The sequence below is a fragment of the Schistocerca piceifrons genome, chromosome 3 (genome assembly GCF_021461385.2).
Source record: "Schistocerca piceifrons isolate TAMUIC-IGC-003096 chromosome 3, iqSchPice1.1, whole genome shotgun sequence".
In the NCBI taxonomy this organism is placed as follows: Eukaryota; Metazoa; Arthropoda; class Insecta; order Orthoptera; family Acrididae; genus Schistocerca; species Schistocerca piceifrons.
The window spans coordinates 13,379,562-13,451,650 of NC_060140.1; positions in this window are offsets into that span (position 1 = coordinate 13,379,562).

A 72,089-nucleotide genomic window follows, 5' to 3' on the forward strand; every position below is an offset into this window, starting at 1 on the left:
AAAATTGTATGGGCCATTCTTCTTCACCAAGAGCACTGTCACTGGAAATTCCTACTTGTACATGTTGCAGCAATGGCTGATGCCTCAAATGAGATTGGACTCTCTGTTCATCTTTCAGCAGGATGGGGCTCCACCCCATTTTCATCGTGAAGTTCCTGGGTACCTGAAAACGGAGCAGTCACATCGATGGCTCGGCCATGCTACAGAAGGGGAAATCTGTTTCATGAAATGGTCCTCCCGATCACCAGATCTCACTCTGTGTGACTCTTTTGCGTATGTACTACCTCTACCATATGATGTGGCAGAGCTCCGGGAGTGAATACGGGAAGTGACTGCCACAGTCGACAATGCCATGCTGGGATGGGTAAGGCAAGAATTCGATTACCGTATTGTCATCTACCTGATCACTCATGGTTCGCATATCAAATGTTTATAGAAAAAAATAAACTTTCAAAAAGTTTCTCTTCGAAATGCAGTATGTATGGCATCTGTACAATGTTTAAATAAATAATTGAAAGTGTTCCTTGATTTTATGTACACGCTGTACTTGAACATACACTGTATGGCAGCACATTCAAGATAAGAGAATCAGGTGTAAACAATGGTTTACAACTGCGAAGAACACAATCTCAAAGATATAAGTATTATGTCGTGGAAATAATGTCTGTCTGTCTGTTTAACAAACAGTAAGCAGAGACAGGAAAAATCCATTTTATTTTATGGTCAATTTCAGAGTTATTTTTGCCTATTTGTTGCTGTTTTCTGTCAACTCTGGTATTACTTTCTGCCAGTTTTGATGGTATTTTTGAGGAGTTTGGTATCACTTTCCAATAGCTTATTTTTGAAGTATCAAACGGCTTATATCACTGTTCCAGCACTATGAAAACGAAAATATACCTCTTAACTACATTACATATGGCATCACAGAAGAAAAAGGAAATCATTTATATGAAACCCATTAAATGTAATCAATTAAAGAAACAATACACTGTCAAAAGGTTTTCAAATTAAAGTACTATTATAGCTTCAATGGTTTCTTTGAAACCTTTTACCACCAATTGATCAGTACTTCACAACAATGCAAAAATAGCAGTGTAAAGTGTAAATTTTTAACATGGGCAAGGAGAAGGCCACAAATGCAGTTAACCAATTCAGCTCATATTTGGCAGCCTGCTTCTATACAACATAAAATGAAGATCAGTTTTGAGAACACCATCCCTACAGTTCATGATGTGAATTTGATTCAAAACTGACCAGATCGATATACAATTGAAAATGGAACACTTTTAATCATCATAGGTGGTGTCCAGAAGCAAACTTTTTTCCTAGGGATTTGCAAAAGAAACTATTACAACTGCCACTTATGTACCCGTAAAGTAAATGCTATTCAATGAAAGTACTGCTGATGCAACAATCAAGGCATCTGTCTGGGGAGCAGAGAACCTGTGTTCAATTCTGAAATGCAGTCTGCTGGATTTTTTGTCATCTTTCTTTTCCTTATTGAAATTAGTAACAAAAGGAGGGTTAATATGGCAGTTATTAAGGAATAATAACAAGGAGGTAAATAAATTTCTCAAACAACTTGGATTGGTGAAAAATTAAAATTCAAAGCCTCATATGAAAACAAATGTCACGAGGGACCACAGACAGCTTAATATGCTATGCTAGTTTACAATGAGCCGTGGTACAGAACTTTATTTGGAGGTTTCAAAACTGCAATGTACATCTGGAAATCCAGCAGGAATTTCACAACTATCCACATTCCACAACAATTCATAGCATAATTCATGATCAATTTTCAGCACCAATTTTTTAGGTGATGTTGCATGCGTGGTATGCATTAGAATTACACTGGAGATCCAAAGAAACTGGTACACCTGCCTAATATTATGTAGGGGCCCACAAGCACGCAGAAGTGCTGCAACATGGCATGGCATGGACTTGACTGATGTCTGAAATAGTGCTAGAGGGAACTGACACCATGAATCCTGCAGGGCTGTCCATAAATCAGTAAGAACACAAGGGTGTGGAGACATCATCTGAACAGCACATTGCAAGGCATCCCAGATACACTCAATAATGTTCATGTCTGGTGAGTTTGGTGACCAGTGAAGTGTTCAAACTCAGAAGAGTGTTTCTGGAGCCACTCTGTAGAAATTCTGGATATGTGGGGTGTCACATTGTCCTGCTGGAATTGCCCAAGTTCTTCAGAATGCACAATGGCCATGAATGGATACAGGTAATCTAGAAAGGATGGTTACTTAAGAGTTACCTATCAGAGTCGTATATAGACATATCATGGGTCCTGTATCAGTCCAACTGCACACATCCCACACCATTACAGAGCCCCCACCAGCTTGAACAAGTCCACTGCTGACAAGCAGTGTCCATGGACTCATGAGGCCAGTTCCATACCCATACACATCTATACACTTGATACAATTTGAAATGAGACTCATCCGACCAGGCAACATGTTTCCAGTCATCAACAGTCAAACGTTGGTGTTGACGGATCCAGACGAGGCATAAAGCTTTGTGTCATGCAGTCATCAAGGGTACACGAGTGGGCCTCAGCTCCAAAAGTCCATATTGATGATGTATCGTTGAATGATTTGCATGCTGATACTTGTTGATAGCCCAGTACTGAAATGTACGGCAATCTGAGGAAAGGTTGCACTTCTGTCACATTGAACAATTTTCTTCAGTCGTCATTGGTCATTTTCTTGCAGAATCTTTTTCCAGCCACAGCGATGTCAGAGATCTGATGTTTTACCAGATTCCTAATATTCAAGGTACACTTGTGGAATGGTCAAATGGAAAAACCTCGCTTCATCACTACCTCAGAGATACTGTGTCCCATCGCTCATGCACCGACTATAGCAACATGTTCCAACTCATTTAAATCTTGATAATCTGCCATTGCAGCAGCAGTAACCTAGCTAACAACTGTGGCAGACACTTGTTATCTTATACAGGCATTGATGACCGCAGTGCCATATTCTGTCTGTTTACATCTATCTGTATTTTAATACACATTCCTATACCAGTTTCCTTGGCACTTCAGTGTAATTCCCAAAAACGAAATATTTTTAAATGTAACCCAAGTCAGTTTTCTGCCAAATCTTCAGAATGAATGATGTAGTTGTGCAAAAGCTGCTTTCATTATATGTTCTTGGTGCCACAAGCATATTTGCTTCAAATGTTTATATGACAAGTACCACCCATGTAGAGGTTCAAAGGTAAGTGAAGGCATGTAACAGTGAGTGAAAGAGCCTTTGTAGGGCAACCAGGATTAAAATTATAATTCTTTCTAATCCAAGTCATTAAAGAAATTTATTTCCCTACCTTGTTATTATTTTTCACTGATTACTTTTTCACTTTCCTATTCCTACTAGATTCAATACAGCAAAAATACTAATGAAAAAACTGCAGAATGCATTTGGAAATTAAACATATGTTCTCTTCTCCTCAGCCACATGCCTTGATCACTACGTCAATGGCAGTTCTTTTGAACAGTGTTTACCATAGGCATACTCAGTGTCTTTCTTCGATTCTACGAAATGGGCATATGCATAGAAGCACCGCCACCCACACCCCACATGATGCAAACACCCAATTTTCAATTACCTATTGATTTCGTCAAATTTGAATCGATCAATTAGGAGTGGTTTCCTCAAATATAAGGATGGGGGAGCTTTTTGAGCCAAAATATCTCAGTCCTCTGTTTTAGGTTTATACAAGCACCCTGCCAAATATGACTCAAATTGGTTGGCCATTCCAAGACCTTCCCCTTGTGAGGGCCAAATGTCTTCAGCACAACACCAGACATCTGACAATGTCCACATATCCTGCTTGCATGGGAAGTTGCTTCCCATCAAATTATAAAGGTATTGCTACCCCTTCAGAATATTTCACAACTGAGACCTGCCACCCTATGCACACATAAACTATTTGCTGTGTCAGCATGAACATAATTCATCATCATCACACTAGAAATAAGAGCCCAGGACTGTGAATAAGACTAAATATACAGATCTGTCACCATAAGAGTTGTTAGCCTAATATGAAGGTGCAACATAGTGCCTTTCTCGGTTTTCTTCACCTCGCTCTGAAGCATTCGTTCCATTCATATTTAACAAAAGCTGGCTGGTTTTAGTATCAAAAATTTGTATTTCTCATAATAATGAAGCAGTCTTCAATTGTAACTTGGAATATAGGTACTGTTTCATCTACTGACATCAGAGTTCTCAATATTTTTGCGTAACAAACTGTACCAACAATGAGACAGTTTGGTGAGATCTGTAAAGTGGAGCATCAGTTAAATAGGATTTTTTTGCAGGACACAAACACAACATGAAATATAGCACATAGCACTTTAGCTAGCACGTAAATCAAATTTGCACCCAATTGGTCAGGTTCTCGCCACCGTACACAGCAGCGAACAGAGGGTGTCATGCTAACTGAAAGTACAAAGATTGCCTGGAAAATAATGTACCACATATTTTCTCAATCAGCAAAAATTGTATGAATGTGACAGTTAAGATATACATTATTTGAAGTTTCCAAATTGCACACACAAATATCCCATTTATTCTGACAGGTATCATACCTATAGCAATGTTTTGAAATGGTGGCTCTATATGATGTAAGCTACAAGCAGCGTGTCGTCATTGAACTTCTCACAGCAAAGAATAGAACCTTTGAGAATATTCCCAATTGTTTGCATCCTGTTTATGGAGCATCTCCAATAGACAGAAGTTCTGTTAGTCACTGGGCAAAGAGAGTGAGGCCATTACGAGACATTGGTTCGGCAGAGCTCTAAGATTTGCTTCATTCAGGGAGCCCATTCGTGGCTTTCAAACTTGACCAGGCACAGCTTGCTGATGTGCTCATTCACAAAGACCAATGCAGAACAACTTGGCACTTGTCAATGAAGCTGTCACTCAGGAAGGAAACTAAATCTTCTCACTCTTTGATGTGATGCCAAGACACAGTACCAATATTTCTGAAGCAGATGTGAACACATTAACCAAACCCAAAAGGGGCTTCCAATGATTTTGTCACCATAATAACACAGGTGATTGACTGATTCTATATGATAACGCTCGGCCTCACACAAGTTTGAGGACTTCAGAACCATCATTAAACAGGGTTGGACAGTATCATCTCGTCCATCCTACAGCCCTGACCTAGCGCACCTCCAACTTCCATTTGCTCATCCCATTAAAGCATCACATTTGTAGATGACATTTTGAGGATGACAAAGATGTGATTCTTACAGTGCAGAAATGGCTTCAATACCAGAACAAGGAGTGGCACTGACAGGGTACACACACCGTTGTGTCTCGATGGAGGAAGGCCATAGAAAAGGGCAGCAATTGTGTGGAAGTATAGGGAATGTAGAATAAACAACATTCTTTCTTTTGTATATTTATCGTTGTGTTCAATAAATAATTACTGAAGGAAAACAAATGTAGTGCCTCACTTTTTGGGTAACCCTCACATTTATTTTAATAGTTATTCCATATTATTTTTACTATTTTGTGAATGAAGCTTGTGGTCAAAGCACGAATTGTTGGTAGTGAAATTTAGCAGTGAAAAAGAGAGGGATGGCTGTACTGAGCTGAGAAGACACATTACTTTTCAATGATCTGTCACCCTGATGCTACTGAAGTCAGTTACCTTCTTGTAGTTTCTCCATGTTAACAAACCTGCTATGTACTGCCACCACGTCTTGTCGTGTGACTTTGTTTCCATTTGCAGAGGATTGAGGGCTGTAAGACAGCTCTCTAGTCTTCAAGCCACAAAATAACATAACTGCCTTTTAAACAACTCTTTTGTATTTTGTTACTCTTATGTGACATTCATATACATTGAGTAAACAGATCTCATTAACGAGAACAACATTTTCGAATTGAATCTCATAACACCACAGAAGAGAGTGACATTGCTCCTGGCAAAGGTCCCGAGTTCGAGTCTCGGTCGGGCACACAGTTTTAATCTGTCAGGAAGTTTCATATCAGCGCACACTCCGCTGCAGAGTGAATATTTCATTCTGAAAATATATAGTTTAAATGATGCACCATATTAAAGTCTCGCAAACACCCATTTTTACACAATAGTTGCGTAAAAGGGTCAGGAAATGTCACATCCGTGGCTAAAACTGTTATTGGAAAGTAGTTTGTTTGCAAGGTGCTACTCCAGTCTCCGTAAGCAAGAAATTACTATTACTTCATTTTACAAATGGGCTCCCATTCAGTCTGTCGCCTTGCTGCTGATACAACAATGGGCCAGTTCATGATGGACTAGGATAAATCATCACTGTAAAGACCTACCTACCAACCAAATAATGCCACAGGATCACTTGACTTTAGACACTGACTGCTATCAGAGCTGAAGAACATCTCTCTCTTATGTTCCAAACCGCCACCTATGGCAAACACTAAATGGCTCAGTTTCTTTACCTTGACTCCTTTACCTTCTGCTCCAAGATGGTTCTCACAATGTAATCCCTATGAGCAAATAAATTGATACAGTTTCCTTTTCCCAACATGACTACGTATATTAATTACAAGTCCACATCACTATCCAATCCTGACGACACCCCCAAGTGGGTGTAAGAATTGGCATCTGAAGTGAGATGCCAAATTTGACCCACTTTCAGCTTTGAGGTGCCCCATACAAATTACTAAGCCGTGAACAGATGTAAGAATCCATCATGCAGGACAGTCCGGCTCCATGCTCCGGTGCAACAGACAAGTGCTTAGCACAGTCAGCCCAAGCTGCCCACCACAGTCTACCCAGGCCTAATGCCACGCTGCCATTAGGCAAGGAAATTCAACCTCATCTGCCTCCTCTATCGTGGTCGCACAAGGCCACATCATGATTATGATGTCCCGATGCCACCTCGACACCGGGCATCGCCACTGCATTGCTGCCCAATCAACTGTCAATGAACAATTTAATTGTAACAATCAAAATAATCAATTCCTGACAATATACTGTAATTGTATAGCTAAAAAATCCATTCACCAAGCAACAGTTTGTGTCTTCCTTTATCATCCCATCTGTTAAGTCTCCCCTGACCTTGCATTCTGGGTGACTTTTCAGAACCCCACCCCTTTCCCTAGACGTCTCAAGTTCCCTTCCCATAGCCCCTCTCCCTACCCGTTCAATCTTTATGCTGGAAGGAGGGGCCACTGGCTTCAAAAGCTTGCATAAGTAAAACCTTTCTCCTGCCATCACTTGGTGACTGGATTTTTTTATCTATCCAATTACTACATATTAAATGTGCAAGTTTCACTTGTAGGGGGAAATGCCTCTGGACCAATGCTGCCACTGACACCATCGAGGTCTGTGATCAAATTTAGTGTGTGTGTGTGTGTGTGTGTGTGTGTGTGTGAGTGTCTAGTTTAAAGCAATTCCCTCAACCACGTCACAGAGGCAACTAGAGATGGATCCAACATATTGCAAACACGGGTGGAGCAACTCCGTGTGAAAAATGATGATCTGCAAAGGCACCTTAGTGAGGCATTAGTAAATGTGATGCTGCGAAACAGCACTGTGCCTGGAGCTAGCCTAACTTCCCTATTTCTGTGTTCCCATAGGCGGCTCTAAACTACGTGTAAACGTTGACACAGTAGTACAAAATGTAATGGATACAGGGAAACTGTCCCCATCGACTGACGAAAAGTTTATAGGAGTACCAGCACGAAACTGCAAGGAGTGGCCCATGCTTATGTAGATTCAAGGAAGGGCTGAGAAATACCAAGGCATTTGACATACTTGCAGAATGCGTTGAGGATATATACAGAGATAAATACAGTCAGCTACTATAAGGACAATCTTTCCATCAAATATCAAAATTCTGGAGAGGATTTCGAGTGATTTTCTGACCGAATAAGAGTTGTGTGTTGTCGTACATACGTACTAACAGAAAGTAATGAAAGGAATGAGATACCACTCAGGAAATCAGAAACTTGTTTGCAGATTCACTCATTTGCAGGATTGCCCCCACAGTTACGTGACAAGGTGAAGTATACCGAGTACACTAAGTTAGGCTACACAACTCACAAAGGAGGTGCAACAATTTGTGTAATCATCCACCGGGATAAAGCCCACTTTATGTGCATTCGTTGGCAAAGTGTGCTACACTCGTTGCAAATGACAAAAAGTTACACGGCTCCTTAGTGTTTGGCACCAGCATGTGCTTGTTTTAGAAAATCAGACACGAGAGAGAAAACTGTCCATCTCTACAGCACAGGTCAGCTAACCAAGTAGGTCAACGAGGTGCTCGAAGGAATGTGAATACGTGAAATGTGAATGGGAGCAGTTCTGCCACTGCTCCTTGCTCCCCTTCTGCAAAGCCAATCCGGTAAGAGAGATAGGAATTGCTCAAGTTTGCAAGACAAATGAACAGCAGAACTTCTACCTTCCTCATCAATACAGGCATACAAATAAATGTTTTGTTTGTTAGATATACTCACTGTCAACTGTACCCCATTCTAGCTGACTTTGCAACTTCATCTGAAGAAAAGAAACAACTTCTGTCAAACTTCTTAATGTACCACAAGATTCCTACATATGATACCAAGCCAATAGCCTGGAAACCATATTGCACATCTTATCACTTGCAGCCTGCAGTAGACAAAAATGCCTCAGATTTACTAAAAGCTGGAATAATTAAACCTTCTTTCAGTTCCTGGTTGTCACATACAGGGTGTACATAAAGTCCGGGAACACTTTCAATCATTATTTATTGCAAAAGAACTAAACATTGTACAGGTCTCATACATATTGCACTTTGAAGGGAGACTGTGAAAGTTTTTGTTTTTTACAAACATTTGATATGCGAACCATGAGAGACCCAGCACATGTCAGTATGGTAATTGATACCTTGCCATACCCATCCTAGCATGGCATCGTCGACTGTGGCAGTCGCTTCCCGTATTCTCTCCCGGACTTCTGCTGTATCACGTGGTAGAGGTGGTACATATATCAGATCTTTAATGTGTTCCCACAGAAAAGACTCACATGGAGTGAGGTCTGGTGATCAGGAAGGCCATTTCATGAAACAGCTGTCCCCTTGTGCAGCACGGCCAATCCACCAATGCAGTAGCTCCGTGTTCAGGTACCCACAAACTTCAAGATGGAAATGGGGTGAGCCCCATTCTGCTGAAACATGTCCAAGTAGGAATACCCAGTGACAGTGCTTTCGACAAAGAAGAATGACCTGTACAGTTTTTGACGTGACAAGGCACAAAAAATATTTACCTTTGGGGAATCACGCTCAAATTCAATGCATTTGTGTGGATGCTTTGAATCCCATATTTGACATTTATGCCTGTTCACTTTCCCATTTGTCAAACTACAACATACCTCAACTCACCATGCTTGTGACTAGCACCAACTATCGGCAAATTACCAAAATACGCTGTGGCAGTTGTAATGCTATTGTAAATATAATACTGCCATTAATCTGTATATTTTAAATTTTTTGTTCCGTAATAAATTTGAAAAATTAGGTAAATACTATAACGAGAGTAAGCTTTTGTTAAGTGTAGTTTATCTGTTAAAAATAACCTCTTTGATGTAGGTGGAATAAATGTATTAAAACATATTTTGTAAATAATTATGTAATATTTCAAGTACAACTGTAATTAATTATGTCAATTTTGTATGTATGTGCTCTCATGCAATTGTAGATGGTTCATACTTAGGGTTTTTGTAAGCAGAAGTGTAAAATGAAAATGTGTAGGGATCATAGGTAGAACGGAACTCCGTTCTGTGGTGGAATGGGAAAGGTGGTGGGGCATGCGAGTGAGAATTGGCGCACAAGTGACACACACAGTCGGTAGCTGCCCTGCAAGTGGTGAACATGCTCAGACGTGTTCTACATGATTGGCGAAGTACAGCAATAAATTAATAGCTCAGAAATTTGCAATCTTATCGTCGCCAACAAGAGGAAGATAGAGCTATGTACATCAGGAGCCGTACCTGTGCAATGTTACTACGCAGCACCGCCTCACGCCACCTCCGACATCAGTAACAGGCAAAGTACTTTACTTAGAAGTGTATCACAGTATGAACCAGCCTTCTTCAATCAGTGGAATATAAGTGTTAAATGTACCTTTGTGTTTAACCATAATTTTCCAATTTCATTTACCTCAGTAGGGTCCTTACCTAAACGAATTTATTCCGAGTATTCTGATGTTTATTGAAGCTTGAATAATAGTAAATTACTGGCAATAGTATTGTTTTGGTAGTAAATTCTGAAAATCATTGTTAAATACTACAGTTTGCACATATCAGTTTAAGAACCACCGCTTTTCGTGACCATGAGGATAAGTTTTCAATAGCATTTTTGAAAGTAAGATAACATAATTGTTTAACTGCAACAATCTTAACAGAATTTGTTCGTGTTGCTTCTCCATGTCAAAGAAAGCCAGACAAATATTGGTGTTAGTTAAATGTTAACAAATAAAAGTCCTAAAGAAATGAAATCTAGTCGTGTTAAATAATAGTTTTGGTCATATGAATAATAGCTATAAGTTTAATATTTTTTTGTATCCTTGTTGAAACATGTGTGTGTTTCCTTTAAATAATTACTGAAGTATAGTGGTAAATTCCATAAGTAACAGAAAGTGGGATTAATAGTACTTACTGCCAAATGACCCAAGTAAATGGAAATTAAGTGGTTGTCTTTCAGTTACATAGTAAGTGAAAGCAGTTATTTATTCAGTGTCGAAAATTGACTTCATCTTTTTGTGTGGACACTGTGCCCGATTTGGGCTGGCGGCCGTTTTATTAAGCGAAACAGTTTATTGTTATAACAGGCTTTGTCTGATAAAAGGTTTCCAAAAGTAATTATTCTCACTGCTTTTCCCACAAACTGTATGATTCAGAGAAAAATAGTTTGATAATTTACCATTAGGTTGAACACGGTTAAAATCAGTCTCCGAGAGTCGATGGTTTAAAGTGTGCCTGTCACTACTTACTACACAGTTCTGACATTCCGAATCACGGATCTTCCATCTTTACAGTGATAGAACTTAAACGTTCTGGTACCGTATTGACGAGAACGCGAAAGAACCGTTGCACGGTACACATGAAAATAGAGCTTTCAGGGTTTCTCTTCAAAATGACATACGTATGATATCTGTACAATGTTTTGTTCTTGTGCAGGGTGTATACGCGGACAAGGAAAAAAAATTCCCGGATTCTTCACGGATTAAAAATACACTTTCTCCCAGGTGAAAACAAGCTTTCTCCATGTTAAGTGACAGTATATTTTCCCTTATCAGTCCTTTGAATGGTTATGGTTTAATACATGGGCATAGAATTTCCTGGCACAATAGAAAACGAAACTCAGGGAAAAAGACAAGATTTGGAAATATCTTTCATGTGCAGCAACATGCATGCTGCGTATTTTCGTATTGCAAAAGTATACATTGGAATTCCACCAAACACCACATGTTACTTTCCAAATCACTGAAATCAAGATTGCGATGCGCTTTTGTAAGCCAGTCATAGCTCATGTCACGTGATCTCGCCAGCAGATATTCAGAGCATAGGACACGCGATGTAGTCAGCCAGCAGCAACATCACTGTTAAGTAGCATGAACACACAAACAGGGAAAGTTAATAGTTTAAATTAATATATATGGTGTTGCTACAAGAAAAGCAAAGCTGTCAAATATAATATTGGTCTCTAAGGTTAATATGCCGTAAGAGAAGTTAAGCTTTCGCATATAATGTTGATCTTTTTTGTGTGTGTTGCACTTTGAGATACATCACACAAATGTGCCAGTAAAATTTACAATAATGAGATAAATGTCTGATCTTCAGGGTTCAAAATTCTTCTAAATGACTCATCATCAAAGAGTTGATTTTTAAATGAGTCAAACACTCTTTAATTTAATAAATTCATGGCACATTCTTGCACATAGTTCAACTTACGTAGAAGGATATTTACTTTGAAAGTATTGCTTTTGAAACCACTAGTCGCAATATTTTTCGCGACCTGTCAGAAATAGGTTTGTTTCAGCAGTTGCCAGACAGCGCAAATAACAGGCGACACAGCTATCATAACATAGGAAGCCCGTATGTGCATACGTGTTAAACACTGAAAGATCTAAAGTGCACACTCATATGTCCAGATTTCCAATGAAGTAGACCTCAACCTGATACTAAGCTTTTCAGTGTGGCTTTCGCGATGTAAATTTTCTTGGAGCACCAGTATTGTATTATATCATATTTGGTTCTTAATTATGGCATAATGCCAGATGTGCTAGGGGGGGGGGGGAGGGGGTGGAGGAGGGAGAGGGGGCGGGGGGGGGGGGGGGGGGGGGGGGGGGAATGCAGGGAACAGTTGAAACCAGCCAGCACTGTGGAATTAAACGTTTTGTTTCAAATACATTGACTGCCACTGCAGAAAAGGTTAATAAAAGCCAAATTTCTTTAGCAAACAGACAAAAATAACTTCATTGTTCCACAAGGTGATTAATGCTTGACTGTCAGAAAGGTAGAAATAAAATAAAATCTGAAACTAATGCCATATTTCGATTTGACGTGAGAGTACATGAAGGCGAAACTGCAAAATCACTAAATGTAGACACGGATCAAGTTGAGACTACCCACTACAACTCTACTCTGACTGCTCTGCGCATCAGCCCCACATCTACGATATTTGCGTACCGGATCAATACTAAAAAAATCGAATTTTCAAAAATATGTTCATCTTGTAGCGCACATCTTTCTGAAAAGTCTGAAGCATAAAACATGTGTGTTCGAGGAAATGTAAGACATATTATTTGGTCTTAAGTACGCCAAAGTGCAGTGCCATGCCTCTTGACAAATCATTCTTCTAACGCATGTGACTGTATTTCGCTCTGTGGAATTGAAACATGTATATTTTGTAATGGATGCCATCAAACTATATTCAGGACAGTGGAAATTGAAATGTCCTGTGGGGCCTCGCCTGTTCCCAGTCAACCAGTTAGACAGCCTGCCCCTTTTCAAAAAACAAAATCTCACAATTAATAGCGGATGGGATTTTTAGTAATCAGGAGAACAAGAACTCTTCAGAAAATCTGAACTATTTATTGCCTATTGGCTAATAACTTGCTGTTTTGTGCGACATAAAATTAAATATAGGATACATAAAACCAATAAAGACAAGAGATAATCAAGAAATTATGGATTTCTTCAATCCTTAGCTCCTAGCATTTTTTCTCTCTAATCTCACTACAGCTTTACATGGTGTGCTTTCCTTTCTGGGAAAGGATCTACGGTATTACCTCATCAAAGTTCGTGAAACGTTTTGCTACATGAAAAATCAAAATGTCATTATCTAATACTGAAAAAGCTGTTAACAGAAATAATACCCAAGACTGGTGTGGTTTCTCGATCTGATTACATCTATTTTGTCGCTGTCTGCTAGATAAAACAAAATAGGCCTTTTAATATGTCAGCAGTTTTGTAACACACACCAAATAAACAAGACTGTTTTGGCACCATTGACCATTTTTATAACACTACAGAATATAATTCATGAAGTACCAATATCAAATGCCTATTAGGCCTACTACAAACAAAAAAACTTAATGTTAGGAAATAGTTTCACTTTCATTCATATGCACCAGTTTCTCAAGCATGAGACCGAAAAGTAGAATTACGAAATTTTTATATAAATTTGGGATTGTCTTATTCTCCCATAATTTGTCCCCGTTTCCTCTCCTTCCTCGTTCCACAAACAATCTTGTCACCACCAATTCTGTAGCTATTCGTGCCATTGTCAAAATTTTTTCGCTGATTAACTTCACTAACCCTGCCAGAATCACACGTTAGGTTATCCCGCAATTATTTTCCGGTTAGGCGTTTTACGTTTTTGTGCAACACGTTTTCCATGTTCCTTCCAGAATAGAACTTAAGTGGCTGCTAGACGAGAACTGTGCTACTGGTCCTTACTAGTGTAGCGATATGGCCAAAAATTTTCTGTCAACATTTCAATTCCTTTGATACACAGAGAAGATAATACATAATCTTTCTCACCTGTTTATTTCCAATCCGGTAGTCTGAATCTATGGATTTTGCTAGTAATTATAACAACACTGATCTTTCACAAACCCAATCAATCATATAATCAGACAGCAATTGGCATTCATCCGTTTGGCTTTAGTCCGCTCAGATCGTATAGCCCTGTCCCATCTACGGGAAGTTTATTTCTAGATGCGATGAGACATCACATACAGTATGCATGCATTCAAAAATCTACTTATGATTCAGTCAGAAATCAACTTAAAATGTGTTCAAAAATGTTCAAAATCCAATAGAGATGCGTTTCAAAATCATATGAATAATCAATAGACAAATATGAATTTGGCGCCCCCTTTCCCCGGTAGCATCTAGCTGCTTGATGCGACTCCTTGCACAGCCAACATCCATTCCTGTAGCCAGAATTAGGAGAATCTACTACTCAAAAGCAACCCAACTGCGCATGCGCATGAGCCCGCTCGTAACTGCTAAAACGAATCTAATGTAGACAGTTGTGACTTCGCACTCATCGGAGGCAATTTGTTGTTATGAAGCATTGCATAGTCTTCCTAAAGCCTTTGACACATTTTGCATTTGGCAGACACTTGCACGAGCACTGTGTGTCGTCATTGTATATGGCGCATTTCCTTTGCAATTTAAGTAATTTTCGTTCTTTTTCTCTCTTTTATCTTTTATTGTCGAAGTATTATTCTGCAGTAGTGGGGTACAGTAATATCCTTTGTTAGAGTATCGGTTCTTACCAGTCAAAATTACAAAAAATTAACTGAAAACAATGAAAAATACCTAGAATTCTAAAAAAAACCGGTTGTCCCGGGTCGTATACACCTTGTCTATGTACGCTCGTTACAGTGGCAGTCCCCAACAAAACCAGTTACAGAGGAAAAGCTTGCAGCATTTTTTGTAAGGATTGATGATATTTTCAATCATCTTGTCAAATGCAAATTCTTCACCATGCTCCAGCTACTATCAGATTCATGTAGCTATTAAAGATGGAGAAAAAGACAGCTTTTGTTGTACCCTGTGGGCATTATGAATATCAAAGAAAGCCCTTCCCGCACCCCCTCCCCCCCAAACATCCGCCTCTTCCCCTCCACAAAATTTTAACATTTTGCTGATTTACTTTTAGGAGGTTTAAAGCCAACCATGTGACTAGTATACCTGGATAACACAGTTGTCTTTTCAAATTCAGTGAGAGAACATGCAAAGTAACTAAAAAACATACTAACCCATTTTAGTGATGCTAATATAAATTTGAAATTCAAAAACTGCGATTTTGCACTATCATAATTGCACTATCCAGGCCATATAATTTTAGCAGATGGTCAAGACCAGAACCACAATTAAAAAATGCAGTGAATGATTTTCCAGCATCGAGGAACATTAAAGAATTGCAACTGATTTCTCAGGTTAATAAATTACTATCGCCGTTTTGTGGAGAACTATCCGGTCACCACAAAATGGCTTGCAAAATTACTAACGAAGGGAGTTGCTCCTGTCTGGACAATGGATAGCAGGAGGGCCATGTTAAAACTGAAAGACATTCTTAACAAGTACACCTGTCTTGGGTTATCGGCATTTTGCTCTACCTTTAATCTTGTTGTGTGATGCTAGCAATGTCTCAGCTGGTTGTATTTTGAGTCAGATACAAAATGGTGAAGAAAAACCAATTGGTTATGCTTCACGTCAGCTGTAGCAGCTGTGCAAAATTACACCACCACACAAAATGAACTTCTGATTCTTGTTTTTGGCACCCATTACTGTCAGTGTTACCTATAGGCATGACAGTTCACAGTAATTGCAGATCGTGTTGCTTTACAGTGCCTTTTGAGTTTAAAGGATCCCAGCAGTGGACTTGTTAGATTGGCCTTAAAACTCTGTGAATATGACTACATAACCAGACTTAAGCCTGGAAAGTTAAATCAGAATCCAGGTGCCTTGAGTACAAAAATTAAGATCCTGCAAGTAGATGATGTGCTTACTGAGGAATTAAAGAAGGCACAAGAATCCCAAGACTACTGGCAAGTATATACTGCGACAAAGTCATGAGTGTATACAGACACATCGTAATGGGGAAAGTGCCACAAATAAATTAGGATATTATGTTCAAAATTGTCTTTTTGCAGAGAGTGCAAGAACAAAAACCAAATGTACCTCTTCAAACTACATCTGAGGTAGCTGGACCTTTCAAAGTCTTAGCACTCTATATTGCAGGACCATTTGCCTTAACAGTAAAAAGTAACATACATTTTATCTGTCGCTGACCGTTTCTCTCATCATCTTATTGTGTGACCCACTGCAGACATGGCCACTGAGATGGTTGTGAGAGCACTGGTAACTTATTTTGCACTATAATCTAGAAATCCAGAGGCCATTATAGCAGACTGAGGGACAAAAGTTATGGCCAATCTTATCATACAGTTATCTTGACTGTTTAAAATAAAGAAGTTCAGAGCTATGTCATTTCATTCTAAGAGTAATGGTAGGGTTGAACACATTCATAAAACAGTACCTAGAATCTTATGTTATAACATGATTAGCTTCCCCTCAGACTGGGATTGTCTATTACCATATGTGATTTCGTCATACAACACCAGAATACATGAAACCACAGTGTCGATTCCCTTTGAGGTTGTTTATCACCACAAAATCCATTCATGTTTCAAGACTTATAAGCTGTCACCCGAAATGAATTCCAGCAAAGTGAAGTACCTGGCTAAAAGATTAACATTTATTTTGAAGAGAATTCAGCAGAACAATGCAGCTGAACATGGAGACAGCTCCATAGTTGAAAGGATGCTAGGATGCTGATATACCCATTAGGAGATCATGGGATGTTATGACAAACTGCCATGAAATTGGGCAGAACTAAGAAAATTACATGACCATGCACTAGACCATTACAGATTGTTCAGCAGAACAATGCAGCTGAACATGGAGACAGCTCCATAGTTGAAAGGATGCTACGATGCTGATATACCCATAAGGAGATCATGGGATGTTATGACAAACTGCCATGAAATTGGGCAGAACTAAGAAAATTACATGACCATGCACTAGACCATTACAGATTGTTCAGCAGAACAATGCAGCTGAACATGGAGACAGCTCCATAGTTGAAAGGATGCTACGATGCTGATATACCCATAAGGAGATCATGGGATGTTATGACAAACTGCCATGAAATTGGGCAGAACTAAGAAATTTACATGACCCTGCACTAGACCATTATAGATACTGTATTTCACATTGCCTGTCAATGTTGAATTACAAATCAGAAGATTATAGCTCAGTTTGATCGCTTGACCAAGTATAAAGATATACCTATAGCATCTACTGTAGTGGATCCAGCAAATCTCAGAAATGTTTAGAACAGATTTTGGTATAATTTACATTCTGTTACCTCATCAATTTGCAGTCTAGGGATTATGCTGTACCCTGTTTACATAGAAAACATCAACCCAGTCACATATGTAGTCTGATACCCATATCACCATACTTTTGATAATAAACATTGGTGCAGTATTAAGTTGAATTGTTTTTATAAATCAGGAAATATTCCATCTACCTTATTCCCTCAATCTTTGTCTTTGAGGATGGTATGTGGAGTAAAACAAAGAAATAAATACAAAAAAGTGTAGGGGGGTGTTGTGTGATGGAGGTTTTCAGAATTCGTGCTTGTTGGTTTGGAGGAGGTCATTCTGCTTGAAATAACTGTAAATATTTGTAGAGGTGTTATACCTCAACAGCATCTGAGTGATGGTCCATAGGTTCAAGCGATTGCCACAGTATATCTCTTTTTTATTTTTAAAACCAGTTTTAATATAATATTTGAGTTTCCTTTAATACCTGTAGTATTTTTAATTTTCTTATTTGCTACAAAGGCTACACTTGTATTTATTTCCACTCTTTTCATCTGTAATAAAACATACGGCCTGATTTTAATTCCATTTGGTCTGGGTTTTTTTCAACGCTTCTGATAACCTTTCTACATATTATTTGGTCTTAATTAACTCCTCTTGCAACTCCACCAACGTAGATCGTGATCCCAGAGTTCTGCAGTTTATTGTCACTGTTTCAGAAGTTGTAGAAACATTTGTGTTTCTAAGGCCCAAGTGATCAAATGCAGAAGTAGCTGTATGTGCCCTGTGGTCTGAGGCTATTGCCCGAGTTTCCTAAGTACAATTTTATATATTCAGCATTACCCATTCTGTATAAGAGTACAACTCTTGATTCTTAGATACTTTGGAAAGTTGAGGCGAAATTGACGTAAGATAGCACTTATACTGTGCATGCTTTTAGTGATGACATAGCATAACGCTCAAATCTTAACGACTTTTTTTCCATTTATGGACTTCTTTTTTACTTTCTGCTCTGTTGTGGTTAATATAAAATTAGTACCAGACCTAAAATTTTGACAGAGTTAAGTCTCTTCTTGGAAAGTTTTGTGTTGAAACTTCAATGCAAGCGAGAAAAAGTTTATTTTCTACCAGTTATAAATTTTCTCTAGATTATTTATTAATGTACCATAAACCTTGTTATAATGTTGTATTTTTTATCTTATCTTGTGTCCTGTCTTACATTTGTAACTTATTTTACATATATACTCCTCTACTTCATTGTGTGCAGTAGTCTGTTACAATATCTTACTTATTGATAGTAGTAGTTCCTTTTACCCTATTACTAATTGTTTCACCTCGCCATTAATTTGTTATTTCAAAATAACTTCTTTCTTTTATAATCCCATGTTAAGGGTTTCAGAGTCTTACATGCTTACAGATTTGTTTTGTTACATTACTGATTAACAGAAAATTACTTCTGAAATGTTCACTTTCTATACAGAATGATTCATATTTTGTGTACATGGTTTGAGTTACACTAAAACAAACAGAGTAGTGTCAGAAATCTGACCCCATGTTACTTCTACAGCAATTGAAAAAAGGTAGATGAAATATCTCATGTATAAAATTTACTCTGAGAGCTATTGATTGATACTGTTTTTGGAGATAGCAATATTATGTAGATCAAAATATGGAGTGACATATGTACCAGGCACATCAATGCTGCCCCTAATGCATTGTGTGTGTGCTGTGGTGCCAGTGATGAAAATGAAGTAGTGAGGCATGCCATTATTGAGAAATAGCATCTCATATGAAATGGCAGTCAATTAGATACATTGTCATGATGGTTTTTCACTCTAGTAGGCAACCTGATAAGAAAACTATGAATAATTATGCTGGAAAAATCAAAATGGTTATTATACAGGGTGTTACAAAAAGGTACGGCCAAACTTTCAGGAAATATTCCTCACACACAAAGGAAGAAAATATGTTATGTGGACATGTGTCCGGAAACACTTAATTTCCATGTTAGAGCTCATTTTATTACTTCTCTTCAAATCACATTAATCATGAAATGGAAACACACAGCAACAGAACATACCAGCGTGACTTCAAACACTGTGTTACAGGAAATGTTCAAAATGTCCTCCATTAGCGTGAAAGCGAGGCGACACAGAACTGTCTGATATTGCAGTCAATATTTGTTGATAATGTCCGCTCTTGGCACTTATGTGAGTCTGTATTTGGGGTTACAAAATCAAGTCTCTTTAGCAAGCAAGCTTAGGTTCAAATTATTACTATCAGCTAGTTGCATTGATCAGTGGTTGCCACCTAAGTTGATCATTAACAGATACTAGGTGGTCAATTCACATTTCAAAATGAATTGATATCGTTGATTGGCATAGCACATATACAATGAATTAATTAATTCCTTCGAATGACACAGGCTTCAGTTAACGCAGCATGATGTTTTGTCTGTTGAAAATTATTTCCTTTAATATTAATGTGGAATACTACTACATCATCATCATCATCATCATCATCTTTATTGTTATTCTTATTGTCCAGGGATAAGCCTTACTTGGTTCACTTCTTGTGATGCTTGGTTCGAAATCGTAGGACACTGCAGTTTTTCCTGAACTTAGTTTTTAATAACACAGTTTTTTTTTTTAATATGATTCACTACTATGAATGGACACACTTGTTTTTGGGCATGATGCAGTATGAAACTGACCAACTGAGCTATATACAAAATGACAATTTCAGGGCCTACCCTCCAAATAAATTTCTTGGCCAACCACTGTCTCATCTGTCCATAGTCCTTTAACTGTTGTTGTTGTGTACTGTCTTCATGTTCTGCCGGTCACCAGGTACTTTTGACGAGTTTAAGCACAGCTTGTGGGTTTTCCTTGAGCGCTATTGATGAGTTAACTTAAGCCATCCTGCTGCCCCCTGACCACTAATGACAAGTATAAATGTGCAACTTCACAGGCAGCTGTGTACTGTTCATGAATTTAAGTGCACAATAGAGCTTTGAACCTATTTTTTAGCAGTTTCTCACAGTTCTGGCTACTAAGTTGGTGGTAGTAGTAGTAGTACTGTGTCTACTACGATATTATTTCACTGCATTCAATTTTACTTCATCTTACTGTTCATCAAGATTAGAATAAAAATGTTTGGGATTACGGAAATGTCCAATTCCACCCGTATGCTTTGACCAATGACGTCACCAATATGGCGGACACGACCATTCACAATGTCTCCAATATGGCGCCTATGAGGTCATTATGTAAACACGATTACAAAATCCATAAATATAATCAAACTCACGGGACCAGTGCGGGAAATTGGGGGTTTTTGGGTGGGGACAAACTAAACAAACACACACACACACACACACACACACATGACAACATAAAACCAATCAAAATTTCCCCAATTCCACTACATTCACAATATTCACAGGAATCTGTCACTTCCCTTCATCTACATAGCTCAACCACAATTACCGATACCACAAAAGAAAAATTGACATCTAGAAAAATTGCAACACTGCGACTACACATACCATCAAAAATGGGAATCGGACACTTCACTTGACCTATATAGGTCAACAGCAGCTCACAATACCAAAACACGTAGCTACGACGAGTCATTGGAGTTGGACACTTCCCTTGACCTATATAACTCAAATACAACTGACAATACCAAAAAAATTGAAATAAAGTACTTCCCATAAGATACATAAATCAACTACAAGTGCTGATAACCAACCACCAACACATGCAGTAAATAACACTGACCCAACAACACACAAATACCCCACCAATCATCACAACATGCAAACAATAGATCCAAAAAAATGGCTACTTACCACAAAAAAGTTCCAGCGCTACACACTAGGTCAGCAACCCCAATCCCCCCACCTCCGCCAAACAAACAAACAAAAACACATCCAAAACAAACCAGTCCCCCCCTCTCTCAACCTTAACCCAATTTAACTTAGAAGACATATCCATACCAAACAAAAGAAGCCACAAATTAAATTAAATGACTTACCACTCAACAAACAGCAAATGACACCACAATAACATAAACACAACCATTCTTAACTCACTGAAACCAATTTCTGTTCTTCTATAACAGTCATGACCGATAAATGCACACTTCAAGCAGTGATAACCAAATGAACCCAATACACCACATAATACACGGACCATACACACACCACTTGAGGACACCTCCAACTGCAACAAGACGACAGCTACAAACACAACACACTCATAAACTAAACTCCGCACCGTCATGACGTCACACACCACAACATGCTTACGTCACGGATCAAAGCCGACGGGTTGGGTTGGATGCCTCTGTTGATCCAAATGTTTTTATCTTCAGCCCTTCTATTGAATATGTTGTTGTTGTTGTTCCCTTCTATTGAGGATGAAATTATGAAGATATGAAGCATGACAGTGGGGATGAATTATTCAATGTTGATACAAGTGGTAACTCCTCCACAGATTCTTACCATGACAGTCTTGAAGTCATGTACCTCAACAAGTGTAACATGTAGTCTTGTGTCAACAAGATGTAATTGATAGTCTGTCCGAGGAAGAAAGGGTGGTGACAAATTTGACTAGAAAAAAAGTCATTTTAGTCCACTTAATCACACATTTGAAGACTTGTCCTTAGGACACAGCAATCAGCCAGGGAATGATCCAAGCTCTCTGTCATTCTTCATGTTATTTTTCAGAGAAGATACTGTACTGACTAATACACAAACAGGAGGTTTGGAGTCCCTTGATGTCTCTTTCACACGTGTGAAGTGCACAGGAGTGAAAGTACCGCATACACTGCATCAGACAGACAAAAATTATAAATGATCCTCTGTTTATGGTATTGAAATATTCATAAATCAATAAAGATATTTCACACACTTGGATTTACATTTCTTTGAAGATTTTATTGCACAATTGGGCATAAAACAGATCATTTTCTTTCATTTCATGAACTGATGGTTTTAAAGTTTCCTTTAGGTGTATGAGTCTCAGCTTTATCTTTAATAATTGTAGAAGCTGAAGAAATTAATTAAAATTTCTATCACAGCCATGACTTGAACCTTTTTTCAACTTTATTCAATTGACTGTATACATACAAATATAGCACATTAATAAGAAATGACACATTATATTTAGTTTCAGATTTTCTTTTTAAAAATTTCTCCTTTATTACATTTTTGTTGACTATCTTTTCAGTGTTGGGAGTTCATTTTGGTTTTACATTTAGGATATTTTTCCATGTGTGTGTGTTTTTGTAATGCTTTCAGTCTTTTTATGAAGTTTTTGAGTTAGGTTTGTTGACTTCTTTCCTCATTGATGATTAATGGCAGCAAATAAACAGTTTTATGTTACTAGTGTAGGTCGGCTCAGTGACAGAGAGCTGTGACATCTCTCCCCCGCCCCCCTGCCCGCACATCTAGTACAGAAAAGGCTGCTCCAGGTACCCCATCCCCACCGCACCTCAAGGTGGCACTCTGGATCCAGTTGACTGTGGCCAACAAAGCTTCCAGCTGCATTTGGACTGTGGCTAACTCCTCCTGCATCCGCACACAACAGACACAGTCCCTATCCATCTAGCTAATATGTGATTTACTATAAGAAACTTAAGGAAACCTACTGCCACACTAGGTTAACAACTACACTCTAGGTGGCAGAAAGGACACTCAACAATAAAAAACAATAAATATTTATGGTAGAAGCTAGATCTGGTGCTTATTTTGCTGCTAGGGCTATCAAGTGGATACTACAGGAAAAAACAGTGACCTACAGTATACTGCTAGGGGCTATATAGTGAATGTTATTTATAAATGTTAAACAGTAACCAGCGGTAAACTACACCTACTGGTTATCCCTCGCATTTACAGTGTAAACAAATGTTTACGTACATGCGAAAATGACCTAAACTATAAAAACGGTTACATTCAATGTATCGAGTCGAAATGACACAAATAAACGTAAATACTGAGTATTGTACACTGACAGATGCAGGTACAAATCAAAACCTTTAGCTAACAATAAGAGTTCAGAATGAAAAGCACAAATACGAGTTCTACTTTATAGGAACCCATAGGCTCACAGTACACGATCACTAATGCCCACAACAAGCTAAGGAAAATAAGCAGACGGCGAGGAGAGTATCAGATTTCCGCTAACTAAACCGTATGTAAGAATGGCTCAGAAGTTTTATTGTAACATTGATTTACTCAGACATTTTAGTGTAACACCAATTTACCACGTATTTTACGTCTACTTAACTGTTGACGCTAGTCAAACGTATGCAAGTGGCATTAGAGTTCACCGTCAGTATCACTTTTCCTAATAAAACGTATAAAAACTGCTACCTTCAATGTAACGAGCCTAAATGACACTAATAAGCGTGAACACTAAGCAACCAACACTAACTTAAACTGATTAACCCTCGTATTTATAATGTAAACAAACGTTCACGTACACGCGAAAAATGACCTAATAAAATGTATAAAAACTGCTATGTTCAATGTATCGAGTCTAAATGACACTAATAAACGTAAATACTGAGTACTGTGCACTACTTAATTGATGATCCCGCACATTTAACAATGTAATTTAAGAATGTAAACAAACGTTTGCGTACACGCGAAGCTGTCCTTCGCTTTTCCTATTCAAACGCAAATAAAAACTGAAACCTTCAATTTATCAAGTCTATTTCACACTAATGCACGCAAATACTATAGAAAATACAGAAAAAACTGTTAATTACATATCTCATAACACTCACTGAAAAAGATGTAAAATTCTGCTGTTGGCCACACGAGCGACAAGATTCACGCTGGTTTTGAATGCATCTGCTGGTTCTGCGATACTGTCACCCTTCGTGTACTGTGTAGTCAGCAGCAACCTTGGGGTGTTGTGGAAATTTGTGTGTGATATTCTCCAGGTAATTTATAAGCGTTTATAAACTGCAAACAAGAATAAGTGAAGAAATGTGTTTCGGAAGTAAATTAACATGGTACTTAACTTCTATCACAGTAACAGTTGAGTTTGATGAGTGTACTAGTTCGCGAATATCTTGTGATGACTGCTGTTTGAGGCTGCTGTCTTTTTTATGTTTTAATTTTTAATGGGTACATAAGGATGAGAGTTTATTCCGTATTTAATTGTGATCACATCACCTATAGTGTGCTTGGTGACGGAGTGTGAATGTTGTAATTTTTCAGGTTATGTTCGTAACAACTAAATACCTGAGTTGTTAGTGCTTGTTTTTGGCCTGACCGTTAAAATCGCTACGTGTATCTTCGTAAAAGAAACGGCTGAGTGTGTGACGTGCTGTCAGGAGCAGTTTGTCTACGAAGTAATCTCCTCATATACTTCGTGGCTAACGAGAAAAGGCGGACAGTTAAATTCAAAGGTTGTCCATGTTAGTATGGTTATTTTGACTTACTTAGCAGTAATAATGAATGTGATGATAATTTTCTGTGATGTGATGTAGACATAAAGCGGCTCCAGATCTTAGGGCTAACGTAAGCATTTTTTAAAGTGCCCACAGTTACATCATTTCATGGTTCGAGTATGTTCGCATGAAAGGAAATGCTGCAATTCTGTTGCATTTTGTTAGTTTGCACTGTGCTTTGATTATTCGTGTCGTTAGTATTCGTGTAATCATATGTAAATACCAGTTTGTTGTAGTGTGTGGGTTTTAATGGAGTTCTGTGTAAGAGTACTGCAACATCATTTACGAACTGGCGAGATACAAGGTACAGATTAACTATAATCTGCCTAACGTAAAGCATTACATGTCATCAGAACTCAATAGATCATTCATCATATTTACAGTTAGTATGAAGTCGTTTCAGTAAATCAGTTTTGTTAGAAAATGCTAACCAATGTATAATCTTGATGGTAATCAAGAATGAGAACTTCTGCATTGTGATGTGCAGTCTACAGTGCAGGTATTGGTTTCCTTTAATAGCAGGTAAAGATTCTAAAATGATGACACTTCCTGTAAATTGAGCATACATCCGTGAATGAATACAGATGAAGTAAGTTTCAAGGTAATGCCTACGTTGAAAATGCATATTCACTGATAAACAATCCGTATATCCGGATTTTCTTCATGTCCCTATCACACTGAAATTAACACAATGAACCAAGTATAGAATGAAATATTTGATGTTATTAAGTAATATTGCTGCAATCTATTGACTGCTGTGATTGTTTGTAATGCTGAAGTTAATGCATGCACACAAAATTACACATCTTCCATAATTGTCACAACAGGATGGTATCCATGAGCCAGTGTTACAAAGAAGCAGTAGCAAATTTAAATGCTCAGTTTCCATTGCGTGTTGTTTTATGATTGTTCTCAATCTTCATGACCTGCAAAATGTGAATGAGTTTATATCAATGAACACACTTTTCCTCAGCCACTTTGCATCTGTTTCGTGTGTAATCACCCATTTACTGCACGCAATATATGAGTGACAATACTGCCTTTGAGCTATACCTCATGGTAAAAACAGAAACTGAGTGGGCCAAAAACTTTTCTTATCTGATTGCTTTTTCTTTTCAGACTGTAGAACTGAAGCGATGGACCAGGAGCCAACTAAGTGGATAAAAAAAGATGAAACTGATGAAGTACAAACTGAGTTACACTTCATAGTAAGTGGCTTACTTGTATTTCTTAACAGGGTTTCATTAATTTCTGTGTGCAGTGTGATGCGTGAATACGTACAATTGATGTCATACAGCTGGAAACATGAATAATTCGGTTTACTAAACTGATGAACTTACTGTCTAAAATATGACATTTTGCACAGTGCATTGAAATAAGCCTTGTATTAAACCTCACATAGAATTGAGCAAGAGTTTCAATTTAATGGTTAGTAAACATGCAAAACTTTTTTAATGCACAACCCAATTATACCGATAAACTGGTTGCCATAAAGTGGGTATATTCTGCCCTGATGCACTTCTTTTGAATGACAACCTTAATGTGCAACTTAAGAATGATTATGACTGTAGTGAACCTTAGCAGTGCCATTAAATTTATAAATGGTGTGGCTGCAGTTAATGCATTATTGCAGTGTATCGTCGTATGGAATGAGAATTGTAATTTATTTACTGATAATGTAAAATAAATTATTTATGAATAATTTTGAAGTGACACTTGCATGGTCACTAATCTGAGAAGTACATTTTGTTTACTTTGAATATGTGAACCATATGTAAGTAGAACTCTCAGCAGTAAAGTTAAATTTCAGACAAATATCACATAGAAGCATAAATTGTTACACAGCAGAATGAATTTGTATGTTTTTTCAGCAAAGTTTTGATGAAGCCATGGGGCTACACATTAAATATTGACAGGTTTGTTCATAACCACTTTCTGCATTTGCTGCACATTGTTACTCATATTGTTTGTGAAACTGTCACAATGTTACAGTTACTGGTGTAAATAATCTTACATATACATCTCACTTGAAATCTGACGTAGTGCAACCGGTAGTAGGGTATTCACCTATCAGCAGCAAACAAATTCACTTGGTGCCACTAGTATTTTTATCCTGCAAATGAGAATTGAGCGCACTGACACAATCACGCAAACTACTTGTGAACTATCTGTGCTGAAAAAATCTGTTTCAACATACATCTTGAGTGCAACTGCAGAAGTACTGGGATAGCATTAATGCAGCATTTGCATTTGAATATATGTGAGTACTTCATTATAGATTATACAAACTATGCGAACAGCTTGCAATTCATTTGACAAGCATTATCACAACAGTAATCCTAAACAATCACTGTGAGGAAATGATAGGAAAATAAATATACTAAATTTTATTAAATACAGTAAAAGAGTGGTTAGACCCAACACAGTTCAGGCTTTGGCTTTGAACCCTGATGTAATGATGGATTGGCATTCAGGATGATATGTATGCACAAGACACATCATGTAAATGAAAAGCATTTTGAACATCCATTGACTTTGGACCTAAACTGGAGAACTATTCAAAGGCTACAAGGTTAAAATGTGGTTCTAGACCCACTCCCCCCTTGTAACATTGGTTGTAGTGGGAGCCTGATTCATAGTGCATCTCAAGGCTTAGCCTATGTTCAAAAGTGGCAGTGTGGCTGTGAGCTGACAAAGTCTAGAAATGTGAAAGCCAAGCAAAGGATATGGTAACAAATTGATCAGTAGCACAGCCTAATGTTAACCAAAACATCCAAATGGTGCCCATAATGTAACTTTTTACCTACAAGAAGTCTTCTCATACTCGTGTGCTGTGGTAGTTGATGAACTGAACTTCCCTATGACCTTAACATTGTATCAGTTGAAAGCCACATTCTTTGTCAAATTAATTAAATGTTAATTTTTAATTGGTGTATATTTTGGGCATGAGCACATGCTGGAAAGTAATGACACAAAATTTCTATTCGGAAATTATTGAAGCATTTTAATTAAAACAAACTTAATATTTAACATATTTATTCTTCATGTTTGTATATTTATTTCTAACATAGTCACCGTGGCACTGAACACCTTTCTCCCAGTGAGACACCAGGTTGTTGGTGTCGTCACTGTAGAATGCTTGACTTCGTTGGCAGACCCACAGCCTCACCTACGCTTACACTAATTCATCACTATCAAAGTTGAGTCCCTGAAGGTGTTCTTTAAGTTTTGCAAACAGTTGAAAATTCATTGGCTCAAACCAGGTCAGTATGGAGGATGATCAATAATAATGAATCAAAGGCGTCAGACTGTTGCAGGTGCAAAAAAAAAGTTGTGTATGGTCTGGCATTGTCATGCTGAAGGAGAGGGTGCTCCACATGTGGATGAACTATTTGAATTGGTGCTCTGTTGTCTGAGGGTTTTCTCACATGCTGACACAGTTAAATAACACACACACCCTTCAGTTCAGAACTGTTCATCAGGAAGGTGCTGCATACTGTGTCAGCAAAGTGGTAACATCAACAGTGTCATATGCATGACAACTGATATTAAGAACAGAATCAAAATTTTGGAGGCATTATTTTCTGGCACACCCCTGTAATAAATTGATGCATTTTACAGTTGCCTCAAATGTTGCAGAATGGTTCCCTTGGCATTGCCCAGCATCCGCTTGGAAGTCATAATACTAAATCCATATACACAGCAGCCAAAACATTATGATCACTGATCTACTGTCAGTATAAACTCATCCAGGCAATAGCATCTCACCTTGTCTTCTAGTCAGACACACACACGTTGCATGGAGTATCAGTGAGCATCTTGTCTTGTTGTAAAATAGGAAATGCGCACAATCTGAGTTTGACCAAGTGCAGATTTTGATGGCCTGAAGGCTTGGTATGAACGTTTTGGAAGCTGCACAGCTTGCCAGGTGTTGAAGTAGTACTATGCCAGTTGTCTTCAACACATGGCAAAACAAAGGTGAGACCATGGCCAGACGTTATGGGGTTGGGCAAGTACTCCTCATCACAGATGGTAGACATCATAGGCTAGGCAGACTGGTAAAACAAGACAGGCAACAAACTGTGGTGTAACTAACATCAGACATTAATGCTGGGCAGAGTACAATTGTGTCTAAATGCACAATGCTCCAAACACTCCTAATGATGAGTCTGTGCCGCTGATGACCCACGCCATGACATCGACAACAACTGAAATAGGTATGTAACTGTTGGCGCTGGATGTTGGCACAATGGCCGAGCACTGCATGGTCTGATGAATCCTGATACCTTCATCGTGCCTTTGGGAGGGTGCATTTCCGTCACCCACAAGGGGAACAGCCTCTTGACTCCTGTACTGTAGGGGCCTCCATTATACTCTGGGAAACAACCACGTGGGCACCCATGGGTCCAGTGGAGCTTGTGTGAGGCACTGTGTCACAAAAGAAGTATTGTAAACTGGTTGCAAAGCACATCCACCCCTTCTATTGTTCTTGTGCTCTTCAGTGGCAAGACTGGATTGATGCAGCTCTCCATGCCACTTTATCCTGTGCAAGCTTCTTCATCCCCGAGTAACTACTGCAACCCACATCCTCCTGAATCTGTTTAGTGTATTCATGTCTTGGTCTCCCTCTGATTTTCACCCTCCACCCTTCCCTCCAATACTAAATCGATGATCCCTTGATGGCTCAGAACCTGTCCTACCAACCAGTCCCTTCTTCTATAGGGTGGCGCACGAAATGTGTTACCATTAAGTTTTTGAATATAAACTTTATTGTCAATACAATCCGAAAGGAACATATGCTATAATGAAGAGCCGTCCATGGAGATTTGTTCTAACTCAGTACATGCTCAATATGCCCACCATTTTGATTCCCAACTTTCTTCAAAGGAACGCTGAAGTTAGTGAGTACCCTACAGCACATGTCTTCCCTAATTTCACTGAAAGCTTAAAGAATAAGTCTTCTGAGCTCCATTAAATCACGTGGACATTTCAGGAAATTTTTTTCCTTTAGGTACCCCCAAAGAAAAGAGTCACATGGATTGAGGTCTGGACTATTGGGGGGCCAATTTTGTCCATCATTGAAGCAACCTGGAAACCTGAGTGAAATGATCCGCATGTCGAAATGCTTGTGTAAAAACTCCAACACAGTGTTTGCAGTATGTGGCCTTGCTCCATCTTGCATGAATCACTGTGTGTTGAAGGGCAAGGCAGTAGCAAGAAGCTGAGGAATAAATCTTTTGCGAAGCATGCTCAAATAACGTTCGCTGTTCAGTTTCTTCAAAGAAAAAGGGTCCAGTAAGTCCGTGACTGGAAATTGCTGCCCATGCTGTAATCCTCGGAGCATAATGTCATTTATGAAGCACTTGTGGGTTTTCAGTGGCCCAAAAGTGTACATTTTGTTTGTTAACCACACCATCTAAATGAAAATGTGCCTCATCTGAAAACCAAACGTTGTTGAGAGTTTCTTCCCTATCCTCCACCCACTGAGCAAACAGTAGTCTCTGCTGCTTGTGTTCTTCAGTGAGCTTCTGTGCACAGGTCATCTTGTATGGGTAAATGTGGAGGCCACTTTTAAGAATGCATTGAATGGAGCGACTGGGTATTCCCAGTTGCACTGCTGCCTTTCTACACAATTTCCCGGGACTTCTCTGTACAGCAACTCGTACTGCTTAAATATTCTCTGGCGAACAAACAGGCTTACGCCGAGGTCGCTTCGATTCCAATACTGTTCCTTCCTGTACAAATTTATCGTACAACCCGTGAATGGTCTTCTTGCAAGGGACCCATCGTGTGTTAAACTGTTGTCGAAAACGCCTCTGAGTCACAACAAGGCTTTTCGTTTCATGAAAAAGTAACACAATTGCCGATCGTTGCTGTGTTGTCAGTCTTCCATTGTCAGCCATTGCTGGTTACTAGTCTCCTAGTGGCAGTATCGTGAATTACATGTCATTTCGTAACTCATTTGTTTTTCCAAGCTCTGCTGGTACTGCTGTAGAGATCCCAGCGGAGTATCTAATGTGTGGTGTAAATTGTAAAACAAACAATTGGTAACACATTTTATACGCCACCCTATAGTTAAGTTGTGCCACAAATTCCTCTTCTTCCTAATTCTATTCTGTATCTCCTCATTAGTCACATAATCTACCCATCTAATCTTCAGCATTCTTCTGTAGCACCACATTTCGTCCATGTTTCACTTCCATACATGGATACACTCAATGCAAATACTTTCTGAAAAGACTTCCTGACACTTAAATGTATGCTCAATGTGAACAAATTTCTCTTCTTCAGAAATGCTGTCCTTGGCACTGCCAGACTACATTTTATATTCTCTCTACTTCAACCTTCGTCAGTTATTTTGCTCCCCAAATAGCAAAAGTTATCTATTACTTTAATTGTCTTATTTCATAATGCAATTCTGTCATCATCACCCAATTTAATTCGACTACATTCCATTATTCTTGTTTTGCTTTTGTTGATGTTCGTCATATATCCCTCTTTGAATGTGCTGTCCATTCTGTTCAACTGATCTTCCAGGCCCTTTACTGTCTCTGACAGAATTACAATGTCATTGGCTAACCTCAAAGTTTTTATTTCTCCTCCCTGGATTTTAATTCCTACTCAAAATTTTTCATTTGTTCCCTTTATTGCTTGCTCAATATGCAGACTGAGCGACACCAGGGATAGGCTAAAACCTTGTCTCACTCCCTTCCCAACCACTGCTTCCCTTTTGCTCCTCCCCTTTTATAACTGCCATCTGGTTTCTGTACAAATTGTAAATAGCCTTTCACTCCCTGCATTTGACGACTGCCACCTTTAGAATTGAAAGAGAGTATGCCAGTCAACATTGTCGAAAGCTTCTTTAAGTTTACAAATACTAGAAATGTGGGTTTGCCTTTCCTTCATCTATCATCTAAGATAAATCATAGGGTCGGTATTGCCTCACGCGTTCCAACGTTTCTACGGAATCGAAACTAATCTTCCCTGAGGTCAGCACCTACCAGTTTTTCCATTCGACTGTACAAAATTTATGTTAGTATTCTACAGCCATGATTTATTAAACTGATAGATCGGTAATTTTCATGCCTGTCAACATTTGCTTTCTTTGGAATTGCAATTATTATATTCTTCTTGAAGTCTGGGGGTATTTTGCCTGTCTCATACATTTTTCTGACCAGATGGCAGAGTTTTTTCAAGGCTGGCTGTCCCAAGGCTATCAGTAGTTTTAATGGATGTTGTATCCTCCCAGGGCCTTGTTTCAACTTATGTCTTTCAGCACTGTCAAATTCTTCACGCAGTATCATACCTCCCATTTCATCCTCATCTACGTTCTCTTCCATTTTCAAAATATTGCCCGCAAGTGCATCGCCCTTGTATAGACCCTCTATAGGTCTCTTCAGTATTCCAGTAGGCAGTGTTTGTCTTACCCCTAGTCATATATGCCTCTACATCCTTAAATTTGTCCTGTTACCATCCCTGCTGAGCCATTTTGCACTTCCTGTCGATCTCATTTTTGAGACGTTTGTATTCCTTTCAGCCTGCTTCATTTAATGCATTTTTATATTTTCACCATTCATCTATTTAATTCAGTATCTCCTCTGTTACCCAAGGATTTCTACTAGCCTCATCTTTTTACCTACTTGATCCTCTGCTACTTTCACTAGTAATCTCTCAAAGCTACCCTTCCTCTTCTGCTGTATCACTTACCCATGTCCTTGTCAATGGTTCCCTAGTGCTTTCTGAAACACTCTACAATCTCTGATCCTTTCACTTTATCCAGATCCTATCTCTTACAATTCCTACCTTTTTGCAGTTCTTTCAGGTCTGGATAGATATCTGCTTATTACACATTACAACCTTCTCCAAATGTCAGCGGTATCTTTCAGTCAGCAGACAAGATTGGCCTGTATGCTTTTGTGCGGCATGTGTCACACTTCATGCTTCCACTTCACTATCTCATCAGAAACAGTGGACGTAGGAATGTTCAGGAGTGTGGAAAGCTCGCATACAGACATGTGACACCAATGACACCCTATCACCTGACCACATTCAAAGTCAATGAGCTCCGCGGAGCGCCCCATTTTGCTCTCTCACGATGTATAATGACTACTGAGGTCTCTGATATGGAGTAGGTGGCAGCACAATGCACCAAATATGAAAAAGTAAGTTTTTGGGGGTGGCCTGAAGCTTTTCAGCGCATAGTGTATGATGAAGTTGTGCTCTGTACAAAATTCTACCAGACGGCTTCCTCTTTCATTCCTTACCCACATTCCATATTCACCTCCTCCTTTTCCTTCTCTTCCATTTCCTACTATTGAATTCCAATCACCTATTATGTCTATTAAATTTTCGTCTCCCTTCATTATCTGAATAATTTCTTTTATCTCATCATACATTTCTTTAATCTCTTCATCATCTGGGGACCTAGTTGGCATATGAACCTGTACACTACTGTGGTAAGTGTGGGCTTTGTGTCTATCTTGGCTGCAATACTGCATTCACTATGCTGTTCATAGTAGCTTACCCGCACTCCTGTTTTTTATTCATTTTTAAACCTACTCCTCCATTACCCCTATATGATTTTGTATTTATAATCCTGTGTTCATCTGACCAGAAGTCTTATTCCCCATGCCATCATACTTAACCAATTCCCACCATATTTATCTTTACACTATCCATTTCCCTTTTTAAATTTTCTAACCTGCCTCCCTGATTAAAGGGTCTGACATTCCATGTTCCAATTTGTAGAACATAAGTTTTCTGTCTCCTGATAATGATGTCATCCTGGAGATCTGAATGGGGGACTATTTGACTTCCGGAATATTTTACCCAAGAGGACACCATCTTCATTTAATGGACAGTAAATTTGCATCCCCTCGTGAAAAATTACGGCTATAGTTTCCCCTTGCTTTCATCCGTTTACAGTACTAGCACAGCAAGGCTGTTTTGGTTAATGTTACAAGACCAGATCAGTCATTCACCCTGACTGTCGCCCCTGCAACAGGAACACAGTGGTGAGTTCCAATTAATGTGTTGGCCACCCAACTCGCCAGCCCTGAACCTGGTTGAACAGATCTGGGATGTGATTTAACATAACGTCAGAGATCATCCCCCCTTCCAGAATTTATGGGAATGAAGTGGCCTGATTGTATAAATATGGTTCCAACTTCCTCCAGTGATCTATGAAGGCCTCATTGCTTCTGTGCCACTATGTCTCCCTACTTTTGTCTGTGCCAGAGGTGTACATACCAGCTTTCAGATGAGTGATGATAATCTTGGGCTGATCAGCCTATGGCAGTTACCATTATTGAAAGAAGGTTGTATTATTGTAATGATTGTGATGGTATAATGATACTGCCACATAAAGTTCGGCTAAACAGTACATGCTGCCCACGAGCCCTGCATGACTCACCCTCCAGTCCAGCTTCAAGACACCGACTGCCCGTGAGATCCACTGCTGTTCCTCTACACCCATTGTTGCTCCACAATGCCCACTGGTGCCACGAGCTCTGAGCTGTGAGAAGTGACATCTGCCAGGCACATGGGGCTCGAATTCGAAGAGGGAGCCCACCAAGGTTCAGCCTCCTCCACCAAACCAAAATCTCCCGTATCCACCGTTAAGGAGCCCTTTACATATGCCTCTCCTTGATATGAGTAATGTGCATGTGTGAGGCTTTACTCGTCCATAAATTCAGAACCAGGAGGTTTGCCGAACTCACCACCCTGACAATCTAACAGGGTCCCAACAACTGAGGAGCTAGCTTGCTATCGAACCCTAACTCCCCCTTTTCAGCAATATTAGGGTTTCGGACAATTTTGGTATTATGTCTAGTCTGGCTCCAGTTGTGCTGTGTTACTGCTAGGGTGACTTGTTCTTGAAGCAAATCATTGATTGACTACAGGTTGACAAGAGGAAAACTGACTGGATGTGCTAACATAAGGGATAGTGGAGCAGCCTCCAGGGACTTGGGTTGTGCAGTGTTAAAGATAAAATTGAGCCACGTTGTCTGAGCCTTGTTGTGAAAGATAAGCACAGCCTTCAACTTGCAGTTCACCTGGTCAGCAAAGTATGCTGGTAAAAGGATTTGTGGTCACATCTTTAATTCCATTGTCAAAGCAGAACCTCACAAATAGCTGGGAAACAGAAGCTATCAAGCATCCTCGGTGGCCTGGAAACAGAAAAAATTCATAACAAATGCTGGCCAGCTGCCAGGAATGTCATTTCTCTGCTTGGAATGTGTCAAAAAAAACGAGAAAAGTCATCCATGATAACTAGTAGGTGCCTAATACACACACACACACACACACACTTGATGAAGTGGACCTATATAATCCATACAAAGTTAATCCATCAGGCATTCCTAACAGGTAGGCTCTAAAAGCCACTTGAGGGAATTCAAGTTGGGCTCAGCTCCCTTACGGCTCTCACACTCCTCCACCAACCTCTGGACAGTCTTATTCTGGGAGTACCAGATGACATGTTGAGTGATCTTGACCCCACCAACCTCCAGGCTTGCTTATACAGGGAGGACCAGGTGATGTGTCGTCTGATCTTGACAACGGTTTTATAAATGCCTATGAGGGTATTATGGAAATAATGAGCCAAAACCTAACTAAGAGCTTGATTGTCAGTCTCTAAACAAAATTCCTGGTGTTCAAAATAAAATCTGAATTTCTTAAGGGCAAACATAACCGCCAAGGCTTCCCATTCATACATAGAATATTTCATCTCCGCAGGTGAAAGTTCCCAAGGTGCATTGCTATAGGGCATCTACATACAACACGTCCCCTGCCATTCTGTTCCTGTAGGAGGACAGCTACCACTTTCTACTCCAGAAGAATTAGGTGTCTGTCTGCAAGAAGAACATGACCTCAAAATTTGGTATGTCTAATACTAGTGGGTTACTAAGCACCACCTTAATGGCTTCAGAAGATTCTGGATGACTTTCATCCCGTGTGAAATTTCTTAAATCGTTAAGGCACCCCACTAATTTAATAAAATTCGGCACAGACTTCCGAAAAAATTTGTCATGCCAGGTCTTGCATCTGAGTCTATTGCATAGATATGAGGCATGTACCAAGGAGTTGGGAACTGGGGCAGGCTAGAGATGGACAAGTATATTTCATATGTTGGGTGGGTGGTGGAATATCACTGTGGGAGGGATGGGGAGGATATTTGTCATTTCAGTTTTGACTGTCTCCCGACCTGTCCTAAAATATCCTCACTACTGTCTTCCCCAACCCTCCCATAATGATATCTTGTTGCCCACCAGTCCTAGACAATACTCTTATCCATTACTACTCCTCTCTTGCTCCTAGCCCCTTGCCTCAAGGCTTATATTCCTGCAACAGACCCAGAAGCCATATCTACTCCAGTCCTATCACTGGCATCTCCTATTTGATCAAAGACAGAGCCACCTGTGAAAACAGCCATACAATCTACCAAATAAGCAGTAACATCTGTGGCACGTTCTATGTGGGCACGACCACTAACAAGCTACCTGTTTGCATGAAAAAGCTACTTTGTAAAAGGGGAGAAAGGGATAATGTGACCAATTTTAGACCTATTTCTATGCCAACAGTGTTTGCTTAAGTTATTGAAAAGGCTGTGTATGTAAGGATAATTGATCATTTTATTTCACATAATTTGCTATCGAATGTCCAGATCAGTTTTAGAAGTGGTTTAACAACTGATAAGGCTATATTCTCTTTTCTCTGTGAGGTACTGGATGGATTATGCAAATGGTTTCGAGCACTAGCCATCTTTTTTTAATCAACTAAGGTGTTCAGTTGTGTTGATCACAAAATATTGATACAGAAGTTAGACCATTACAGAATACAGGTAGTAGCTCACAGTTGGTTCACTTCTTCCCCAACCCCTACCCTACTATCCCTCCCACTCCTCAACCTGTGCTGCCTCCTTTTACCTGTCACTCACTTCAGCAGTTGTTGCTCATGTCAAACACAGTCACAGTCGGGCCTTAATAGCCACAGACAGTAGCCGTGTGTGTGTGTGTGTGTGTGTGTGTGTGTGTGTGTGTGTGTGTGTGTGTGTGAGAGAGAGAGAGAGAGAGAGAGAGAGAGAGAGAGAGAGAGAGAGAGTTCTACTTCTGAGGAAGGACTTTGTCGGAGATTGTGCATACTTCCAGTGTCCTTTTCATTGTGCCGGCCCACAACTCGATGACTCTCTACGTTACGAGTAGAAATCTATCCTCTATATTATTGTTCTTACATCCTGGACCTTCCATTGATCAATCAATAATATTTGTAACTATACAAGCTCTCAGGTAATGTAGTTACCATTAACAAAAAGTTATATCAAATGAGTATGTGAAGCAACTACCAGACCACATTAAATGAAACAACTCTACATATACACTTGACAGCACAGAAAGTTCCCCACCCCTCAGAATTCTAAGCCTTGTCATATGCATGATTTGACAACACAGGATGCAGACACTGTAAGATGTAGACATTGTCTTTCACTTGAGTTGTTAGAGTGTTGTACCACTCGTGGTCTAGTGGTAAATGTCATGCAATGTAGATGCAAAGTTGTATGCTCCAGTCTATTCATTCCTTTATTTTTTAACTGCAGTTTGACTGCCTGCTAAAAGTGTGAACCTGATGAAACCTCAAAGGTAATCTGCTTCACTTTCTAACCACACAGTAATAACAAAAGAGCCTTTGGCTGCATCAAGATCACAACAGTTTATGCTTAAACGTTTCCTCACCCTACATAACCACTGCAACCCAGCTGCTCACCACCAGGCATCTGACACTGGTTGTAGTCCGAACAGATGAATGTGGTGCATCTGCGTTTGGAGTAAATTTATGCTCTCACACCGATAAGCATGAAATTATTTATTAGCATAGTTGGATTTTCTGCAGCACGAGGAAGATATCTAATATATGTGACATACTGTTTGCTGTGGGTTTAACAGAGGGGTGAATGCACCTTAAAGCATTTGTGTGAAGTGTGGAGCGATATTAGGAAAACCACATCAGAAAAGCATTTTCTTGTTTCTTTCATTCTGGCATGAATGAATTTCCACATTCATGAAGTTTCAATAATTGACATATGTGATGAACTGTTACCATTTAACTTTCGTACAACATTTGCATTCAACTGCCAAAGTTAAGAAGTCAATAGCAGAAGTACGACATGCCACAATTAACAGCAACAAAAATCAAACTGGTGTCTATTACCGCATTTTCGTTTCAGTGTCATCAGTTCACTCATAGAGCTTCCCTATGCCATGGCTATCAACAATGAGAAGATGCTGTTATAAAAGACATGGCAAATATGGAGGCTCCTTCACCTGTCAGTTAACCCCAAAATGAAAAATATGTCTGAAGTGTTAGACCCTTTCCTCTTGCATCTATTTCATAACACTTAAACAATATTCATAAGATTCAACTACACACAATCCAGTTCATAACTACACATCAAATATTGGAAGTTCAAATAAGAAAATGACAACTGATAAATATATTCACAATAACCTACACATGTGTAACTGCACGGTGTCCACCCCATTTATCAAAGTTATTTCATGCGGAGAATCAAACTACACAAAGAAACAATTTAAATGCGAGAGCAGCAAGGTGCCAAAAATACATCGCAATGAGCTCAACTGGTCAGATGGTGCCTGGCATCAAGAGACCAGTAGCAGATAGCTGGTTGATGCTCTATGGAAAGAAAACTCTCGACTATAATCTATTCCGATCTTGATGCAGCCATGAGCTCTTGCACAGAAGATTAGAAAGTGAAGCAAATTATCCCTGAGTTTCTATCAGACTGGTACATTAAGTACACAGCCGAAATGTGGTTAAAAAATAAAAGAATGAGAGGACTTAAACTCTCAACTATGCCTCTACATTGGGCGACATTTACTACCAGATACAACACTGTAACAGCTCGAGTGGAAGACAACATTTCCTCCAGACACATACAAATACTATAGTGTTGCCAGATTGTGTAGACGGCCAGACTTAGAATTCTTAGAGGACAACTAATTTTTGTGCAGTCAAATGTAAACAATAGGTTTATCTGGGCTTGCCCACCTTGTACAATACAGTATTAAGTATTATATTTACAGACTGCAAGAATGAAAGACGTAAGCAAGATATAGACAACATTTTAAAACCCCAATATGTCTGATAATGTTAGTAATCTTCCAAGGTGTTGAGATGCCTCAGATCACCAGTTATTTTGGCAACAGAGAATGTTGCTGTCTTCAGCTGATTTCTGTGGGATGGACTGTTACACAACTGAGTTCACTGGGTAAAAATATAGTTGTCTATTGTGTTGAAACTAAATGAAACAGCACGCATCTGCAGGATATGTGCAACAAGGAGTGGGAACCAACTGCTGACTGAAAACTACCTCAGTATGAAAGCCATCTTGAAATACAAACTGTGGTTGGTTAAGTATTCCATAATGAAGGAAAGAAAAAAAAGTTCTTGTCCTGGCAGAGAGTTGACAATGATATGAAGAAAAGTTTGTTTTAGTTATGCTGAATAAAATTTGTGTGAATATTTCTATGTTCTAGATTTGACCAATTTCTTTTTACATAGTGAGTTAATTGTGAGCACGTTTTACCATGCATTCATACTATTGATTCACCTCAATAGGTAATTAATTCCCTACCTTCAGTGTGGATGTACACTTACATTCGACCTCCAGTGTGAATATAAAATCAGCGAGAAAGTACGACATGGACAGGGACTGCTGATAGGTGCCACTGGGGGGCTGTGAGAGTCTGCTGGGGAACACGATGAGATAGTCTGCATTTTTGCAATAAACACTGTGTCCAGGTGGCATTGCGGTTAATGTGACTGCCTAGTAACCAGAAGATCATGGGTCTGAGTCCCTCTACAGCACACATTTTCACTCATCGCTGCTGATCTTCTGTTTATGTGGTTTGTCCTTCTTCAGTATTCTAGTGAGACAGTACTTAATCTTAACATCTACATTTGTCAAACCATTGGCCATACTTGCATAACCAGTTGATATTATCATTCACAGGCTCAGTAGTTGTAGCTGACAAGCTATGGAAGAAATACATTTGTGCAGATGCTTCAGCTGTTGATCTGCACCTCCCCCAACATGCTGTGGTTGTCCACAGCAAAGTCTCCATAACTATTGTTGCCCTCCCCAACCACGCCATCTGCACAGCAGCTATGGTCTAGGTTATTTTGTGTGCACTGAGCAAGACTTCAGGAAGTATTGTAAGCTATTAGAACAAAGGTGACTGACTTGTTTATCCAATGAACTTTCAGTACCTTCAAAACCACCATAAGGGTGACTCTTCACATTATGGACCAATTTCATACACTTTCCTGCTTAAGGAAGTACCAAGATCATTGTGAAATGTAGAAGAGACCATTCTCACCTAAGGGAAGAATGCAGTTTTCAACATGTGATTTGATCACATAGTGTAAATATTTGAACAAACTATCTGTTGAGGATATAAATCATACATAAGCTTCAGAATATACACATGTAAGAAATAAGCATTTCAATCTAGGCTCAATGCTTCAATGAGGAGTATTCAAAGGAACATTAATTGCTGTGTATCAAATGAAAAGTATACAAACAGCTTTAAGGTATTACAAACAATGTCTGAAATTTATTTAATCATCCTGTGAGATGCAGTAGTCTTCTTACAGTGTCAAAATGTAAGCTTTTGACAAAGCAAGCTGGGATCTTCTTACTTCCTCTTGTTCTGCCCATGGGCTCTGCTAACCAGGCACCTCCTAGTGTACATGATGCAGTGGATTCACCCTCACCGCAGGGAGAGTATAGGGAGGTAATGCATTTGCATCAATCAAGGCGGAGAGCCAATGAGGAGACCGGTCGCTTGGCCTCACCCATTCGCCCTTTAAGTAAATATGTGGCTGCTGCTTCAGTAGGATATGGGCAGGTCCACAGGAGGAGGGGTTTACTAGTTTTTGGGAACTCCAAAATTAGGTGCATTGTGGAGCCCCTTAGACAGACACTGTTCAGGGCTGGAAAGAAAGACAATGTGCATTCGGTAGTGTCTCGGTGAGCCTCATCCAAGATGTGGAGGCAGCTCTGCCTGCAGCTTTCGAGCATGCAGGGTGCAGTAGTCTGCAAGTTGTGGCTCACATTGGCACCAATGATTTTGATTTCTGTCGCCATACTCAGTTCATACAGGTGGCCGGGGGAGGGGGGGGGGGGGGGGGGAGGAGGAGGAGGACGAGGAGGAGGAGGAAGACGTGGAGGTGGTGGTGAAGACTGCTAGCCTCAGTGTGGGGTGCAGGCAGAGCTCACAATTTGCAGCATTGTTCCCAGGGGTGATTGGGTCCTTTGGTTTGGAGCCGAGTGGAGGGTCTCAACCAAAGGCTTCGTTGATTCTGTGATTGTCTTGACTGCAGATTTCTAGACTTGCATTATCTGGTGGGGATTTGGGGATTTGTAAGACTCCCTTTGTCAGGTCAGGGGGTGGTCTACATGAAGGAAGCAGCTACTCAGGTAGCAGAGTGCTTATGAAGTGCACATGAGGGTTTTTTTGACTAGACAGTAGTTTGAAGTACTCTGAAGAACACTCCCCGGTCAATACGCAGCAAAGGATGTCAGACCACTTTAGGTCTAAAGAAACTTCGACTGTCAACATTTTATCAGTAAACCGTCAAAGAATTCATAACAAAATTTCTTGAATTTCCTGCCCTACAGGAAAGCTCTCATGCTCAAAGTATTCTTGAGACCAACAGCTCACTGCAACCTAAAGTGGAAAGATCTGAGAGATTTAGAAAGTCAGGGAACATATGTCATAAAGACAGATTAGACTCCAAGGCAGTGGGAGTGTTCACTGCAGCTGACAAAAATATTACCTCTATTGAGGTTGAAGTGGAATGCGACAGTGAAGTTATCTGGTCCCGTATAACAGATGGATGTTTTTAGTGGTGACCCTATTCCACTGTGACAGTTCTTAAAACATCAAAGAAAGACCATGCAATACTAGTTGGAGGTGACTTTCACCTATTGAGTATAGACTGGTATATCTATGGATTCATTGCTGAGGATACTGACAGACAGATGGCCAAAATAATTTTGAAAACATTTTCTGAAAACTCTTTTGAGCAGTTAGCTTGGTAGCCCATACGCAATGGAAATATCTTAGATCTTGTAGCTACAAACATGCCAGATCTTACTGACTATATCAGTATAGAAATGGGGATTAGCAATCATAACTAGCAATTAACCATGGTTATGAAAGATATTACATCAAGTAAGAAGGCTAGGAGAGTGTTTCTTGTAGATAAGAGTAGATAAGCAGTTGTTAGCATCTCACTTAGCCAGTGAATTAACGTCACTTAGTTCCAGTAAGATGCAAGTAGAGGAGTTACAGGTAAAGTTTAAACAGATTGTAAATCATGGTCTGGAGAGTTATGCACCTTGTAAGTGGATAAAGGATGGAAAAGCCTCTCCATGGTTTAATAATGAAATTTGGAAGATGCTATGGAAGCAGAGGTTATTGCACCCTCAGTTCGAAAGAGACCGCAAAAATGACAACAACAAAAGGTTAATAGAGATTCGTAAGTTTGCGAAAAGATCTATGCGCAAAGCATACAACAACTACCACCGTGATACCTTAGCAAAAGATCTTGCAGAGAACCTGAGAAAATTCTGGTCCTATGTAAAATCCCTAAGTGCGTCTTACGCTTCTGCTCAGTCCCTTGTTGAACAGTCAGGTGTGTCAGTTGAAGACAGCAAAATGAAAGCTGAAGTTTTAAATTTCATATCCAAGAAATCATTCATGCAGCAAAATCATACAAATATACAGTCATATGACCATCGGACAGGCTCCTGGCGCAGAGAAACAACTGAAAGATTTAAAAGCAAATAAGGCACTAGGTCCGGATGTACTCCCAATTTGGTTTTACAAAGAATACTCCACAGCATTATCCCTTATTTAGCTTGCATTTATTGCGAATCTCTCGTCCAGCACAAAGTCCCAAGTGGCAGAAGGGTAAAGGAACACGCCTGCAAAATTACAGACGAATATCAGTAACTTCAGTTTGTTGCAGAATCCTTGAACATATTCTCAGTCTGAATATAATAAATTTTCTTGAGACTGAGAAGATTATGTCCACAAATCAGCTTGAGAGAGCATTGCCCGTGTGAAACTCAGATCAACCTTTTCTCACATGATATACTGTGAACTACATATGAAGGGCAACAGGCAGACTCCATAGATTTCTGGAACACATTTGACACGGTGCCCCACTGCAGGCTCTGAATGAAGGTACAAGCATATGGAATAAGTTCACAGATATGTGAATCGCTCGAAGACTTCTTAAGTAATAGAATCCAGTATCAGGGACAATGGTATCATCAGGAATGCTCCAGGTACGTGTGATAAGATCACTGTTGTTCTCTATATACAGATAAATGATTTAGAGGACAGGATAGGCAGCAATCTGGGGTTGTTTGCTGATGATGCTGTGGTGCATAGTACTGTACTAATTAAAAGTTATCAACTGAAAACTTCACTATTATACGAGATAGGAAATTTAGAATGAGCTGAGCGGAATAATCTGAAGCAGTGACACCACTCACCGGAAAGCACTCATTCCATTATCTGTGAGAAGATATTTTGATTCACTGGAAAATAATTCAATTAAAATATATACACACTTAAAATTTGGAACCAGGCACACTATTATTTTTTGTGTCATAATATCTGTTTACTTCTGAAGTTCCCCTGTGTATTATCATAGACATTATTTTTGTGGACTGAATGGCATCCTTTATTAATATGTAAAGTAATTAATTAAAAACTTAATAAAATTAACATAAGGCATTATACATTTAAATATGACTGTCAAACTTTTAGCTGGGGTGTTCCTAACATTGATGAATAAAGTGGTTGCATGAATTTTTCTAATGTAATAATCCACAACATATTTCATAAACCCAATTTTGTTCTGAGTATACAGCCCATCCAAAGTAGTAAAACTTAACCTAGTCATTTTCAAATAATTACAAGATTCCGAATGCAGCAAAAATCTTTACACCACCCTTTATAAGACCAATCCTACCCAAAGTAGTCAGTCAGTGGCAATCTCTCACATGATTAACCTATCTGCATTCATATTATCAAAAGTCAGTCCACCTAACATCTTCATTAACATCTTTCTTTTCTTTTTCTACAGTCTTTGCAGTGACATGCATTACCTTTAACTTTTTGGAAACATTCAGAAGACAGCATATGGGTTGTGTAATTGTGTCAACATTATGAAAGACAGTGTACATGGGTTACATTCCTGGAAACTGGATGTATCAAACTGTAAGCACCAGGAATACTGTGGTTATGTTAATATGTCACTCTTCATCTGATGAAATGCTCTGTGTTTACATCAACACTGTCACACTACCGTTTCGGATTGTGGGTTATTTTTACCGGTAATAAACATTTATCAGAGATCTGAGAGTGGTCATCAATTTGACTTCAAGGAATAGATACTCAAAATCAATTATAGTATTTATTTTGGCATACATTACAGGACAACTTTCCACAGAACTGGTGTTCACTAATAGTGCGATCTTCCATCAATGAGAGAGCAAATGCACAATACAAAGTTGCAGCTAAGCAATGTCCACGGATGGTTGTCACAGCAACTGGAAACTGTGTCACAAACAAAATTTAGTTTCTGTGTCATTATCAAAAAATAGGAAATGAAAGTCTCTAGCCATTTGTGAGTAGATGGCTTCAAGCAATTCTTTTTGTGCTACACAGTTCTGTTTCTTTTCTTTCTAATCAGATTTTTTCAAGATTCTAAATAATACATGATCACAATAGTATCTTTGTAGTATTTGCTTTCAATTCAGCACATTAAGGTCATAAAAGCATTTTTCTTTGTGGTAGCATACACACAGTGAGCAATATGTGGAAATGTAACATAAGAATGATAAGGACAGGACATGAACAACTGACTTTTGCCTTTGTTGATCTATATTGTTAACTGTTCACAAACTGTGCTCTGAGTTGTTGCTTCAGATCATGATACGTGTTTGTATTACATCTGAACATTCTATCATATAATTATCATTAATTATTTTGATAAAAACTTTAATTTTTTTATCACTTACCTGCAGCAGTAAAGGTTCACTATTCACTGTCAACATTTTTAGTTGTTGGTATTAATGTATGGGGACTATAAACAGAAAGCACGAATGACGTGACAGCTAGCTTATATTCATCTTACATTTAAAATAACATTTTAATTGTTATGTCTACCACAGTTTCGAAACTCGTAGAGGTGACAAAAAGAATGACATCTTCACCTCTCAAGAAAATGATCAGTGTTACGCCCACCAACCAGTAGTCACTTTCCTGGCACCTGGCAGGGCCGATGGGTGAACACTGTCACACAGCCGGTACGAGAATGGTTGGCCTCAGTGGCATCTAGTACTTCGTAATAAAGGGTGTAAAACAGGATCACACTAGTCCAGCCCATCAACACAGAAACGCTGTTATTACTAGACCAAATGGTTAGTGGTTTTTGTTTTACTTAAATGTTTGACAGTTGGATACAATACACAACTTATTTCTCATGTAGACATAAAATCATGTTAATACTGAGAAACAAATACGCTTTCAGTTTTTGTCTTATCCTTGTCTGGGGATGCAATTTTCAGCTCCTTAGTGATTCACTGAACATCCCTCAGAAAAGTCTAATACATTCGAACTGTGGCATCTCAACTCTTGTTTGTATTATCTCCATTCACTAATACTACTTTGACATGCGTGTAGAAATGCAAGTGTCAGTTGTGAAAAGCTTAAAATGCTGTAGGAGGGACAAATAAAATTGCAGATCAGTTACTAAATCCATTTACAACTCCACATCATGTCATACAAAAATGTGCACATCAGGAGCAATGTTTTCACTGGCTGTGATTCTTGTGAATTGCTCTTTTCCTTCCTTGTTTTATGGTGTAGACATATAGTTGTAAACATATAGTACGTTGACAGTACTGTCTCTCCTTTCCTGTTATGCTGTGTGACACTTTACAGTTCAGCATATCAAAAGGCAAGGGATCTTGCAACTTATGCCACTGAATATGTGAGACTATATGTCTGCTGCAGGCAGGAGCAGGAAAATACAATGATGGTGAAGAGAAGTGGTGAGATTAGTTTGAAGATACAGAAATAAACATATCAGTCTTAGCATGCGGAGATGATAGTTGTGTGTGTGTGTGTGTGTGTGTGTGTGAATGTGTGTATCCGGAGGTGGACTCTCTCAAAAAATTTAATTTAGTATTACATAAACGTCAATCAAAAATAAATATAAAATTAGACTTTATTACAAATCATATAACACTGTTCCCCGATTACATTAACATTGCATTGGATTTCTCAAATTTAAAGAACTTTTCTATGAATTATATAACATAGAATGCATTATTAATCATGTACAAACAAAACCAGAAGGACATAACTTGAACAAATCAGACTATATTCCAAATTTTTCTGCCTTAAAAATTAAGTAAGACAACAATATGATTATTACACAAAATTTTCTTCTTCTTACTTTCAAATAACGTGTTATTATCTCTTAGGAATCTTTATTACTTCCAAGCAAGTTAAAAGATTTCAGTGCTAGTTCTATTTCACACATTTCTGTACTACAGAAAAATTCATCAGATCATTAAGTGGGTCACATTTTCTTCTTATATTATGGTTGTGGTACATTTGATTGTGAGAAAGTTATGATTGAAGAGAGAGAATGTTTGGTTGTGGTCAATGTCCCCACTTTCTTAAAAAGGCTAAGACAGGAGATTTCTCGGGTGACGAGACACATTTTGTTGTTGTTGTTGTGGTCATCAGTCCTGAGACTGGTTTGATGCAGCTCTCCATGCCACTCTATCCTGTGCAAGCTTTTTCATCTCCCAGTACCTACTGCAACCTACATCCTTCTGAATCTGCTTAGTGTATTCATCTCTTGGTCTCCCTCTACGATTTTTACCCTCCACGCTGCCCTCCAATACTAAATTGGTGATCCCTTGATGCCTCAGAACATGTCCTACCAACCGATCCCTTCTTCTGGTCAAGTTGTGCCACAAACTTCTCTTCTCCCCAATCCTATTCAATACTTCCTCATTAGTTATGTGATCTACCCATCTAATCTTCAGCATTCTTCTGTAGCACCACATTTCGAAAGCTTCTATTCTCTTCTTGTCCAAACTATTTATCGTCCATGTTTCACATGTAACTCTTTAATAATCTCATTTTGGGTGTAGACATTTTTCATTGCCCATTAACTGCCTTAGAAAACATTCACAAATCCACAAGTAAATGAAAATATTTCATTCATATTAGGAATTATTCTGATGGCAAGTGTTTCAGAGCACATACTTTTAATTTTCTAAATTAGGAGCATGTGCAACTCCCAATTTTGCTACAATCAACACAACACATCACTATTAACCACCTATACTATACAGCTTGATAATGGCGTCCCCTTGGGGATAATATTCTGGAGGAGAAATGCTTTCCCTTTTGGATATCCCAGTTGGTGAATACTGAGGAGGAGGTCACCAGAAAAACATTTCAATTTTGTAATGGAGGGAAGTTCGAGGGGAGGGGGCAGGGGTAACATTATAAAGGGAGAACAATTTTTGACAACAGCATGCAGAGCCAAATGGATGCAGACTGCAGCAGTTATACGAAAACAAAAAGATCTGTACAGAAAAGACAAACAAGAAGAGGTGCACCAAATAAGTCTTGGCCTTCAAAGTAACCACTGTTAGCTACAACACACTTCTGACATCAGTTGTAAAGCTGTTGGAAACTGTCAACAAATTTTCTTGTGCAATCGCTCAAAGCACTGTGGTCACACACCGTTGCATATCTGTGGCATAGCAGGTGATGAGGCCTGGTGCTACCAATAAGATCCTGAGACCGAGTGACAGTCCGTGGCACAATGTTTGTTGTCTTCCCCACCTCCCAAAAAGAGTCTTCTGTCAAAATCCAAGATTAAAGGATGTTGATTGCTTTTTTCAAAAGCAAAGTCTTGATCTATCATGAATTTCTATCTGAGGGAGGTGAGGGAAATGTCTGTCGATCAGTCTCTGGATCGTACTGGTAGCACCCGGTCTCACCTCCTGTAATGATGCGATAAATCCAACAACGCATGACCACGTTACTTAAAACTATTCCACAAGAAGTGTTTATGAACAGTTTTCAATAGCTTTACAATTAGTGTCACAAATGTGTTGTAGCTAATGGTGATTACTTTGTAACTCTCATTGTCTTTATTTTCTGAGACCATTCATCGAACTTTTTGGATGTACCTTGTATATTTCGGAGTATAATAGCACACTGTAATGCATAATGGTGATAGGTTTTCATTATCATGTTCTTGTGTTTAAAAAGATGGTTTATGCCACCTTACCTTACGTAAACTGCCTTTCAAAATAGCTGCCCTGTCTTTCATTTTCTTGTACTTCTCAACAAATCCTTCAATCTGCCACTAGAACAAAACAAGAAAGAAAATTGTTGTGAACAAAACCACAGGAATTTGCCCAAGTATTCTATCTATAGTAAAATTAACTTGAGGAAGCCGCTTGGTCCAAAACTACTTGTAACCACCTGTCAAAAGCCCAAATAGCCATCTTTCACAGTGAGGACATGCATGGAGAGTGTCAGTGAGGTTCCAGAAGGTACCAACAGGGATGTGGACCCACTCCAGATCCACTATCGTGGCCAAGTGTGCTATGTTTCACAGCCGAGGGCCAAAGATTCGTGGCAAAAACAGTATCAAAGTAGTCACCGCATATTCTCAACCGGGTTTTGAATTCAGCCTTAGGGTAGAGGAGGGGGCAGGGAGCGGGTAGGGGGAGGCAGGGGAGCATGAGCACAGTGAACTCCCTCTGGTGCTCGTGGTACCACACACTTACACTACGAAGTGTGTGACATACTCCATTGTTCTGCTGGTAGACGCTATCTTGCCAAGGGAAAATAAATTGCACGTATGAGTGGATGTGGTCCCCAAGGATTGATGCTTACTTGTGTTGAACCACTGTGCTTTCCAGAATGATGAAATCACCCAGGGGAGACCACAAAAATATTCGCAACACCTTAAACCCCCTCCACCGGCCTGAACCCTTCAACAATTGTTGCAGTGCCATACATGCCAAAAGCCGTCTGTCTGATGGAGCATAAAACACGATTCATTTGAAAAGGCCATCTTCTGCCACTCAGTGGCATGCAAATTCTTGCCTTTCTCGATGATGGACAGCAGCCAGAATACGTGCATGAACCAAACCATTGTTGCAGAGGCCCATATGCATCAACATTTGTTGAACGGTCATTGAGGAGACACGGTTGGTAGCCCCTTGGTTCATCTGGCCGCTTAGTTGCTCAACAGTTGCATATTCATTCACCCACACATATCTTTGCACCACAGTTGCCTGCATGCCGGTTTTGGATGGCACTAATTCGCCGTGCACAGTATACTTTCACCACGGTGGCATGTAAACAGTTTACAATCTTAGCCTTTTTGGAAATGCTTCTACACTTGGCCCAAAAACCAATGATGTCCGATAAATAGCTCTGTTTCAGCATTATGACAACATCTGCACTCTTTTCTGCATCACCCCTTGACCCACTTTATATATACTCCAATGCTAATGCTGGCATCTGCCGTCTGTGAGCGGTTACTGCATGTTGATATAAAACATAGGCAGTGCTCACATTAATGTGACTGAACTGTGTATAAAATTACAAAGAGACAGATGGGGTGGGCAGTACTTACCTTTAGAAGGTGGAATTTCAAGTACTGCTGATGGACACTTGTAAGTGTATGGGGCGAAAAAAAAAAATTCGAATTCATTAGTTTCCCGATGTCTGAGGGACCTCTTCCAATCATCCCCAAGCTATCAATCTTTCCTCCTTGGGGAACATCAAAGTTATGAGATATCTCCCTTCCTCATTCCCCCTCATTTTGTGTGTGACAATCAGCAGCACTGGCAATTTCACCTCCTAAATATAAGTAGTGGTCAGCCATAGTGTATCACTGGAATTATATATTTTTCTGCTAGCAAAAATTACACCCCATACAGAATTGCAGTCAAATAACGTTAGATATAATTTTTATTTACCAAGCAGCTGTAGATACAGGCATACACAGTGAAGTATAACAGCGCCATTTTTCGGGTTCTTTCGAATGAAGAAAGTACAGAAGCAGGAATAGTAATTGAAATTAAATGGAAAGAATGAAAGGAAAAACAAGTGCTCTTGCTGAGTTGTTCACCTCCTCCTTGCTCCAGGAACTCTTGAGAACTTTTTCTATTTAATCTCAGTATGCATTGTTTCATCCAACCTGTCTTCTCTTTTCAAATAAGGAAAATCCAGGATGGAATATAACAATATTATGGAAATAAGTCACCACTCGCCGTATGGTAGAGATGCTGAGTCACAGATAGGCATAACAGAAAGACTGTCACAAATAAGAAGCTTCCGGCCAGTAAGGCCTTACTGGCCAAACCTTCTTGTTTGTGACAGGCTTTTAGTTGTGCCTATCTATGACTTAGCATCTCTGCTTTATAGTGAGTGGTAACTTTCCTTTTCATAATATTGCTACTTTCTTCTCTTTTGGCAGATTAATATAACTCCAGTTTCAAAAAAAAACTTATGTTTTCCTTGACTAGGTTTTCCTCGTCTGTGTTATGCTTTGTAAGCAGTTTCTATCAATATTTGATATAACACTTATATGTTTGCCAACATAGGAGATTTCAAAATACAGGGTGTACATAAAGTCTAGGAACAGTTTCAATTATTTACTGCACAGAAACCAAACACTGTACAGATATCACACATATGTCATTTCGAAGATAAACACTGAAAGTTTTTTTCCCCCTATGTTTAGAACCAAGTACGGTAAGAAGCTAACAACAAGAAAGGCCATGTACCACCGGCACAACAAATTCCTTATGACAGGTAGCTTGTGCCTGACGAAGAGAAGCGGACATCCTAGTGTGAGTGCAGTGAATGTGGAGCACTTACAAGAGATATTCATAAGGAGTCCTAGGAAATCGGCGCATCGTGCATCCTTCGAACTGGAAATGACTCCAATGACAGTGTGGAAAGTCCTGCTACAGAAGCTGTCTATGAAACCATTAAAATTGGAGCTAGTGCAGAACGTCAATGGCAACAACAAAGACAAGCATTCTGAGATTTATTCACAGTTGTAACAAGTGAATGGGGTGGGTATGGCATTGTTGAACACTTCATTTTTAGCAACCAAGTAACTTTTCACAGTACTGTGAAAGTGAACAGGCACAACTGTCGAATCTACGGTATGAAGCATCCACACAAATGCACTGAATTTGAGCGTATTCCCCAAACATAGGTGCCAATGCTAAGGAAAAGGTAATGTGGGTTAGAGGGCAGAAGGAAGAAGTAGTAAACCAGTTCACTCAGAAACTCGGATATATTAAGTGGGACTGTATATATAATTGTCAAGTGGGAATAAATAAAACTGAAACTGCTTTTAAGAGCTTCATTAAAAATTATTTAGATTTGTGGTATTCTTGTTCTCCTCCTATAAAAATCAATCTTAAAAGCCAACCTATAAAGAAAAACATTAAGTGGTACACAGATAAACTTACCAATATGAGGGAAAATATGTTATCATTGTACCACATGTATAAAAATTCTCATAAAGATGGAACGGAGCAGAAAGATGATTTGTACAAAGCATATCTTGAATGTAAGAGAACCTACAGAACTAAGCTTAGAATGGCAAAAAGAACAGCATACAAAAGATACATTGAAGGGGCTCCTAATAAGTGCAAAGCTGCATGGAATGCTGTTGCACAAGAGCATTGCAGGAATGATGAGCATCGCATAGCTCTTGACCCGGATAAAGTTAATCATTTTTTCATGGACTCTGTAAGTTATATTAGGAACACAATTGAAACAACCACCAATGCAAGTGATCTACTTAAGCAACAACAACCTGAAAACAATACATTTACATGGAGGACAATCGCACCCACTTGGATTACAAAGGTAGTGGCAAAGTTCTCAAACTCCCAAGAGCATGGACTGCTCTTGGTTGTCCAATTACATAATTAAAAAAAACAGTGCATATAATTAGTGAACCATTGGCCTTTCTGTTTAATAGGTGTCAATAGTTTGGAGTCTATCCTACAACTCTAAAAATATCAAAAGTTATCCCAGTGTATAAAAAAGGGGACAAACATGATCTCAAAAATTACCAACCAGTTTCAATAGTTCCCATTTTCTTGAAAATACTTGAATCTCTTATTTATAACCAACTGAACCACTACTTTGAGTCGCATAACTTACTCTCTAATAGTCAATTTGGCTTCCGCAAGGGAAAAAATACCACTACTGCTGTTCTTTCAATTGTGAATGAAGTAATAACAACCTTTGAGAATAAAAATAAAGCCTCACTTCTTTTATGTGATTTAAGTAAGGCATTAGACTGGATTTCTCATGATATCTTAATTGCTAAACTCAAATTCTATGGCATACAAGATTCTGCATTGGCAGTAATTGAATCATACCTAAAAATTGGAAGCAGTTTGCCTATGTCAGAAACAGAGACTCACAGTTGCTAGAAGTTAAGACAGGAGTCCTACAAGGTTCTGTCCTTAGGCCCTTCTTTTTTATAACTGCAGTCAATGATTTACCTCATTGTATCCCCACTTTTGTTATTTGGTTATGCTGATGCCACAACTTTGTTTGCTCAGCACGACAACATATCAGTTCTGCAAGATGACATGGAAGCAGCACTAAATTGGTTCTCACCCAATACACTGCTTTGCAATCCTTATAAAAACCAACAGATTACACTGGGATTGTCAAAAGAGGTATAGGTGAAAGCAGTTAAAATTCTAGGAATTCATGTAGACTTTAAGTTAATGTGGGAAACACACATCAACCACACCTGCGCAAAATTGTCTCGAGTTACGTATTTAATGTGGAAACTGAGGAGCCTGGTGACAAGAGAATATTTATGAGTTATTTATTTTGGACACTTTCAGTCACAGATAGAGTATGGACTGCTGATATGGGGACTCTCTTCACATCACTGAACTTCTAAAAATTCAGAAGAAAGTGATAAGGCCAATGAGCAATTCTGGTAGATCAGAGCACTGCCGACCACTGTTCATTCAGCTGAAAATATTAACCGTTATTAATTTTTATATATACGCCTCAGAATTGTAAGCAAAAAAAACAATATAGCAGTTTTTGAAATGGGGGAAAACATGCACCACCATAATACCAGAGGCAAAACAAAATTAGACATACCTAGGCACAGGCTGACAAGAACAGCGAATTCCCATCTAATCAATAGTCTAAGAATATTTAATAAACTTCCATTTTCTTCTCGGTCGGATCACATAAGTAGCTTCAAGAGCAAGCTACTAAATTGGTTACTAATCAATCCTTTTTACAATGTAACAGAATTTATGAATATAAAATCAATCAACATTAATTTTTAAGGATTTCATTATGTGGTGTCACTGAAAGTATTTATCTTATGTTATGGTGTATGTTATCATCTATGGGCGCTATTTGCAAAGCTCATTTAGCTTTAAGGTACTATTCACGGAAAATGTTATATGATATCCATTTAAATTGCCTATTCCACCTCAGGTGGTCAATGGTGAACAAAGAATCTGAAACTGTACTGCAAAGGTAAATGTTTTTTGTGTCTTGTCACGTCAAAAATTGTATGGGCCATTCTTCTTCACCAAGAGCACTGTCACTGGAAATTCCTACTTGTACATGTTGCAGCAATGGCTGATGCCTCAAATGAGATTGGACTCTCTGTTCATCTTTCAGCAGGATGGGGCTCCACCCCATTTTCATCGTGAAGTTCCTGGGTACCTGAAAACGGAGCAGTCACATCGATGGCTTGACCATGCTACAGAAGGGGAAATCTGTTTCATGAAATGGCCCTCCCGATCACCAGATCTCACTCTGTGTGACTCTTTTGCGTATGTACTACCTCTACCATATGATGTGGCAGAGCTCCAGGAGTGAATACGGGAAGTGACTGCCACAGTCGACGATGCCATGCTGGGATGGGTAAGGCAAGAATTTGATTACCGTATTGTCATCTACCTGATCACTCATGGTTCGCATATCCAATGTTTATAGAAAAAAATAAACTTTCAAAAAGTTTCTCTTCGAAATGCAGTATGTATGGCATCTGTACAATGTTTAAATAAATAATTGAAAGTGTTCCTTGATTTTATGTACACGCTGTACTTGAACATACACTGTATGGCAGCACATTCAAGATAAGAGAATCAGGTGTAAACAATGGTTTACAACTGCGAAGAACACAATCTCAAAGATATAAGTATTATGTCGTGGAAATAATGTCTGTCTGTCTAACAAACAGTAAGCAGAGACAGGAAAAATCCATTTTATTTTATGGTCAATTTCAGAGTTATTTTTGCCTATTTGTTGCTGTTTTCTGCCAACTCTAGTATTACTTTCTGCCAATTTTGATGGTATTTTTCAGGAGTTTGGTATCACTTTCCAATAGCTTATTTTTGAAGTATCAAACGGCTTATATCACTGTTCCAGCACTATGAAAACGAAAATATACCTCTTAACTACATTACATATGGCATCACAGAAGAAAAAGGAAATCATTTATATGAAACCCATTAAATGTAATCAATTAAAGAAACCATACACTGTCAAAAGGTTTTCAAATTAAAGTACTATTATAGCTTCAATGGTTTCTTTGAAACCTTTTACCACCAATTGATCAGTACTTCACAACAATGCAAAAATAGCAGTGTAAAGTGTAAATTTTTAACATGGGCAAGGAGAAGGCCACAAATGCAGTTAACCAATTCAGCTCATATTTGGCAGCCTGCTTCTATACAACATAAAATGAAGATCAGTTTTGAGAACACCATCCCTACAGTTCATGATGTGAATTTGATTCAAAACTGACCAGATCGATATACAATTGAAAATGGAACACTTTTAATCATCATAGGTGGTGTCCAGAAGCAAACTTTTTTCCTAGGGATTTGCAAAAGAAACTATTACAACTGCCACTTATGTACCCGTAAAGTAAATGCTATTCAATGAAAGTACTGCTGATGCAACAATCAAGGCATCTGGCTGGGGAGCAGAGAACCTGTGTTCAATTCTGAAATGCAGTCTGCTGGATTTTTTGTCATCTTTCTTTTCCTTATTGAAATTAGTAACAAAAGGAGGGTTAATATGGCAGTTATTAAGGAATAATAACAAGGAGGTAAATAAATTTCTCAAACAACTTGGATTGGTGAAAAATTAAAATTCAAAGCCTCATATGAAAACAAATGTCACGAGGGACCACAGACAGCTTAATATGCTATGCTAGTTTACAATGAGCCGCGGTACAGAACTTTATTTGGAGGTTTCAAAACTGCAATGTACATCTGGAAATCCAGCAGGAATTTCACAACTATCCACATTCCACAACAATTCATAGCATAATTCATGATCAATTTTCAGCACCAATTTTTTAGGTGATGTTGCATGCGTGGTATGCATTAGAATTACACTGGAGATCCAAAGAAACTGGTACACCTGCCTAATATCATGTAGGGGCCCACAAGCACGCAGAAGTGCTGCAACATGGCATGGCATGGACTTGACTGATGTCTGAAATAGTGCTAGAGGGAACTGACACCATGAATCCTGCAGGGCTGTCCATAAATCAGTAAGAACACAAGGGTGTGGAGACATCATCTGAACAGCACATTGCAAGGCATCCCAGATACACTCAATAATGTTCATGTCTGGTGAGTTTGGTGACCAGTGAAGTGTTTAAACTCAGAAGAGTGTTTCTGGAGCCACTCTGTAGAAATTCTGGATGTGTGGGGTGTCACATTGTCATGCTGGAATTGGCCAAGTTCTTCAGAATGCACAATGGCCATGAATGGATACAGGTAATCTAGAAAGGATGGTTACATACGAGTTACCTATCAGAGTCGTATATAGACATATCATGGGTCCTGTATCAGTCCAACTGCACACATCCCACACCATTACAGAGCCCCCACCAGCTTGAACAAGTCCCCTGCTGACAAGCAGTGTCCATGGACTCATGAGGCCAGCTCCATACCCATACACATCTATACACTTGATACAATTTGAAATGAGACTCATCCGACCAGGCAACATGTTTCCAGTCATCAACAGTCCAATGTCGGTGTTGACGGATCCAGACGAGGCATAAAGCTTTGTGTCATGCAGTCATCAAGGGTACACGAGTGGGCCTCAGCTCCAAAAGTCCATATTGATGATGTATCGTTGAATGATTTGCATGCTGATACTTGTTGATAGCCCAGTACTGAAATGTACAGCAATCTGAGGAAAGGTTGCACTTCTGTCACATTGAACAATTCTCTTCAGTCGTCATTGGTCATTTTCTTGCAGAATCTTTTTCCAGCCACAGCGATGTCAGAGATCTGATGTTTTACCAGATTCCTGATATTCAAGGTACACTTGTGGAATGGTCAAATGGAAAAACCTCGCTTCATCACTACCTCAGAGATACTGTGTCCCATCGCTCATGCACCGACTATAGCAACACGTTCCAACTCATTTAAATCTTGATAATCTGCCATTGAACCAGCAGTAACCTAGCTAACAACTGTGGCAGACACTTGTTATCTTATACAGGCATTGATGACCGCAGTGCCATATTCTGTCTGTTTACATCTATCTGTATTTTAATACACATTCCTATACCAGTTTCCTTGGCACTTCAGTGTAATTCCCAAAAACGAAATATTTTTAAATGTAACCCAAGTCAGTTTTCTGCCAAATCTTCAGAATGAATGATGTAGTTGTGCAAAAGCTGCTTTCATTATATGTTCTTCGTGTCACAAGCATATTTGCTTCAAATGTTTATATTACAAGTACCACCCATGTAGATGTTCAAAGGTAAGTGAAGGCATGTAACAGTGAGTGAAAGAGCCTTTGTAGGGCAACCAGGATTAAAATTATAATTCTTTCTAATCCAAGTCATTAAAGAAATTTATTTCCCTACCTTGTTATTATTTTTCACTGATTACCTTTTCACTTTCCTATTCCTACTAGATTCAATACAGCAAAAATACTAATGAAAAAACTGCAGAATGCATTTGGAAATTAAACATATGTTCTCTTCTCCTCAGCCACATGCCTTGATCACTACGTCTGTGGCAGTTCTTTTGAACAGTGTTTACCATAGGCATACTCAGTGTATTTCTTCGATTCTACGAAATGGGAATATGCTGAGCAGCACCCCCCCCCCCCCCCCCCACATGATGAAAACACCCAATTTTCAATTACCTATTGATTTCGTCAAATTTGAATCAATCAATTAGGAGTGGTTTCCTCAAATATAAGGATGGGGGAGCTTTTTGAGCCAAAATATCTCAGTCCTCTGTTTTAGGTTTATACAAGCACCCTGCCAAATATGACTCAAATTGGTTGGCCATTCCAAGACCTTCCCCTTGTGAGGACCAAATGTCTTCAGCACAACACCAGACATCTGACAATGTCCACATATCCTGCTTGCATGGGAAGTTGCTTCCCATCAAATTATAAAGGTATTGCTACCCCTTCAGAATATTTCAAAACTGAGACCTGCCATCCTATGCACACATAAACTATTTGCTGTGTCAGCATGAACATAATTCATCATCATCACACTAGAAATAAGAGCCCAGGACTGTGAATAAGACTAAATATACAGATCTGTCACCATAAGAGTTGTTAGCCTAATATGAAGGTGCAACATAGTGCCTTTCTCGGTTTTCTTCACCTCGCCCTGAAGCATTCGTTCCATTCATATTTAACAAAAGCTGGCTGGTTGTAGCATCAAAAATTTGTATTTCTCATAATAATGAAGCAGTCTTCAATTGTAACTTGGAATATAGGTACTGTTTCATCCACTGACATCAGAGTTCTCAATATTTTTGCGTAACAAACTGTACCAACAATGAGACAATTTGGTGAGATCTGTAAAGTGGAGCATCAGTTAAATAGAATTTTTTTGCAGGACACAAACACAACATGAAATATAGCACATAGCACTTTAGCTAGCACGTAAATCAAATTTGCACCCAATTGGTCAGGTTCTCGCCACCGTACACAGCAGCGAACAGAGGGTGTCATGCTAACTGAAAGTACGAAGATTGCCTGGAAAATAATGTACCACATATTTTCTCAATCAGCAAAAATTGTATGAATGTGACAGTTAAGATATACATTATTTGAAGTTTCCAAATTGCACACACAAATATCCCATTTATTCTGACAGGTATCATACCTATAGCAATGTTTTGAAATGGTGTCTCTATATGATGTAAGCTACAAGCAGCGTGTCGTCATTGAACTTCTCACAGCAAAGAATAGAACCTTTGAGAATATTCCCAATTGTTTGCATCCTGTTTATGGAGCATCTCCAATAGACAGAAGTTCTGTTAGTCACTGGGCAAAGAGAGTGAGGCCATTACGAGACATTGGTTCGGCAGAGCTCCAAGATTTGCTTCATTCAGGGAGCCCATTCGTGGCTTTCAAACTTGACCAGGCACAGCTTGCTGATGTGCTCATTCACAAAGACCAATGCAGAACAACTTGGCACTTGTCAATGAATCTGTCACTCAGGAAGGAAACTAAATCTTCTCACTCTTTGATGTGATGCCAAGACACAGTACCAATATTTCTGAAGCAGATGTGAACACATTAACCAAACCCAAAAGGGGCTTCCAATGATTTTGTCACCATAATAACCCAGGTGAGTGACTGATTCTATATGATAACGCTCGGCCTCACACAAGTTTGAGGACTTCAGAACCATCATTAAACAGGGTTGGACAGTATTATCTCATCCATCCTACAGCCCTGACCTAGCGCACCTCCAACTTCCATTTGCTCGTCCCATTAAAGCATCACATTTGTAGATGACATTTTGAGGATGACAAAGATGTGATTCTTACAGTGGAGAAATGGCTTCAATACCAGAACAAGGAGTGGCACTGACAGGGTACACACACCCTTGTGTCTCGATGGAGGAAGACCATAGAAAAGGGCAGCAATTGTGTGGAAGTATAGGGAATGTAGAATAAACAACATTCTTTCTGTTGTATATTTATCGTTGTGTTCAATAAATAATTACTGAAGGCAAACAAATGTAGTGCCTCACTTTTTGGGTAACCCTCACATTTATTTTAATAGTTATTCCATATTATTTTTACTACTTTGTGAATGAAGCTTGTGGTCAAAGCACGAATTGTTGGTAGTGAAATTTAGCAGTGAAAAAGAGAGGGATGGATGTACTGAGCTGAGAAGACACATTACATTTCAATGATCTGTCACCCTGATGCTACTCATAAACATTTACCTCAAGTCAGTTACCTTCTTGTAGTTTCTCCATGTTAACAAATTTGCTATGCACTGCCACCACATCTTGTCATGTGACTTTGTTTCCATTTTGTTTCCATTTGCAGAGGATTGAGGGCTGTAAGACAGCTCTCTAGTCTTCAAGCCACAAAATAACATAACTGCCTTTTAAACAACTCTTTTTTATTTTGTTACTCTTATGTGACATTCATGTACATTGAGTAAACAGATCTCATTAACGAGAACAACATTTTCAAATTGAATCTCATAACAACACAGAAGAGAGTGACATTGCTCCTTAGCCTTGTTAAGCTTATTCTGGGTGTTGATATTGCAGACAGTGCCTCTTCCTCTCTGCCTTACAAAACACTGCCAAGCCACAACCCCAATAAGTAAATAACCCCTTCGTAGCAGGAGAAGATGTTCCATATCTGTCACACTTTGATGATGTCCTAAGCCGACAATTCTTTCGTCATTTCTGCAAATATTACACAGTGGGGAGTACTTTATATATTAACTAGCTAAAAAATATTTTTAAATGAACATCTTTATCTCATCATGAGGAAGAGATTTGACATGTTTTTATGGACAAATAACATGTCTTGCTGGGCTGGGATCTATGTTATGTTAAAAGATACCAGATGCCATGTTAATTTACATGTTCACAAAACTTAAGTGTCACATTCAGTGTTTTTCATATTTATACTTTTGTAATTTGAAAATATATTAAAACTTCCTGGCAGATTAAAACTGTGTGCCCGACCGAGACTCGAACTCGGGACCCTTGCCTTTCGCGGGAAAGTGCTCCTCCATCTGAGCTACCGAAGCACGACTCACGCCCGGTACTCACAGCTTTACTTCTGCCAGTATCTCGTCTCCTACCTTCCAAACTTTACAGAAGCTCTCATGCGAACCTTGCTGAACTAGCACTCCTGAAAGAAAGGATATTGCAGAGACATGGCTTTGCCACAGCCTGGGGGAGGTTTCCAGAATGAGATATTCACTCTGCAGTGGAGTGTGCACTGATATGAAACTTCCTGGCAGATCAAAACTGTGTGCCCGACCGAGACTCGAACTCGGGACCTTTGCCTTTCGCAGGCAAGTGCTCTACCATCTGAGCTACCGAAGCACGAGATACTGGCAGAAGTAAAGCTATGAGTACTGGGCGTGAGTCATGCTTTGGTAGCTCAGATGGTAGAGCACTTGCCCGCGAAAGGCAAAGGTCCCGAGTTCGAGTCTCGGTCGGACACACAGTTTTAATCTGTCAGGAAGTTTCATATCAGCGCACACTCCGCTGCAGAGTGAATATCTCATTCTGAAAATATATAGTTTAAATGATGCACCATATTAAAGTCTCGCAAACACCCATTTTTACACAATAGTTGTGTAAAAGGCTCAGGAAATGTCACATCCGTGGCTAAAACTGTTATTGGAAAGTAGTTTCTTTGCAAGGTGCTACTCCAGTCTCCGTAAGCAAGAAATTACTATTACTTCATTTTACAAATGGGCTCCCATTCAGTCTGTCGCCTTGCTGCTGATACAACAATGGGCCAGTTCATGATGGACTAGGATAAATCATCACTGTAAAGACCTACCTACCAACCAAATAATGCCACAGGATCACTTGACTTTAGACACTGACTGCTATCAGAGCTGAAGAACATCTCTCTCTTATGTTCCAAACCGCCACCTATAGCAAACACTAAATGGCTCAGTTTCTTTACCTTGGCTCCTTTACCTTCTGCTCCAAGATGGTTCTGGAACTACCTTCTGTTGTCCTCCTGACAATTCTCACAATGTAATCCCTATGAGCAAATAAACTGATACAGTTTCCTTTTCCCAACATGACTACGTATATTGATTACAAGTCCACATCGCTAACCAATCCTGACGACACCCCCAAGTGGGTGTAAGAACTGGCATCTGAAGTGAGATGCCAAATTTGACCAACTTTCAGCTTTGAGGTGCCCCATACAAATTACTAAGCCGTGAACAGATGTAAGAATCCATCATGCAGGACAGTCCGGCTCCATGCTGCGGTGCAACAGACAAGTGCTTAGCACAGTCAGCCCAAGCTGCCCACCACAGTCTACCCAGGCCTAATGCCACGCTGACATCACTGCCATTAGGCAAGGAAATTCAACCTCGTCTGCCTCCTCTATCATGGTCGCACGAGGCCACATCATGATTATGATGTCCCGATGCCACCTCGACACCGGGCATCGCCACTGCATTGCTGCCCAATCAATAATCAATGAACAATTTAATTGTAACAATCAAAATAATCAATTCCTGACAATATACTGTAATTGTATAGCTAAAAAATCCATTCACCAAGCAACGGTTGGTGTCTTCCTTTATCATCCCATCTGTTAAGTCTCCCCTGACCTTGCATTCTGGGTGACTTTTCAGAACCCCACCCCTTTCCCTAGACGTCTCAAGTTCCCTTCCCTTCACCCCTCTCCCTACCCGTTCAATCTTTATCCTGGAAGGAGGGGCCACTGGCTTCAAAAGCTTGCATAAGTAAAACCTTTCTCCTGCCATCACTTGGTGACTGGATTTTTTTATCTATCCAATTTTTGTGTGTGTGTAAATGTGATGCTGCGAAACAGCACTGTGCCTGGAGCTAGCCTAACTTCCCTATTTCTGTGTTCCCATAGGCGGTTCTAAACTACGTGTAAACGTTGACACAGTAGTACAAAATGTAATGGATACAGGGAAACTGTCCCCATCGACTGACGAAAAGTTTATAGGAGTACCAGCACGAAATTGCAAGGAGTGGCCCATGCTTATGTAGATTCAAGGAAGGGCTGAGAAATACCAAGGCATTTGACATCCTTGCAGAATGCGTTGAGGATATGTACAGAGATAAATACAGTCAGCTACTATCAGGACAATCTTTCCATCAAATATCAAAATTCTGGAGAGGATTTCAAGTGATTTTCTGACCGAATAAGAGTTGTGTGTTGTCGTACATATGTACTAACAGAAAGTAATGAAAGGAATGAGATACCACTCAGGAAATCAGAAACTTGCTTACAGATTCACTCATTCGCAGGATTGACACCACAGGTACGTGACAAGGTGAAGTACACTGAGTACACTAAGTTAGGCTACACAACTCACAAAGGAGGTGCAACAATTCGTCTAATCATCCACCGGGATAAAGCACACTTGATGTGCATTCGTTGCCAAAGTGTGCTACACTCGTTGCAAATGACAAAAAGTTACACGGCTCCTTAGTGTTTGGCACCAGCATGTGCTTGTTTTAGAAAAATCAGACACGAGAGAGAAAACTGTCCATCTCTACAGCACTGGTCAGCTAACCAAGTAGGTCAGCGAGGTGCTCGAAGGAAAGTGAATACGCAAAATGTGAATGGGAGCAGTTCTGCCACTGCTCCTTGCTCCCCTTCTGCAAAGCCAATCCAGTAAGAGAGATAGGAATTGCTCAAGTTTGCAAGATAAATGAACAGCAGAACTTCTACCTTCCTCATCAATACAGGCATACAAATAAATGTTTTGTTTGTTAAATATACTCACTGTCAACTGTACCCCATTCTAGCTGACTTTGCAACTTCATCTGAAGAAAAGAAACAACTTCTGTCAAACTTCTTAATGTACCACAAGATTCCTACATATGATACCAAGCCAATAGCCTGGAAACCATATTGCATATCTTATCACTTGCAGCCTGCAGTAGACAAAAATGCCTCAGATTTACTAAAAGCTGGAGTAATTAAACCTTCTTTCAGTTCCTGGTTGTCACATGCAGTGTGTACATAAAGTTCGGGAACACTTTCAATCATTATTTATTGCAAAAGAACTAAACATTGTACAGGTCTCATACATATTGCACTTTGAAGAGAGACTGTGAAAGTTTTTGTTTTTTACAAACATTTGATATGTGAACCATGAGAGACCCAGCACATGTCAGTATGGTTAATTGATACCTTGCCATACCCATCCTAGCATGGCATCGTTGACTGTGGCAGTCGCTTCCCGTATTCTCTCCCGGACTTCTGCTGTATCACGTGGTAGAGGTGGTACATACATCAGATCTTTAATGTGTTCCCACAGAAAAGACTCGCATGGAGTGAGGTCTGGTGATCAGGAAGGCCATTTCATGAAACAGCTGTCCCCTTGTGCAGCACGGCCAATCCACCAATGCAGTAGCTCCGTGTTCAGGTACCCACAAACTTCAAGATGGAAATGGGGTGGAGCCCCATTCTGCTGAAACATGTCCAAGTAGGAATACCCAGTGACGGTGCTTTCAACAAAGAAGAATGGCCTGTAGAGTTTTCGACGTGACAAGGCAAAAAAAATATTTACCTTTGGGGAATCACGCTCAAATTCAATGCATTTGTGTGGATGCTTTGAATCCCATATTCAACATTTATGCCTGTTCACTTTCCCATTTGTCAAACTACAACATACCTCAACTCACCATGCTTGTGACTACCACCAACTATCGGCAAATTACCAAAATACGCTGTGGCAGTTGTAATGCTATTGTAAATATAATACTGCCATTAATCTGTATATTTTAAATTTTTTGTTCCGTAATAATTTTGAAAAATTAAGTAAATACTATAACGAGAGTAAGCTTTTGTTAAGTGCAGTTTATCTGTTAAAAATAACCTCTTTGATGTAGGTGGAATAAATGTATTAAAACATATTTTGTATGTAATTATGTAATATTTCAAGTACAACTGTAACAGGCAAAGAACTTTACTTAGAAGTGTATCACAGTATGAACCATCCTTCTTCAATCAGTGGAATATAAGTGTTAAGTGTACCTTTGTGTTTAACCATAATTTAGCAATTTCATTCACCTCAGTAGGGTCCTTACCTAAACGAATTTATTCCGAGTGTTCTGATGTTTATTGAAGCTTGAATAATAGTAAATTACTGGCAATAGTATTGTTTTGGTAGTAAATTCTGAAAATCATTGTTAAATACTAAAGTTTGCACATATCGGTTTAAGAACCACCGCTTTGCGTGACCATGAGGATAAGTTTTCAATAGCATTTTTGAAAGTAAGATAACGTAATTGTTTAACTGCAACAATCTTAACAGAATTTGTTCGTGTTGCTTCTCCATGTCAAAGAAAGCCAGACAAATATTGGTGTTAGTTAAATGTTAACAAATAAAAGTCCTAAAGAAATGAAATCTAGTCGTGTTAAATAATACTTTTGGTCATATGTATAAATGCTATAAGTTTAATATTTTTTTGTATCCTTGTTGAAACATGTGTGTGTTTTCGTTAAATAATTACTGAAGTATAGTGGTAAATTCCATAAGTAACAGAAAGTGGGATTAATAGTACTTACTGCCAAATGACCCAAGTAAATGGAAATTAAGTGGTTGTCTTTCAGTTACATAGTAAGTGAAAGCAGTTATTTATTCAGTGTCGAAAATTGACTTCATCTTTTTGTGTGGACACTGGGCTGGCGGCCGTTTTATTAAGCGAAACAGTTTATTGTTATAACAGGCTTTGTCTGATAAAAGGTTTCCAAAAGTAATTATTCTCACTGCTTTTCCCACAAACTGTATGATTCAGAGAAAAATAGTTCGATAATTTACCATTAGGTTGAACACGGTTAAAATCAGTCTCCGAGAGTCAATGGTTTGGAGTGTGTCTGTCACTACTTACTACACAGTTTTGACATTCCGAATCGCGGATCTTCCATCTTTACAGTGGTAGAACTTAAACGTTCTGGTACCGTATTGACGAGAACGCGAAAGAACCGTTGCACGGTACACATGAAAAGAGAACTTTCATGGTTTCTCTTCAAAATGACATACGTATGATATCTGTACAATGTTTTGTTCTTGTGCAGGGTGTATACGCGGACAAGGAAAAAAAATTCCCGGATTTTTCACGGATAAAAATACACTTCCTCCATGTTAATTGATAGTATATTTTCCCTTATCAATCCTTTGAATGGTTATGGTTTTATACATGGGCATAGAATTTCCTGGCACAATAGAAAACGAAACTCAGGGAAAAAGACAAGATTTGGAAATATCTTTCATGTGCAGCAACATGCATGCTGCGTATTTTCGTATTGCAAAAGTATACATTGGAATTCCACCAAACACCATATGTTACTTCCCAAATCACTGAAATCAAGATTGCGATGCGCTTTTGTAAGCCAGTCATAGCTCATGTCACGTGATCTCGCCAGCCGATATTCAGAGCATAGGACACGTGATGTAGTCAGCCAGCAGCAACATCACTGTTAAGTAGCACGAACACACAAACAGGGAAAGTTAATAGTTTAAATTAATATATATGGTGTTGCTACAAGAAAAGCAAAGCTGTCACATAATATTGGTCTCTAAGGTTAATATGCTGCAAGAGAAGTTAAGCTTTCGCATATAATGTTGATCTTTTTTGTGTGTGTTGCACTTTGAGATACATCACACAAATGTGCCAGTAAAATTTACAATAATGAGATAAATGTCTGATCTTCAGGGTTCCAAATTCTTCTAAATGACTCATCATCAAAGAGTTGATTTTTAAATGAGTCAAACGCTCTTTAATTTAATAAATTCATGGCACATTCTTGCACATAGTTCAACTTATGTAGAAGGATATTTACTTTGAAAGTAATGCTTTCGAAACCACTAGTCGCAATATTTTCCCGTGACCTGTCAGAAATAGGTTTGTTTCAGCAGTTGCCAGACAGCGCAAATAACAGGCGACACAGCTATCATAACATAGGAAGCCCGTATGTGGGTACGTGTTAAACACTGAAAGATCATACATTATGTCATAAAAGAAACAAGACATTAGAAGATACTCCATGAGCATCGGAATTTCGTGAACCATATTAAAATGTGCACATTTAAATTGCACACTCATATGTCCAGATTTCCAATGAAGTAGACCTCAACCTGATATTAAGCTTTTCAGTGTGGCTTTCGCGATGTAAATTTTCTTGGAGCACCAGTATTGTACTATATCATATTTGGTTCTTAATTATGGCATAATGCCATATGTGCTAGGGGGGGAAAAAATGCAGCGAACAGTTGAAACCAGCCAGCACTGTGGAATTAAACATCTCGTTTCAAATACATTGACTGCCACTGCAGAAAAGGTTAATAAAAGCCAAATTTCTTTAGCAAACAGACAAAAATAACTTCATTGTTCCACAAGGTGATTAATGCTTGACTGTCAGAAAGGTAGAAATAAAATAAAATCTGAAACTAATGCCATATTTTAGCCTTCCATAATTATGTGAATGTATTTTAATTCACTTGATAGCTCCCGGCCACAGACATCCGTTTTGTTTTGATTTGACGTGAGAGTACATGAAGGGGAAACAGCAAAATCACTAAATGTAGACACGGATCACGTGGAGACTACCCACTACAACTCTACTCTGACTGCTCTGCGCATCAGCCCCAGATCTACGATATTTGCGTACCGGATCAATACTAAAAAAATCGAATTTTCAAAAATATGTTCATCTTGTAGCGCACATCTTTCTGAAAAGTCTGAAGCATAAAACATGTGTGTTCGAGGAAATGTAAGACATATTATTTGGTCTTAAGTATGCCAAAGTGCAGTGCCATGCCTCTTGACAAATCATTCTTCTAACGCATGTCACTGTATTTCACTCTGTGGAATTGAAACGTGTATATTTTGTAATGGATGCCATCAAACTATATTCAGGACAGTGGAAATTGAAATGTCCTGTGGGGCCTCGCCTGTTCCCAGTCAACCAGTTTGACAGCCTGCCCCTTTTCAAAAAACAAAATCTCACAATTAATAGCGGATGGGATTTTTTGTAATCAGGAGAACAAGAACTCTTCAGAAAATCTGAACTATTTATTGCCTATTGGCTAATAACTTGCTGTTTTGTGTGACATAAAATTAAATATAGGATACATAAAACCAATAAAGACAAGAGATAATCAAGAAATGACGCATTTCTTCATTCCTTAGCTCCTAGCATTTTTTCTCTCTAATCTCACTACAGCTTTACATGGTGTGCTTTCCTTTCTGGGAAAGGATCTGCAGTATTACCTCATCAAAGTTCGTGAAACGTTTTGCTACATGAAAAATCAAAATGTCATTATCTAATACTCAAAAAGCTGTTAACAGAAATAATACCCAAGACTGGTGTGGTTTCTCGATTTGATTACATCTATTTTGTCGCTGTCTGCTAGATAAAACAAAATAGGCCTTTCTAATATGTCAGCAGTTTTGTAACACACACCAAATAAACAAGACTGTTTTGGCACCATTGACCATTTTTATAACACTACAGAATATAATTCATGAAGTACCAATATCAAATGCCTATTAGGCCTACTACAAACAAAAAAACTTAATGTTAGGAAATAGTTTCACTTTCATTCATATGCACCAGTTTCTCAAGCATGAGACCGAAAAGTAGTATTACGAAATTTTTATATAAATTTGGGATCATCTTATTCTCCCATAATTTGTCCCCGTTTCTTCTCCTTCCTCGTTCCACAAACAATCTTGTCACCACCAATTCTGTAGCTATTCATGCCATTGTCAAAATTTGTTCGCTGATTAACTTCACTAACCCTGCCAGAATCACACGTTAGGTTATCCCACAATTATTTTCCGGTTAGGCGTTTTACGTTTTTGTGCAACACTTTTTCCATGTTACTTCCAGAATAGACCTTAAGTGGCTGCTAGACAAGAACTGTGCTACTGGTCCTTACTAGTGTAGCGATATGGCCAAAAATTTTCTGTCAAAATTTCATTTCCTTTGATACATAGAGAAGATAATACATAATCTTTCTCACCTGTTATTCCTGACAGTTGTTTATTTCCACTCTGGTAGTCTGAATCTATGGATTTCGCTAGTAATTATAACAACACTGATCTTTCACAAACCCAATCAACCACATAATCAGACAGCAATTGGCATTCATCCGTTTGGCTTTAGTCCGCTCAGATCGTATAGCCCTGTCCCATCTACGGGAAGTTTATTTCTAGATGCGATGAGACATCACATACACTATGCATGCATTCAAAAATCTACTTATGATTCAGTCAGAAATAAACTTAAAATGTGTTCAAAAATGTTCAAAATCCAATAGGGATGCGTTTCAAAATCATATGAATAATCAATAGACAAACATGCGCTGCATGCTAGGCACTTTGCGATACAAGTTTTTTTCCTCAAGAATATGAATTTGGCACCCCCTTTTCCCAGTAGCATCTAGCTGCTTGATGCGACTGCTTGCACAGCCAACATCCACATTCCTGTAGCCAGAATTAGGAGAATCTACTACTCAAAAGCAACCCAACTGCGCATGCGCATGAGCCCACCCATAACTGCTAAAACAAATCTAATGTAGACAGTTGTGACTTCACGCTCATCGAAGGCAATTTGTTGTTATGAAGCATTGCATAGTCTTCCTAAAGCCTTTGACACATTTTGCATTTGGCAGACACTTGCACGAGCACTGTGTGTCGTCGTTGTATATGGTGCATTTCCTTTGCAATTTAAGTAATTTTCGTTCTTTTTCTCTCGTTTATCTTTTATTGTCAAAGAATTATTCTGCAGTAGTGGGGTACAGTAATATCCTTTGTTAGAGTATCGGTTCTTACCAGTCAAAATTACAAAAAATTAACTGAAAACAATGAAAAATACCTAGAATTCTAAAAAAACCCAGTTGTCCCGGGTCGTATACACCTTTTTTATGTACGCTCGTTACAGTGGTAGTCCCCAACAAAACCAGTTACAGAGGAAAAGCTTGCAGCATTTTTTGCAAGGATTGATGATATTTTCAATCATCTTGTCAAATGCAAATTCTTCACCATGCTCCAGCTACTATCAGATTCATGTAGCTATTAAAGATGGGGAAAAAGACAACTTTTGTTGTACCCTGTGGGCATTATGAATATCAAAGAAAGACCTTCCCCCACCACCTCCCCCCCAAACACCTGCCACTCCCCCTCAACAAAATTTTAACATTTTGCTGACTTACTTTTAGGAGGTTTAAAGCCAACCATGTGACTAGTATACCTGGATAACACAGTTGTCTTTTCAAATTCAGTGAGAGAACATGCAAAGTAACTAAAAAACATACTAACCTATTTTAGTGATGCTAATATAAATTTGAAATTCAAAAACTGCGATTTTGCACTATCATAATTGCACTATCCAGGCCATATAATTTTAGCAGATGGTCAAGACCAGAACCACAATTAAAAAATGCAGTGAATGATTTTCCAGCATCGAGGAACATTAAAGAATTGCAACTGATTTCTCAGGTTAATAAATTACTATTGCCGTTTTGTGGAGAACTATCCGGTCACCACAAAATGGCTTGCAAAATTACTAACGAAGGGAGTTGCTCCTGTCTGGACAATGGATAGCAGGAGGGCCATGCTAAAACTGAAAGACATTCTTAACAAGTGCACCTGTTTTGGGTTATCGGCATTTTGCTCTACCTTTAATCTTGTTGTGCGATGCTAGCAATGTCTCAGCTGGTTGTATTTTGAGTCAGATACAAAATGGTGAAGAAAAACCAATTGGTTATGCTTCACGTCAGCTGTAGCAGCTGTGCAAAATTACACCACCACACAAAATGAACTTCTGAGTCTTGTTTTTGGCACCCATTACTGTCAGTGTTACCTATAGGCATGACAGTTCACAGTAATTGCAGATCGTGTTGCTTTACAGTGCCTTTTGAGTTTAAAGGATCCCAGCAGTGGACTTGTTAGATTGGCCTTAAAACTCTGTGAATATGACTACATAACCAGACTTAAGCCTGGAAAGTTAAATCAGAATCCAGGCGCCTTGAGTACAAAAATTAAGATCCTGCAAGTAGATGATGTGCTTACTGAGGAATTAAAGAAGGCACAAGAATCCCGAGACTACTGGCAAGTATATACTGCGACAAAGTCATGAGTGTATACAGACACATCATAATGGGGAAAGTGCCACAAATAAATTAGGATATTATGATCAAAATTGTCTTTTTGCAGAGAGTGCAAGAACAAAAACCAAATGTACCTCTTCAAACTATATCTGAGGTAGCTGGACCTTTCAAAGTCTTAGCACTCTATATTGCAGGACCATTTGCCTTAACAGTAAAAAGTAACATACATTTTATCTGTTGCTGACCGTTTCTCTCATCATCTTATTGTGTGACCCACTGCAGACATGGCCGCTGAGATGGTTGTGAGAGCACTGGTAACTTATCTTGCACTATAATCTAGAAGTCCAGAGGCCATTATAGCAGACTGAGGGACAAACGTTATGGCCAATCTTATCATACAGTTATCTTGACTGTTTAAAATAAAGAAGTTCAGAGCTACATCTTTTCATTCTAAGAGTAATGGCAGGGTTGAACACATTCATAAAACAGTACCTAGAATCTTATCTTATAACATGATTAGCTTCCCTTCAGACTGGGATTGTCTATTACCATATGTGATTACCGTCATACAACACCAGAATTCATGAAACCACAGTGTCGATTCCCTTTGAGGTTGTTTATCACCACAAAATCCATTCATGTTTCAAGACTTATAAGCTGTCACCCGAAATGAATTCCAACAAAGTGAAGTACCTGGCTAAAAGATTAACATTTATTTTGAAGAGAATTCAGCAGAACAATGCAGCTGAACATGGAGACAGCTCCATAGTTGAAAGGATGCTACAATGCTGATATACCCATTAGGAGATCATGGGATGTTATGACAAACTGCCATGAAATTGGGCAGAACTAAGAAATTTACATGACCATGCACTAGACCATTACAGATTGTTCAGCAGAACAATGCAGCTGAACATGGAGACAGCTCCATAGTTGAAAGGATGCTACGATGCTGATATACCCATTAGGAGATCATGGGATGTTATGACAAACTGCCATGAAATTGGGCAGAACTAAGAAATTTACATGACTGTACTTCACATTGCCTGTCAACGTTGAATTACAAATCAGAAGATTATAGCTCAGTTTGATCGCTTGACCAAGTATAAAGATATACCTATAGCATCTACTGTAGTGGATCCAGCAAATCTCAGAAATGTTTAGAACAGATTTTGGTATAATTTACATTCTGTTACCCCATCAATTTACAGTCTAGGGATTATGCTGTACCCTGTTTACATAGAAAACATCAACCCAGTCACATATGTAGTCTGATACCCATATCACCATATTTTTGATAATAAACATTGGTGCAGTATTAAGTCGAATTGTTTTTATAAATCAGGAAATATTCCATCTACCTTATTCCCTCAATCTTTGTCTTTGAGGATGGTATGTGGAGTAAAACAAAGAAATAAATACAAAAAAGTGTAGGGGGGTGTTGTGTGATGGAGGTTTTCAGAATTCGTGCTTGTTGGTTTGGAGGAGGTCATTCTGCTTGAAATAACTGTAAATATTTGTAGAGGTGTTATACCTCAACAGCATCTGAGTGTTGGTCCATAGGTTCAAGCGATTGCCACAGTATATCTCTTTTTTATTTTTAAAACCAGTTTTAATATAATATTTGAGTTTCCTTTAATACCTGTAGTATTTTTAATTTTCTTATTTGCTACAAAGGCTACACTTGTATTTACTTCCACTCTTTTCATCTGTAATAAAACATACGGCCTGATTTTAATTCCATTTGGTCTGGATTTTTTTCAACGCTTCTATAACCTTTCTACATATTATTTGGTCTTCATTAGCTCCTCTTGCAACTCCACTAACCTAGATCGTGATCCCAGAGTTCTGCAGTTTATTGTCACTGTTTCAGAAGTTGTAGAAACATTTGTGTTTCTAAGGCCCAAGTGATCAAATG